Source organism: Marmota flaviventris, unplaced genomic scaffold (genome assembly GCF_047511675.1).
Source record: "Marmota flaviventris isolate mMarFla1 unplaced genomic scaffold, mMarFla1.hap1 Scaffold_118, whole genome shotgun sequence".
In the NCBI taxonomy this organism is placed as follows: Eukaryota; Metazoa; Chordata; class Mammalia; order Rodentia; family Sciuridae; genus Marmota; species Marmota flaviventris.
In genome coordinates, this window is record NW_027287804.1 from 35523 (window position 1) to 107611 (window position 72089).

The 72089-nt window shown below is 41.9% G+C and overlaps 2 pseudogenes; one reads left to right on the forward strand and one right to left on the reverse strand.

Annotated features, from left to right (window-relative positions):
- Positions 1-9273: 9273 nt before the first annotated feature.
- Positions 9274-19719, forward strand: LOC139703740 (transcription factor JunD-like; annotated as a pseudogene).
- Positions 19720-35012: 15293 nt separating this feature from the next.
- Positions 35013-49937, reverse strand: LOC139703738 (ruvB-like 1; annotated as a pseudogene).
- Positions 49938-72089: the final 22152 nt, after the last annotated feature.

Sequence of the window (72089 nt, forward strand, 5' to 3'; positions counted from 1 at the left end):
TATTTTTTATATATAGTTGGGCTTGAAAGAGAATAATTATGTCACTATAAATTGATGATATAATATAAAACAAAAAGCTTTATAACCAAGTTCTGTTTATTTTTGACAAAACATATTTGAAGCAAAAATACCAAATCCATGAATCTCCTCAAAATACTATACAGTGAATAGCATTTCTACACAAATCATGTAATTTTTATGATATTATGTAAATTTTCTAGACATAGATGTAGAAGTTAAATACACTAATATTATTTCTCAAGGCACATTTATTCTGAAGCACAGTTCCATAAATCTGCAAATACAATTAAATTTTACTTATTATACACAGATCAGTACCTCAAAAATTACCAAATACCTGGATATATTTTCTTTGACAGCTTTCTATTTCCTAGACAATAAGGTCAGCTTTAATATAATATATCTCCTACCTTTTCAGTGACACAGAATTTTTAAATTTTAAGTAAACTTCTCGTATAGGCTCAAAATTCACCATATAACTATGGTACTAATGAATTAGTGATGGATGTTACAAGAAAATTTCTTAGTTCTTTTAAGAGAATTTTTTGAAATGAAACACTATATGAACACATGATCCTTCAAACAAATTATGATAATGCATGCACAGCAATAAATTTGGAATAAAGAAGGTATATATATTTATTAGCTACAGGACTTTGAAAACACATGCTTTGGACCTAAAAGACAGTTATTTTGCTTTGTAATTGTAGCATTATTATAGCTGTGTGAGGAGTTTTAGGTCTATGTTTTTGTTTTGTGATCTCATGTGCTTCATTTATTCAGATGTATTAATGTAATATATGCTTATATGAGTTATATGCCTCTTTCTAATTATAGAATATATTTTTAGAAACTCTTGGTAATCATACAGTTTCTAAACTAGAGAGCAATTACCATGCAAGCTAGAAAATGCACAGTGGCTTAAAGAAATCCTCATCCCAGAGTCCAGCCTTAGAGTTTTCACATTGTTGATGATCAATAAATTTATATGTTTCATAAAGTTAAGATCTGTTTAATCTTAAAGTAAAGAAATAGGAAGCCAGAGAGGTGCTTCATCACAGATATCAAGCTGTCATTACTGGGAAACCCAAGAAAAAGTCCTAGAGGGCAGTCTGTCCCTCTGATTGAGGTAGTTATGTAAAATTCAAGTCCTGCTTTTCTTCCCCACAACTTTGGCTTTCCTGTGTCACCTTGTTCTTTGTGTTTCAGTGACCAGAGAATGAGATAGGTTCGCAATTATTTGTTCATGCTAAAGACAAAAAACAAACAAACAAGTGAAAAAAGAACTAAAAAACAACTGAGTTTGTGAAAACATCAGAAATTTAAGTACAGTTATCAGGATAGGGTGAGATTCCACTGACCTAAATGTTCCTTTAAGAAAAATTAGAATCAGACATTTCCGTTGTGACAGAAATGAGAAAGGGCATATATGTATGTATATAGTCACATATATATATACACACATGAAACTAATACATAAAGAACGAATGAACACAAATATTCCTCCTCTAAACTTGGAAATTATATTCCTGTGTATTTTTAATCCAGGAATGGGTAATTACTAGTACATTCATTGATTTTCAAAAATATTCCGTGTGCTTCCAAACCCTTTTATCATGATCCTCTCATTTGCCATTTCCTAACTTAAAGAGTACAGGGTGTGGACATTTTTAATCTTTTGAGTTAAATTGGATCCAAAGACTTTATGATAAATATAAGTAGTTTATGGCATTGTGATATTGCCCTCTATGAAATGAATTTTTTAACATAGAATATCATTTCCTTCTGAAATTTAAAAAAAAACTTATAATTACTCAAAGTATAGAATTCACATCAATAGTAGTTCTATTTTATTTTATAATATTACAAAAGCAAGTTTATAAATAAAAAAATGCTAAATTACAGATGGGGATATGGCTCAGTGGTGGAGCACTTGCCTAGCATGTGTGAGGTCCTGAGTTTTATCCTCAGCACCACATAAAAATAAAATAAAGTTTATAAAATATCAAGGTAAAACTCATGTCTTCTTTTATAATATGTATACAAATAAGTAATTTTTAAAATCTCTAGATGACATTCCATATTTAAGTTGTATCACTAGAACTCATTAAAGTTAGAACAAATGGAAAACTAAAATTAATCATTTTTCCCTATTAAAAAATGACTCATTTTAGAGGATATAAATTAAAGAAGCAAACGTTGTTAGAACAAAATATCTTCAGTGAACCATACAGAACACAGTTTTCTGGATTAAGTAAAACCTATCCTATTATTAGGGATAGATGTGGATTCACCCAACACATATTTTTCTCACTTCAGTTATCACCCTCTAATATCCTCCAGGTGACATTCCAATATTATTACCAAATTATGTCTGAATTATATAATGGCAACTGTGTTCCCACTATACACAGCTTTCTTATAGATTCAGAATTACCATATATTATCAAAATAGTTCTTGATATAATCTCATGTTGAGGTTTTCTGGGGTAGTATGTTACTTTGATTTCATTTTTCTCTTCTTGATTAAGCAGTAGGAACATATTGAAAACTCTACAATTTTCAGTGAATTGAAATGGAAGGATTGCACAAAAGTAAAGAATTGCAACCATCTGAAAAAATGAATCTCAATGTAGTAGGAGTGCACACCAATGTATTTTTTTAGTGCTGTCTTTTGACCATTTACTACCCGACCTAATGCCTTTAATATATCATCTAAGATGACACAGAGAAGCATGCCCTCTAAGGCGATATTTTTATTTGTATTTATAATTTTTTATTGAGTTAAAATGTTACCTTGATGCTAAATCTGATCATCTTGTATGACATATACAGAGTCTTATTACATATATTCTAGAGGTATTGTGTATGAAAGAAGAACACATATGGATGTGTTTCTGAAATTAAAAGTCCTCAGTAGAAATTCTGGCCATTGTTTTAATTATGCAGTTCCTGATATATGTGATTTAATAGATTTAAATCTTTTATTTTAATAATGGCTACATATGTTTTTGCTTCAAATTGTTTTCATAAAGTTAAAATATTCTAGCAATATGTGTAGAAAGCTCGTTGGCAGTATTTTAGGCCTGTCTTTGAATCCCCAATGTAGCTATCCACCTTGCATATATGTTATTATCATGACCAGAAAAAATATCTTAAGTGACCAAATTCCAACTATTGAATATCAGTAGAAATATTTTATTATTGTCTTCTCCTCAGTCATCTGGAATAAAGGTGGTAATTCAAGTCACAGTTTAGATAGACTAAAAGTCATTCAATTGTAAGGTTTTTAATTAAAGATCAAGAATTTGACCCAAGCGTAAAAGATAAACTTCCATAAAATCCCAATATTCATCTGCTTGAAGGAAGCAGAATGTGTTTCTTCAGTAAAGAAACCATACATAAAATTGATACAGAAAATTTGATGTTAATCTGATGGAATATTTTCTATAAAAGGCATGTTGTGTTTTAAGTCAAGTGTCTGAAATAGTAGGTATGTGTTTTAAGTTGTTTCAAGCCACATATTTAAAAACACCAGTCATCAGGGCTAAGATTGTGGCTCAGTGGTATAGTTTTTGCCTAGCACATGTGAGAAACTGTGTTCAATCCTCAACACCACATAAAAAATAAAATAAAGTTTAAAAAATGTTTGAAAAAAATAGCAGTTATCAGAAAACCATGTGGATGAGGCTAAATTGTTCCATGACTCTTTAGACCTTTTAGATATAAAAGACATAACAATAAGAGAAACCAAAATAGTGAAACGTTTATGAACATAGGATACCATTTTAAAATCTGAGGTAATGTAGATATTTGGTTAAAACATCAAAGTGTTGATTTCTGTTTATTTTAATTTTTAACTGGAATCTACTATTTGTACTTGGATATGAGACCCAGTATTGTAACTCAACATGTGTATATAGTGTGTAATTATCAGATCAGGGTAATTTTCATCTCATTAAAATTATTCTTTGTTTAAAACCTGCAAATTTCTTGCTATTTTGTTTTGTTTAAGAAGTTATTATAGAACATAATCACCTTATTGTGCTTTAAAATCTAAGACTTACTTTCTGGTCTTAACTTTTTTTGACACTTCTTACACAAAATCAGTCTCTTTCTCATTCTTATCATAAATCTAGTTAGCACTTCTGTTTTCAGTTTCTGTGTAATCAACTTTTCAGCTTCAACACATGAATGCCACATGCAGTATTTGTGGGAAAATAAATGTCATTACTAGGAAAAATAAAATATTATCCTCAATAAATAATTTGGGAAATTGGCATAATTCTCTGCATTCACTCATTCAGTGTTTTGAACTTGTCTCTAATAATAAATTTGGAAAAAGAATAAAAATATATAAATCAAATATACATATGTTTTCAAGATCTTATGGGTCACATTTGGTCAATGAGAGTAAGTTTTGTGACATTTATTTTTATAAAAAATGGCATATGCTAATTCTTATAAATTTATTTATAATAAGTGTATATATTATATGTAAGTTTTTGTATTGTGAATTTAAATAGATCTATATTTCCATGGAATAAATAACTTTAAAATTTGTATTAGAGTTGGCTCAGTAACACAGGCCTGTCATTCCAGTGAATGTGGAGGCTGAGGCAGGAGTATTGAGAGTTCAAAGCCAGCCTCATTAACTTGGTGAGGTCCTGAGAAACAATTTAATCCTGTATCAAAATAATAATAAAAAAAAAAAAAACAAGAAAGAAAAGAGGACTCAGACTCAGTGGCACACACCTGTAATCCCAGTGGCTCAGAAGGCTGAGGCAGAAGGATTATGAGTTCATAGTCAGCCTCAACAATGGTGATGAACTAAGAAAATTAGTGAGACTCTAAATAAAATACAAAATGAGGCTGGTGATGTTGCTCAGTGGTGGAGTATCCAAGAGTTCAATCTCAGAAGGGCCAAATAAAATAAATAAATAAAAAGTGCTGGGGATGAGTGGGCCTGTGGTTCAGTGGTAATACAATTGAATTGCATGGCATGTGTGAGGCACTGGGTTTGATTCTCAGAACCACATATAAATAAACAAAATAAAATTCTATCAACAAAGAAAAAATATTTTAAAAAACTGGAGGTGTATCTCAGTGGGTAATCACCCAAATGCACTCACCCTGTATCCCTTCTCCACCTGGGATGCCCACCCTGACACATGTGAAAGAACAATATCTCAGCCTGGCCACCTATCCAGCAGTTTTCCTTTAACAGCCCATGAGGACCCATTCCTCACTTGATGCCCATCCTTTCACGCCACTGTGTGACTATGCACTGGGCCTACACTAAGCCACCCAAGCACAACTGTTTGTTAAGGTCCAGGTGCAGGTATCCCTAATTCATTCCACTGGGACGTTATATTTTATAAAATGGGTTTCTAATACTTCAAAATGACAGGTTTAGGGCTGAAAGTACAGTTCAGTAGTAAAACGAGTGTTTCCCATGTGCCTGGCTCTGGGTTCCTCTGCCACACGACGGGCGTGAGCTTCATGAAAGAAGATTCAGTGCATAAGAAATTGCTAGAGAGTTTTAAATTAAAGAGACAGACTCTCATACCTTTAATGCAGCTCTGAGATGGCTTCTCCTAGCTCCTGCCTCCAGCCACCTAATCTGTTGTTGAGGTTTACAGAAGAGACTAGCGAGAGAGGGAGAGCATGCCAGGGAGTGAGCTTTTATTGGGCAACAAAAAAATTCAAGGGAAAATACCAGCCAATGAAGGATAAGGGGGTCAGCATCTCAAGGTCAGGGCTGGCAATTGGGTCTTCAGGTCAGTGGCCAGGCACACCTCTGCATGAACAAGCCCTCGGACATGGGAAAGGGTGGGGAAGGCTTTTTAACACAGGCTGTGTTTAGGCCCCTCTCACCCAGCCAGGGAGGTAACTCAAATCACATGTAAGAATGGCCTCCTACAGGATCCAACTCCAGCATGTAAAAAAAAGCCAGGCAGGCCTGGTGGCACATGCCTATAATCCCAGTGACTATAGAGGCTGAGGCAGGAGGCTCAAAAGTCTAATGTCAGCTTCAGCAATGTAGTGAAGCCCTAAAAATCTTAGATAGACACTGTCTATAAACTATAAAAAGGGTTGGGGATGGTTGTTCAGTGCTTAAGAAATCCTAGATTCAGTTCCCACAACCAAAAAACAGAACCAAACTCAAACTAAAAATGAAAAACAAACTGTATTCCCCAATATTATTTGCAGGTAGGGGTCTCTATGATTCTGTGCTGGCCAATGAGATATCAGTGGAAGCCACTGGGCCTCTTAGATCTTTGTTTTTTTCCTTCTTCCCTTTCCCCTGATTGCTGCATTGAATGGACTGCAGAATGAAAAACAGAAAGGGTTCTGAGGCATGATGGCATAGCTGGATAGCCATAGCAGCCCAGACTGCCAACCACTGGGCTTTTTGATTTTCAAGTAAAAGGAAATCTTTTTCAGTATTTGATGGGTACATTTTTCTAGCAGTGGAAAGACAGATGCATTGATTTTTCTCCTTGTTCTACTTTCTGTTCATTGTCCTCAGGTTCAGGAACAATGCAGGTCAAAAGAACCAGCCATCTTTGTCACCAATTCTTTTTCACGTCTCTGGGGATGGAGTGGAAGTACAACACAAAACCTCTACAGTACCTAATCTGAGCCCTTGGGACAGAGTTAGTCCTGAGTCATCTCCAGGATCCCTCATCTGTCCCAGAATGTTCACAGAGAGTGAGTATATTTCCTCTTGTTGCCAACACTCAAGTCCAAAATCCCAGGACTCCCATGGCTCTCCTGAGAACTGTTCCACAACAGACTAACACTGGTCCCAATCTCAATTCCTGCACTGATGGGACATTGGGAAAGTGATTTTAAGCAAGACATACTGTTCCCAATTTTGAAGTGGGTCGTCTCCAAAAAAGACTTGAATCTAAATGAACACAGAAGGAAGAAGCCTGGGTCCAAGGACTGAAGATGAACCCTGCCTCCAGAGAAACCTAGGATTTTAAAAGATTTCCAATTAAAGTGAGGTGGCAGGTAAAGTATAGACCTTGACATAAAACAATAGGCTGAGAGCAAAATGTCAGATGTGGGCAAAGACGTATGTGCGAGAGACTGATGTTTCACAGCCTCCACAACAGGTAAAAATGAATGCTAAAATTGTAATATGTAACATAATAAAAAGGAACCACATTTTTTTCTTTTTTATTTCTTTTATTTTTTTTTTGTACAAGTGTTTGAAACTAGGGGAACATAACCACTGAGCCTCATCCTCAGATTTTTTAATGGTATTTTTTAGCTTTTGAGACACATTGTTAATCACAATATTGGGGTATTCTTATATCAAACAAGCATTTTTATCACAAAATAAATATGTCATGTTAGCAGCTACTTCTCTTTTACTGATTTTGTTTTTTTCTTTCCATAAATTCAAGTGAAAATGCTGTTTTTTTCATATTTAATAACTTTTTATAATTTTAACCATTATTTTTTTTGTTTTTATGTGGTGTTGATATAACCCAGCACCTCGTGTGCACTAGGCAAGCACTCTCCCACTGAGCCACAAACCCAGCCCACATTTAACCTCATTTTAATCAAATTATTTTCTTTCTTTCTACCCATCCTTGTTTTTTTATTCACCCTCCAATCTATGTGACTAAAAAGTCCTGGGAAATGATACTGCCTAATGTTAATTCTGGTGTTTGGGGCACTGGGTTTTGGCAAGATTTCCACCCCTTGCCCAGTTTTGCAGTATTATGCTGTATATTTTGAATTCTTTATAGAAGCCTTTAGCATTTTTGTGGAACAATGAAATAAGTTTCCCAAAGTATGGCACTATTTTTGAAAGGTTTGGAGATATTGAATGACATGATGAGAAAAGCACCTGGCATAGTGTGGTTGTGTGATTCTGAGAGGACACAAATTTCTTTGTGAGATCACAAATGGTGTTCTTACCTAGAATGTCCTTTCCTTTGCTCTTTAGCATACTTCAATTTATCCTTTAATACCTAGTTGAATGTGAAGAATTTGTACTCCCAGCCAATACCTATACCCAGCCTACTGGACCCCTTCTCTTTGTTGTTTTGCACAACAAAGCAACAGCAGGAAGGCTTTCAGTGTGCTCATATAGCAATGGGGTTCAGTGAGAACTGTAAATGGATTTTGGCCACTGAAATCACCTGGCAAAACCCAGCTCCTGGTTTTATTAAACTTTGCTATCAGGGCTGGGGATGTGGCTCAAGCGGTAGCGCGCTCGCCTGGCATGCGTGCTATCCTCAGCACCACATACAAACAAAGATGTTGTGTCCGCCGAGAACTAAAAAATAAATATTAAAAAAATTCTCTCTCTCTCTCTCTCTCTCTCTCCCTTTAAAAAAAAAAAACTTTGCTATCAGATTCCTTGACCTCCCCAGTGTCATTTTTCTTAAAAAAATAAATCACCTAGTTCAGTTTCTGCAGCTTGAAGCCCAAGTCCCCAACTGCTTCCCTGTCTCTACAGCATTGTGTCAGGTTGTCAGAATAAACCATAGTTATACAGAAGTCATTATAAGGAGGCTTTCTCTTCTGAGACTGAACCTTGAGAAAGATGGCCATGACCAGATACCTATGCTTCCTCATTCTGAGATGCCCCAGGCTGGCTAGAGAAGAGATCACAGATGACTCTTGTTTGCCAAATAGCTGTGCCCATCCTGTGCTGAAAGGGGGAGAGAAGGTGCTGAAGGCCACAGAGCTTAAAAAAAATCAGAAGGGCATGTCCTTTGAAAACATGCTTTTTAAATCTGGCTGGGCTCTTTCACAAATAGGGCAGGGACATTGCTAGTTGCTGTACAGTGCCTCTTCTGCATCCATAATACAAAGACAGTGCTGAAAACATGCTCACATTTATGCAAAAAAGTATTATCATCAGTTGGAATTCTGTAAATGGAGATACTCTGTGGTTAGCAGAGTGGTTCAAGGTGAACCATTGAAGATGTGGGGTTCAAATGTGACCAGAGCCCAAAGGTAATTGTCCCTTAGACTCAGTGGTGTCACAACCATGGATATCTCAGCAATATCTCTTTCATTCATTTCAGATGGAGTTTTCAAGGAGCAGTGGAGAGGCCAGGTGACAGTGAGGCTGGTGTAGGAGTGAACTTGATGGAAAACCATGGCTAATGAAGAAGAGCAGAGCCATTTTGTATGCTAGTGGATGGTGGTGGAATTGGGCCAAGCCAGACTGCAAAGGTTCCAGGGCTAGAGGGAAAAACCTGCAATCCCAGAGTGTTAAATATGTCATCGGAGGATGAGTCATGTGGACAGAATGCAGAGGATCAAATTGGTGGAGTGGGCGTGGCTCTCAAAACAATGGAGGTAAGAGGCCAGATGCTGGGTGGCACCTATGAAAAAAGTGGAGAGGACCTTGTGAGCAGAGCTGGTGAGGCAGAGTCAGCCTGAGTGAATGGAGCCCAACTTGTAAGAACAGTGGGTGGGGAGAAGACAGGGGAAGCACGTGGGAGGCAGCACCCTACCCAGGACCCCTTAGGTGAGCACAGCCTAGGAACCAGGAGGCACAGTAATGCAGGAGCAGAGGGCATGGTGGGTGCATCCACAGGAGGCAAATGGAGTCAGGAGAGGCATCCATCCGGTAATTCTGTCAGGATTCACTGTGGACCCAGAGGGGAAGCAGGGTCTTTGGCCTCTGAGATAGTAATGTGACCTCAATGTCTGTTCCATTGGGGGCCTCAGTTTCCCCTCTTACCCACTGAGGCAATGGAGGGAGGCTGAAGATGCCATGGCACAGCCTTTCTTTCTTCCTCCCACTCATTGGATGCTGTGCACTTTCTATATTTTCAGGTTGGTTGGGTCCCATGGGGTTTCTTGAAGGGGTCCTTGGGATATCGCCTGAGACACTTTGTTTTTGGGGAACAATAATTTTTTTTCCTGTGTGTTCACAGAGACTTCTCTTGGTGCCTGCTGTTTACATATTGAGACCCTGAAGTCCAGAGAGGGTAAGCCTGTGATGCAGCCGTCACTTGCTGGAGTCTGATCTGGATCGCACAGTCCCCTTCACTCACTCACTCACAGGCAGGGGTTTCATAGCACCTGGGCAATAAAAAAAGCATTGATGAGGGAAGAGGCCTTGGCTCTTTCCAGGTGCTACTTTGGGACACTCCCTAAGTCTGTAAAGTGGGACACAAAGTGACATCTGACTCTCAGGCTGGTGTAAGGCCAAGTTCCAGCTTCATGATTCTCTAAAAGGCAATTTGCAATGGATGGGGCAGGGGATATATTTTGACAGTATTATCATTTAGTATTTTTTTAAAACATTCATTTTTTAGTTGTAGGTAGACACAATACATTTATTTTATTTTTATGTCATGGTGAGGCTTGAACCCAATGCCTCATGCATAATAGATGAACAGTCTACCTCTAGGCAAAACCACAGCCTTCATTAATTTTATATATGGAAACATAACTCCTTGTAAAAAAAAAAAAAAAAAAAAAAAAAAAAAAAAAAAAAAAAAAAAAAAAAAAAAAAAAAAAAAAAAAAACTATAGTACCAGGCTCTGTCCTAGGCAGAGAGGACACAGACATGAACAAAACAGCAAGGAATCTCTGCTCTCATTTTTGTGGGGGCTACCATTCCCCTGGACTGACCCAAGAATTCAGGCACTAAAGAGACATGAAGTACTGACCCCCTTTAGGCATCTGATCTAATGTTACCATCCATGGCAATGTTTACCTTCTCAATGATTCTAAAACACACCCTTCTCCATATCATTTAGCTGCCCCAATCCTTTCCTAGCTGTGAGATAAAGGTCTCCTTAAAGATCCCTTCCTTGCTTGCTTCTCCAGTTGCATCTCTTCACCCCTCTTTTAGGTTTCAAGAATCCCTGTCTCATCCCTACTTGTACTTACTGCTCTGCGTAATGTGGGTACTTTCCCATTGTTAGAAGTGCTAAGTCCTAATTAGACACTAGATGGTATCAGAACTGTACTTTTGACATTTTTCTATCTTCCACCAGAGTATCTGCCTACTTATTGGCTGGCTTGGTTAAGAAATACTTTAGAAAACTCTTCAGTACTTGCTTTACAAGCAGCTTTTTATTTTTTTTTTTTTTGTACAAATCTTCATTAATTGTATGTATGAAATTAATCATCCAGCTATGAAAGGGAATATTACACTAACTACCCAGTGTATATGTGTGTGTGTGTGTGTGTGAGTATATATATATATATACACACATACACACACATATATTTTTTTTCAAAATTTATTCAGAAGTGGGATAAGGATTTCAATTCAATCATGGCCTCTTTCTACACCGGTTGTGCCTGGAATGTTTCAGGAGTCCTTACTAATATTGCAGGTATTTCTTTCTATTTTCTATGCTGTGATTATTAAAAGCCATTAAATAGAATAAATATATCTCAGAGATGCCAAGTGTTATCTCACTTGTAGTTGTTCATTGGGCATCTGTAGGCCTAAGTGAATATTCAGAGCTTTTTGGCAAAAGCATTCCTGTATGGAGCAGAAAAACCACATGAGGCAGGAAAAAGTGTGTTAGTCTTGAAGAAGGCTTTTGTGTTGATGTTTGTGATTTCTTCTTGATATCCACATAAGGTGAGAGGAGAGGACTGGGAAGAAAATGAATATTTGGAAGGCAGGGGAATGTGAAAAATACTGCAATGAGACTGAGCATGACTCAGGTTTGGGTGAAGATATATAAGTACAGGGAGCATTTCTCTGAGCTGGGAACACACCTATATTTAGCCACGGAGAAGGAAATAATATGAAGAAGACAGTGTGGTCATTCAGTTAAGGAGATAGAAAACCAGGAAAATGTAATGACATGAATTTCTGGAAGAGGTGATTTTAAAAAGAAAGGCAGAACCTCTTGTTCTAAAAAACACTAAAAAGTGAGCCACAGGGTGACAAAGGAGGGACCTTGAGTTTTGGTGCCATAGGGGTTTCTGATAATCTCAGTGGAACCTCTGTCCTCAGGTGGTGGGAATTGAAGCCAAATTGAAGATTTATGGAAAAAATAAGGTCAGCATAGTGAAGGCAATAGCTGGAGGTCATTTTTCTGGTTGTTTACAATGAGATAAAGGGAGACTCAACCAGGTGTTAACATTTATGTTCTCAGAGATGTGGGGAGAGTTAATTCCTGCAAATGTTTGTTTGTGACTGCAGAAATCTTTTTTCTATTACCATGTTTATCACCTACACCTTAGAGTTGATTTTTTAGAAGTAATATGGAAGCCCAATAGTAATTTCTGGAGAGTACAAAGGGTGCTGGGGCAGGGCAATCAATGAAAGTAGAAGATAGATAATTAGATATGATCACTGTGTACCATGCATTTGGAAATATTATGCTCAACTCCATTAACATGTGCAGTAAATATTTGTTAATTAAAAACAAATTAAAACTAATTATTCTATTTGATCACTGAAAGGTAGGCACTCAACACTGAGGAAGAGAGTATCCTTATGGTTTGTTTCCTGCTTGTGAAAATGGTCATTGTTAGTCACCTATAAAGATAATGGATTAAATAATTTTGGAAGAAATCGTATGATTTCTTTGATTTGAAGTGCCTTGTTGTCACAGCATGATGAGGTTATCTGATGGTCACTGAAATATTTGAAGTGCTACAGTCCATCCACTGTCAAGGTAGTTTGTGCCAAGTTCATCCTTTGGGACTGTAATATTTTACTTATTCTTTCACTATTTGTTGCAATCAAGTCACTGAATCTGCCCACCCATAAAATGACAAAGATACTAAGCTCCACATGCAGGATGGGATGCTATTCTCCTGTATTGTTTTGAACTCTTGTATATGAAAGATTTTTTTCCCATCATTTTTATCAATGTAGTCAATATTTCTCAGTAAATATACATTTATTTGTTGCTTTCACTTATAATTTAATATTAAATTTTTTTGTTTTTTTGCTCATATTTTCCAGCTTTCAATCTTTCAGGATTTTTACTTTAGTTCTTATGTCATTTATCAGGAATTCACATGTGGGAAACCTTGAGAGAATCTCCTCCTACTCTTCATTCTCTTCCTCCTTCATATGTTAAGGCTCATTTTTTTTTAAAATTTATCTTTCATGATGCTAGAATCACCACTTTCTCCAGGGAAATATACACCTTTTTACTGGTATTTTTAGGGCAACTTGTGTAATTTGTCAGGACCAATGCAAAATGAAAACTTAGACTCCCTGTCTAAAAGCAGGTGACCTCTACCATTGACATCATGCCACAGAAATCTATTTCTTTCTTCTGTGATCTCTTCACATGTCATTGTACAATTTGTCTTTTAATTGTCCTTCTTACTACAGAATTTTAAATTATTAGCAAGACTTCTAACATTCATCTTTTTGTATGCCATATCAATTCTAAATGCAAACTTATGAGAAAGTCATATTGGAGAGCTTACACATCCATGTTGTGTTCATTAATACCAAAGCAGTGAATATGTTACACAGAACCAGTGCAATTGCATTTATTACACCCTGATAACTGTGAACAATTTCTCCAGCTGGTTTGTTAATGAGTTTGAAAGAGCTGGGAGAAAAGTGACTGTGGATTACCCTGCTTTCCCTATCCCTTCACATCCTCAGCTGGAAAGTTGGGTTAACACAGTGAAATACCTTGAGTGACAAAGCTGTCTTCTTTCTATATTTGAATCTAATTCTGGTTCGACATTAATGTGTGTCCTACCTGGGTTTCATCATGCTCCCTTTTTTTTTTATACTTGTGGATAGGACATGGTCACTTTGTACCCAACTCTCTCTTAGCTCCCATATTTCCGTGGCCCACTGGAATTTGTGATAATGGGAATGAAAACTCAATGTTTATGAAGTGTCCAAAAGCACTATACCTGCAGGTTACATTTATGTGCTGTGTTTATACCTGTGGTCCATTGCCTTCTTGGAATTTACTTTTGAAAAATAAGTAGTAAGATAAAATCAATAAAAATTATGATAGCAACAGTGAATATTCAATCAAGAACAGGTCCACTTTGAGCAGGAATCCTGACTGTGTAGGAAGAGCATCATGGGGCTAGTCCTCCTTTCCCTGCCTTCTGGCTTCAACACTCTCTTCATCATCTTTCCCTCCCTCAGTCCCTTGTATCCTCCCTTCCTCCCTTGCACAATAGTAAGAACACTAAGTAGGATATATGTACTCTGAAAACATGTAAGTGAACATTATACTATTGTAAAGTGTAACTACAGAATTATGCTGCAAATATCTAGAAGTTGTTTATCTTATGCAATTAAAATTTTATATCCATCGAAGAGCAGCACCACATTTTACCCTAACCACATTTCTTTGCAACCAGCATGCTACTCTCTGTTTATATTTATATATTGCAACTAGAAATTGAACCCACAGCACTTAATTACTGAGTCACTTCCCCAGAGTTTTATTTATTTATTTATTTTAATTTAGAGTCTGGGTCTCACTCAGTTGCTTAGGGCCTGGCTAATGTGATGAGGCTGGTTTTTAACTTGTGGTCCTCCCACGTCAGCTTCTCAAATCACTGATATTCAAGGTATGTCCTACTGTACCCAGCTCACTTAATGGTTTCTCATAGGGATATTTTGTGTTTCAGATTTTATACTCTTCTCAGGTGATGTGTCAGTCCTTTCTCTCATTCCAACAGTTGAATCTCTTCGCTGTTCATGCTTTACTGTGCTGTGTAGAAGCTTTTGGTTTAATGGAATTATACTTCTCTGTTCATGGTTCTCTTCCCTGTCCTTTTATTGTCATAGCAAAAGGACCATTACCTAGAGCTATCTTGTAAAGTGTTTCTTCTGTGTTTTCTTTGTATGTTTTGCTCACAAACTTATGCTCTTCTTTCTTTTTTTCTATTTTAGATTAAAAATAGCAACTTCATCTGCTTGTGTTGTATGGCATGATATTTTAATACATATAACACTGTGTAGTGATCATATTTGTCACCTTAGTAGGATGGGAAGAGATTGGTAAATGGGACCCCAGTACTGTCTTCCAGGAATTATACAGGTTCACCTCTCACTTTACATTTTCTCCTCTTTGAGTTGATGTTTGATATGATGTAAGATAAATTTTTGTTTTCTTTCTTCCCTGTGCAGATATTGAGTGTCCTCAGCACCATCTGTTAAAGAGACTAACTATCCTTTATTCATTCTGTATTATTGGCCCCATTCTCAAAGATGATTGTGCAGTGAATGTCTGGGCTTACCCTTGTTCTCTTTTCTGTGCATTGGTCTATATGTTGCTTTCTATTTCAGTAAAACAGTGTTTTAATTATTGTATTTTGTAATTTATTTGATTCTATCTTTTTGGCATTTGTTAAAATTAGCTATACATAACAGTATAATGCATTGACACAGCATACATAAATGGAGTATAACTTCATATTTTTTCTTTTTGTACATGATGCAGAATTACACCAGTCATGTAATTGCATAAGCATGCAGGGTAATAATATCTGATCCATTTCATGATCCTTCAAAACCGCATACCTCTTTCCCTCCCTTACTAACCTCTCTATAAATCAAAGTGTATTTATTCTTCCCTAGTGCCTTCCATTGTGAATTAGCATCTGCACATCAGATAAAATATTAAGCCTTTGAAATTTTGTTATTGGTTTATTTAGCTTAGCATGGTATTCTCAAGTTATATATGCCAGCAAGTGGCATAATTTTATTATTTCTAGGGTTGAGTAATATTCCATACACACACACACACACACACACACACACACACACACAAACACACAAACATACAGCCACACAGGCTAATCTATCTGTGTGTGGCTGTATGTTTGTTTGTGTGTGTGTGTGTGTGTGTGTGTGTGTATATATATATATCTTATATATAAATGTTATATTATTTATATTATATATAACATTTTATTTATTCATTTATATGTTGAAGGATACCTAAGTTGGTTCCGTAGCTTAGCTATTGTGAATACATTGATATGGCACAAGCAATGTATGAGTGTACCTTTGCCTCCCACATTCTCATGAACAATATTATTGCTTGTATTCTTGATAATTGCCATTATGACTGCAGTGAAATAAAATATTGAAATAGCTTTTATTTGCATTTTTCTAATTGCTAAAGATGATGGTCTTTTTAATGTGTTTGTTGATCAATTGTATTTCTTCTTTTGTGAAGTGTCTTTTCAGTTCCTTCATCCATTTGTTGATGGGTTATGTCTCTTTTTTTTTGGCAATAAGTTTGTTGAGTTCTTTATATATCTTGGAGATTTCTGCTCTATTTGATGTGTTTGTGCTAAGGATTTATTCTCCCATTCTGTAGGCTCTCTCTTCATGTTATAGATTGATTCCTTTGCAGAGAATAAGCTTCTTAGTTTGAATCCATCCCATTTTTTGATTCCTAATTTTACTGTTTGTGTTTTAGGAGTCTTGTTCAAGAAGTCAGGTCCTAAGCTAACAGGATGAGGATGTGGACATTTTTTTTGTTAGGGTCTCCATTCTCATGTCTAAATCTTTTATCTACTTTGAGTTGATTTTTGAGCACAGTGAGATATAGAAGTTTAATTTCATCTTTCTACATATGGATTTCCAGTTTTCCTAGCACCAACTGTTGAAGAGGCTTTCTTTTCTCCAATTTATGTTTTTTTCACCTTTGTCTAGTATGGATTGGTCTATATGTCTTTTGGTACTTTTTTTTTTTTTTTTACTATGTCTCTGTAGTATAGTTTAAGGTCTAGTATTGTGATGCCTACTGATTCACTCATTTTGTTGAGAATTGCTTTGGCTATTGTGGCTCTCCTATTTTTTCAAATGAATTTCATGATTGCTTTTTATAGTTTTATGAAGAATGTCATTGGGAGATTAAAAGGAATTGCATTGAATCTCTATAACTATTTTGTTAGTATCACCATTTTGACTATGATCATTCTGCCTATACAAGAGTATGTAACATCTTTACATTTTCTCAGATCTTCAATTTCTATCTTTAGTGTTCTGTGGTATTCATTGTAGAGGTATTTTACCTCTTTTTTTAGTTTGATTCCCAAGTATTTTATTTTATTCTTTCTTTTTCTTTTTGAGGCCATTGTTAATGGGGTGGTTTTCCTAATTTGTTTTTACATTGGATTCATTGCTTCATTGCCGCAGTCCGGCTGCAGCAAACTAGCGGGGGGGGGGGGGGGGTGATGAACAACTTGTGTACATTGATACAGCAGGAATGGGAGCTGTTTACTGTAGGACAGGAGCGGTATTTATACATTCCACACAGCTTATCTTATTAGCATAAACTAGATACAGCAGTCAACCAATAAGGAATCTCCACACTTAATGGCTTGCTTTTGTTACTTCACAAACCACTTCCTCTGGCATTTTGCCAGGCGCCATCCAGCCTTGTTTACAGACTCTAGCATTTCTCTGGCAAAATGCCAGGTGCCATCCTGACTTGTTTACAGACTCGAACACTTCATTATAAAAATTCATTTGGTTTCTGAGTGTTTATTTCATGTTATACTATTTTACTAAATTTATTAGTCAAGAAAGTTTTCAGGTGAAATTTTTTGGATTTTCTAAATATAGAAGCATGTCATTAGCAAATAGTGATAGTTTGATTTCCTATTTTTCTATTCATTATCTTTAATTCTTTCTTCTAATTGTTTTGGATAGAGCTTCAAGGATGATGTTGAATAAAATGACAAAAAAAAGGCATCTTTTTGCTTTTTTTCAATTTTAGAGGGAATTCTTTAATTTTTTCTCCCTTAATAATAATGTTTCTGAGGAGCCCCCCACAGAAGGGCCAGGCACAGAGCCCACTGGCAGGGTGGGCCCAGGACTGACTGGGCAGGGGAGGGGGTGGGAGACCCCAGGACAAAGGCCCTGGCCACCCTCCCCCAGCGGAGACAGCCTTTGGTGCAGCAGAGGGTGGAAACACTTTTCTATGGTGATGAGGCACTGAGAAGCCTGGGCAATAGCGTCAGTGGCAGTGGCAGCAACTTTGTGTCCCTGGCCCACTTGTCCCTGAGGCGCCAAGATGGGCAGCAGGCAGCGTGGTGAAGAATGATGCCCTGAAGCTGAGCCTGAAGGAACAGGTGCCAGCAGAGCCAACTCTGCCCCCCCCATCTGCAAACTGCACACACAACAGGTGCCCCCTGACAGCCTGCTCTCCAGCCCTACCTGAGGCTGCTGAAGCTCTCCTCTCCTGAGCTCGAGTGCCTCATCATCCAGACCAATGGGCTGGTTACCACTACACCGAGGAGCACACAGTTCTTCTACCCCAAGATGTTGGCCAACGAGAAGCAGGAGTTCACTGAGGAGTTTGTCAAGGCCCTGGAGGATTTGGAAAAGCAGCACCAGCTTGGCGAGTGTGCAGCCCCACTGCTGCTGCTGCTGCTGCTGCTGCAGCCTCTGCAAGAGGACCCTCTGTCAGGCATCAGGCGCCACACCCTCACCCCCCAGCTGACATCGGTCTTCAGGAACCTGAGCAGCTACAGGGGTGGGGCCGGGGGTGCTGCAAATGTCCCCTTCACCTCCAATTCCGTTCCCTTCTCCCCGTCACTGCCGCCACCCCCCCGCCCCGCCCCGCGCACTGGGGCTGCCATGCCTAGCTGTGCTCAAGGATGAGCCACAGAAGGTGCCCGACTTGCCAAGCTTCAGCGAGAGCCTGTGGATATCGCTCATCGACATGGACACATAGTAACACATCCAGGCTGAGCGCAATTGGCTGCTCAACTGCATTGCAGCCTCCAAGTGCCCCAAGGGCAAACTGGAGCATCTCTCCCTGGAGGAGAAAGTGAAGAGGTCAAGAGCCAGAACAGGACCTGGAGTCCACCAGGAGCCTGCTGACTGAGCAGGTGGTGCAGCTCAAGCAGAACGTCCTCAGCCATGTCAACAGTGGCTGCCAGCTGCTGCCCCAGCATCAGGTGCCCTTGTACAGAGCCCAAGCACTGGGTGCATGCGCGGCCCCCCTCCTTGAGGGGCGGGCTCACAAGGGGAGGGAGATGGCCTGAGCACCCTGGACTTGGGAGGGTGCAACCCTGGCGACCACCTCCCCGAGGGTGCCCAGGACTCGGAGAGGGCCCGGTCCCCAGGGATCCCCATGGGTGCCCTGGGCTTGACAAGCTGGACCCCCTGCTCCTTTAGGGGGGTGGAGTCCATGACCTCCACCCACCCCCCCGCCTCTTTTCCCTGCGCTGCTGCCAGGTGTTGCACAAACCCGCAGGTTGCCCCTTCCTACACATCACTGCGGAAGGGGTCTCTATGGGGCACAGCCTCCAGGCTGCCTTTTCTTTTTCTGTTTTGCTTTTGGGAAAGAGAAGAACAGAGTGTTAGATTCTGCACCATTTATGTTTCTATTCGTGAACAAATGGTTGTGTGTCCCTGTGTGTTTCCTTGTGTTTTTTTTTAAAGAAATGGGAAAAAGAAAAAAAAAATATTAAGCCTTTTCCTTGCTCTCACTACCCACTTTTGTCCTTCCAACACCCCTCCTCCCTGCCCTTTTTGTTCTTTGTTTTTGTTTTGCTAGGAGTCCACATTCCTGTTTGTAAACCTTTGTTCCCTGTTTTCTGTTTTCAGTAAAGTCTCCTTACTCCAAAAAGAAGAAGAAGGAAGAGGAGGAGGAGAAGGAAGAGGAGGAGGAGGAGGAGGAGGAGGAGGAGGAGGAGGAGGAGGAGGAGGAGAATATTGTCCATGTGTTTACCATAGATAGCTTTTATAGTATTAAGACATATTTCTATTATACATAGTTTTCTAGTATTTTGACTATGTATTTAGTCAAATGTTTTTTTTCTGCATTTATTGAGATAATTTTTTTTATTCTTGTCTTTACATCTATTTAATTAAAAATATGTTTATTGATTTCTATGTATTGAACCAACCCTGCATCTCTGGGACAAAGCCCACTGATCATGTTGTACTATCTTTTTAATATGATTTTGTATGCTGTTTGCCATAATTTTATTGAGAATTATGACATCTCTGTTCATCAGGAATACTGGTCTGAAATGTTCTTTCCTTGATGTGTCTTTGTCTGGTTTTTGCATCAGGTTGATATCAGTTTCATAGAATGAGGTTAGAAGGTCTTTAATATTTTCTATTTCATAAAATAATTTTAGACAAATTGGTGTTCATTCTTTTTTCAACTTCTTGTAGAACTGGGCTGAGAATTCCTCTGATCCTGGGTTTTTCTTAGTTGTTAGGCTTGTGATAATCCCTGGCTTGTGAGAATTAATGTAATATACTCAAGACTTTATACTTTAGAGGAGAAATGCCTACTCTAACATTAGCCTGCTTTAGCAAATGTTAGTCCTCAAATAACAATATTGTTGAACATTTTTTGTTTTCCCCAGAAGAAGACTGACATCTCCAAGACTCCTTTCTTTAAACATGTATGTGAAAATGTGTATGTGTGTGTGTGTGTGTGTGTGTGTGTGTGTATCCAATGTTTTGTGATCACTTGGTAAAACTGCATTAAATAACACAGCCATCACATCAATTTGGGTACTTTACTCAAGCATTTTAGCCCACATCTTAAATTTTTGATCCATACAACAGTTTTAGCTATAATTTCTATCAGAGTCTCTACATGGAAATATGAAATAATGAGATAAAATATTTTAACACTCTAACTCTCCAATATTATAAAATTTATTTCTAATTGAATTTAATGTTATTCATACTTCACATAATTCTCCTGAAATAAATATAAACACTTTGAAATAAACAAAACACAAGTATATCATTCAAGGGAAGTGACAAAGACTGCATGAGAGCAGGATGAAGATTATAAAATATTTCTGAATTAAAATCTAAGTTCCATGAAAAGTTGAATCAATATTTTTATGTTTGTGTATTGAGATAATTACTACACTAAGACATTTAGGTGTTTGTAGAGTAGGAGGATATAAGATACTATTGCAGTGTTAAGAAATAGGGAAATAAGAGGAGCTCTATCATGAACATCATGTTGAATTTTGCTGAAAACCCAAATGTGAAGCCTAGGGATGTTTTGTAGAAAGCAACAAAGTTAAGCAAATAGATCATCAGTTTTCTTGCTTCTGAGTACAGTCTAGAAGGTAATAGTTTACACACATATTTGTAACAAATTCAATAAAATGCTTCATTTCAAGGGAAACTAATAAACCAGGCTGTGGATGAAGGAACTATCAAGTTCAACTTGTTCAACTGTCTTTAACACATCTATAACCGAGAAGAAAAAATGACTATTTTCCATGAATAAACTCAGTAATAACAAAAAGTTTTCTCAGATAAATGGCTACACTTTGAAAAATATTGCAATATTCATTAACTCTGGTTCTGCTTACAGAATAGTCTCAGAGTTCCTGAAAGACTCATGGGGACAAAGAAATATATATCAAGGTCTTATAGTCTTCTTCAAAAAAAATTCATTTTTTTCCAAGATTTAGCCATCCTGACATCAATGTGTGGATTCAGATATTTGGGGCAACGCTGTACTCTGTTGATCCGGTTACCTTTTTCTTTTAAAATTACAAAAATTTCTGTAGAAAATGTTTACTTTACCCAAACACCCAAAGTGTCATTCTTTGAAAGAATTTAAATTGTCTTTGAAGAGCATTTTTTCTTGAAAGTTTTCAATGAACAAAATCATCCTTTGATATTTGGGTGAAAAATCAGTGAAAATTCCTTTGAAAGTTTGAATACTTCTCAGAAAAAGATAAAATACCTTTCTCTAAATTATTATAAACTGCTCTTATTACAGAAAAGTCAGTAATGTAATAGAAAATAATTTGGTATTTATTGATGTTGTCTTTTTTTTTTTTTTTTTTGGTTGTTTGTTTTTGGTTGTGTTCCTCACAAAACAATGTAAGACCTCTCATTAGACCCTGGACGTGTATGGCTTGTTGTATAAGAAAATAAATTAAACAAACAATCAAACAACAAAAAAAACTAATGTTTTATGTGAGTGTGTATACTTTGAAAATATATTTTTCAGGTTTTTCAACTAAAACCAATTCAGAGTAATGACACCTAATATAAATGGATATGCCTCCCATAGAGCTTTATTTTCCAAATGACTAGTTTGTGAGAAGTAAATATGAAGAGTGAACTGAGACATCTTCTCTTAGAAAGAAATCAAGGAATGAATGGAGAGTGAGAGATAAGATGGAAATAACCAATAAAATGAGGAAGGAAGAAAATAGAGAAGAGAGAAAGAAAAAAAAGACATTTGACTTTTAATTTTTTTTTTCATTTGGGAATGAAGACAGGTTAAACAACTTCTTCCTGAGGGAGCCAGTTTTCCTTCCAATTACTCCCTTTCCATTATAGTCCATCTTCTCATTCTCTCACACTCATCATGTTGAATATATAGCAGATATACATTGTGATTATGAACTAATCTGTGCTTGAAGATAATTTCTTCAGCCACTGTACAGTCCAGCTTAGCCATGGGCAGGTAGTTTAAGAACTGTGAAAAAAAAGAACTGTGGTTGCCAATCATGCAGGATTTTCTTTTTCCCATTCTAGGAACCAAAATGAGAACCTCTTTTCTGTTAACCTTAGCTGAGAATGTAAGCGAAGGTCCTGACTGGCCCTGATTATGTCCAACTCTACTAAATATTGTTGTGAGCATAATGGAACTTGATCTGGACAGAAATGACTCAAAGTCCCTGTTATCTGTTTGGTGTAGGTTAGTGTTAGTAACTACCAAAGCTCAGAAATGCAAGATCTACCCGAAAAGGGTTAATTTATTAAAAAATGAAGAAAGAATATGGAGCTCTCAGTATTACCAAATGCCTACTATTTATCAGATCAATTGGACTGTGTTTCTCAGTAATATCACCCACAATTTATCTGGCCTTAAATGTGTATCAGCACACCTCTTTACTTGGACTATCTTTATTTATTTCAACCAGAGATTTATTGAGTAAGAAAAAGAAAGTACTCTAATTTTATAGGTAGCATATTGGAAGTGAGGTAGACTTAAAAAATCTCAGATAATTTTCACATGAATATGAGTGTAGTAAAAAAAGTTTAGAACATCTTTTCCTTAGTATTCGAAGAATTACTACCTATGTAGCAGAGTGATGAATAACCATTTTTTATTGATGTAAAAGCATCTTTTGAATGTAAGGTACTAGTTTATTCACTAAGGACTTATGTTCACTGTTCTCTAAAAAGATAATGAAAATTGTAAAAATAGAAAAAAAAAGAAAGAAAAATAAGGTTGTTGGAAATTATTTATTCTTAGTACAAGTTTTATTATTGAGGACCAGTCCTAGGGCTGTGCATGTTTGAGGCAAGGAAAATCAGCAAACCTTCTCTGATTGTTTTAATGAACAGACTTTATTTTAAGAAGAGTTTTAGATTTACAGGAAAATGAAGCACATAGTAAGTACCTTGATATGATACGCCTTCCCTTATTTAGAGTTTTCACTACTTTTTTCTTTCTATATGACTGAGAAATATTTGATATAAGCAAAAAATCAAAATATTTTTCCAATAGTTTTGGTATTAAGTAATTATTAATGGCAATGAATAGTTTAATTATTTATTAAAACACTAATTTTACAGTTTTTAAAGCATTGACAAAGAATAATGTCAATTTTCTTCATGATGGTGTCTTACAGAGTATATTCACCACACCAGAAGTCCCTGTTCTTCACCTCTTTAGCATCTTGTACTCTCCCTGATTTCTTGGCAATGTTTAACATTTTTAATGTTTTGACTTTTACATAATGTCACAAATATGGCATTTCAGACAATATATTCTTTCTGGCAAATATAAATTTATGATGCCTACATTATTTTTATGTTTGATAGTAAATTTCATTTTTTTTAAGTTTTGAATGACCCTCCAGTGTATGGATGTATCACAGTGTTTACATTAATAACAGGTAAATAGCTACTAAAGTCTCTCTTAGCTGCTTCCTGTTTTTGGCAATCATGAATGAAGAAGCTGTGGACATTTGTATGTGGGTTTTGTGTGGACTTAGTTTTTAATTCCATTGAAATAACACTGAGAAATACAATTAGTGAACCATATTAAGTGCATATTGTAATTTTAAGAAGCTACCAAACTGTCTTCCACAGTGGCTGTCCAATTTTGTGATCCCAACAGCAGTGTACGAGAGTTCTTCTTGTTCCACATCTTTGCCAGCTCTTGATATTGTGAGGTTTGAAATTTTGTAAATTTTTATAGGTTGTTTAATTTGTAATTTATTAATGACATATAATATTCAGTAATTTTTTCTATGCTTTCCAAATATATAGTTTATTTTCTGAGGAATATATTTATTTCTTTCATTCAAATGTAAAACCATTGTATTAGGGTAATACCAAAATACAATAAAATATACATATATAATTCATATTTTGTCATGTTTGGACATACCTATTTACCAATATAACAGTGACCACAATCAAGTTTTTTACATTGAGAGTTTATGCATATGTTTCTTGGTGCCCTGTTGTAATTTCTACCTCTTGTTTTAATTTCTCCTCCTCCTACAGTGGGGGGGGGGGTGGCAAACCAAACCAAACCAAAACAAACAAACAAACAACAAAAAAACATGGACTTGTATTGTGATACATGATACAGTAAATTGTAAATCACACAAATTAATTGTGAGAGCCTTAGTCTGCATAGATGGTGACCCTGGGACAATCAGTCATCCCTCAAACTTAGTGTACTCATCTGTAAGATTAGAAGTCTTCCAATCAGGACTCAAGATAATGGAAAGATAAGGACAAAGTAAAAAATGAATGTCTGACACAGAGAAAGCTATTGAATTCTGTTATCCAGTGTTACCATCCAAGCTTTAGTCTCATGATGCAGAGTACATGTGGGTGACTACAACTCCATAGTTTCTTTCTTTTTATTATATTTTATTTGTTATTTTTAAATATTAATAATGATAGGAAATATTTTGGAATATTATGCATACAGTGAGTATAACTCATTGTAGTCAGAATTCTATATTTGTGATTCTACATCATGCAGTTACTCTGGTCATCTGTTCAAATACAAAGATAAGAAAGTTATGTCCAAACACATAGTTCATTTCTGTAACCTCTGGCTATAATTGTATAGACTTCAGTGTTTTCACAATTTTTTTTTTCTTATTGGTGTTATTGAGGTTTAATTCTCATAAGAGTGCCCATCAAAAAATTAATTAAGTATTGACATTTACAATTTTGTGGTAAAATTACCACAATTACCTTGTTTTAAACATTTTAATAACTGATTTAATTAATTTAATCTGTTAATCAACCACTTAAATGCCTTCCAAGTCCCTGGCAACAAACTCTCTCCTTCCTAACTCTATGATTTTCTAATTTTGGATATTTAATATAAATGTAATTATCTCTCACCCATACAATCAATAACTGATTCCTACATGGATGGATTAAGAAAGAATCTGCTAATGTGCCCCTTTGGATGACATCCTAGGAAGAGACCTTTGTGGTAACCACATGGAGCTATGCACTTGAAGGAACTAACAGTCCATTTTGGGTTCAATGTGCCTTGGTCTCTGGCCAATCTAGATGGACATGTGCTTGGTCAAGTAGCAAATAGGGTGTCATATTGCAGAGGTTACTGTACAGTCTGGTAACTCCTTCCATGTTAGTCACAGACTTACTAAATGACCCAGCAATCCTACTCTAAGTGTACACCCAAGAGAAACAAAGGTATATGAGTATTCACAGCAGCATTATTCAAATAGCCAAAAAGTACAAGTGATTCAGTCAACTAACAATACAGATTAATAAATATGGCATTTCCATCTAATGGAATGTTGTTCTGCAATAGAAAGAAATGGAATACTGATGACATGCTATTATATGAATAAACCCTGAAAATATTAGGCCAACTCAAAGAAGCCAGTCATAAAAAAGACAGGGTCTCACTTAAGGCTCTGATTTTATCCTTGATGAAGGAAGAGCCACTAGGTACTTTGTCCCAAGTGCAGACAGCCACACACCTCTCCAGGCACAGTTAGAGAAAGGTTCACTGAAAAGTTCTAAGGTGAAGCCAGGTTTCTCAGCATGCTTTGCATGGTTCCTCCCCCAAGTTCCCTGATGTCACAATTCCTTTCAACACCTATTCTTCTAGTAGATCCTCCAGACAGAAGGCAGCATCTTCCAGGATAGTTCTTGTCATGCCATGTCATTGCCCTGCCCGAACTTCTCCATTCCTGCCTTTCTCTGGACCTCACCAGAGAGCCACTTTCAAGGTTGCTCAGGGCAGAGCTCAATGCTCTAAGGCAGCAGGCCCTACAGCCTCTAGGAGGTGCTCTTCTTAGAGTCATGGGCTAATGGAAGAGAGGGGACTCAGGAAAAAGTGCATCATGTAATTTATATCACAGAATTTTCCTATGAGTACGTAAAGTATATACATATTTTGAATAGAGGTTTACATGTCCCAAATGAAGGTGTCATTTCTTATTTTCAGAAATCTGTCACTTTAAAAAACTCTAATAGAAGGCCACATTTGTCATATTTATGACCTTCATTCAGTTGTATGTTGAAAACAAAAGTTGTATGTTTTCCTCTGACCCAATATTAATATCGCTAATGGCATAATGACTTATTCAACCAAAATTTCAGGCAAGGATTTATGAACAGCCTGCCATCACCAACTAAACCCTCCCAAATGAATCCTCAAATGAACACCTCACCAGGATGGATATCCCAGCATGTGGCACCATCTAATATATGTATTGAAGTTGAGTCACCTGCCATCCTCACTGACAACTCACCTCTCTGTTCTTTTAGACTCACTGCTCCTTCACTGGAACCCCTCAGTTGTTTGTTTTCCATTTTAAACACTGTATTGTGGTTAAAATAGACATGACATAAAGTTTTACATGTTAAGAATTTTTAAAAAAATATTTTTTTAGTTGTAGATGCACATAATAACTTTATTTTTCTATATGTAGTGCTGAGGATTGAACCCAGGACCTTGCATGTTCTAGGTGAGTGCTCTATCACTGAGTCACAACCTCAGCCCTCAATTTTTTTTTTAAACGTAATTCTTTTCCTCAATATAAATACTCTCAGGTCCATAGCATATTTGAGAAATATTGCTATCCCTGAATATATGAATTTAATTCATTTCAGCAAAATTCTACCATATACATTTCCTCTATTTTAGAAGAGTAGATGGTGGCCAAGTGCTAGGAAATACTTCTTCAGGCCTTTGGTAAAACCACTATAGAATCAAGGAATCCCTGTAATGAATAGAGTATGTGAAAATAATTCAGGCCTAATTGTTATTGGTTATCTATTTTGGGCTTGTATTTATTTTATAATGTAGATATCCTCATTATATTTTTAGATTATTATTAGTGGTTATTAGAACATAATCATGGGCTGGGGTTGTGGCTCAGTGGCAGAGCTCCTGCCTTGCATGTGTGAGGCACTGGGTTTGATTCTGTATCCTACATATAAATAAATGAGTAAAGCAAAGGTCAATCAACAACTTTAAAAAGTCATAAATAAAACGCTTAATCATATACCTATTAGTTTCATTCACTTGTACTATATTTATCCACATTAGTCATGTAAAAAAAAGACTATTTCTTTAATTATGACAGCGTGAATATCAGGAGGAGGATTCCTCTTTAGTTGTGGAAATTTTGATTTTTACAATAACAGCCCAATTATTTAGGTAAAGTACATGTAAACATGTACTGTATATATTACTTTTTTTTATTTAATACTTCCTTATTTTTCTATAAATTGCCGAATTTTAATATTGTTTTATTTTATTTTACTGTCATTTTTTAGAGCTGTAAACAATGTTGGAACCTGATTCACTAAATGCTGTCATATTTAAAAGGGCCCTTCAGGTTTTTATTCTGAAGCTATAATTTTTTATAGGACTGTATCATGGTATTTAGGCATTTCAGTACTGTTTTCAACATGAAATTATATTATTTTTGGTTTCTTGATGTAAAACATGAACTATACTAGCAACTATTCTCCTACAGTAGTTAGGGCAGAAGTAGTTCTTGATTAATATCAGTGGGGAATAGTCAGCCCATTTTATAGAAACTTTGGATGTAGACTGCCATCCACTTATTTAGAGCAAGTAATGTTTTATGCTGGAAAGTAAAAATTATTTATAGGATTGATTTAACAACCAATGTTACTTTTGAGAGAAAAGTGATTAGATTTATTGAACTTATAGAGTTTCTTTTTCAAGGCCCAACTTTTTCCTCATTTAAATTAATTGTGGGCTCAAGTATCATTGAAAGTCTTCACTGGCCATCAATTGTGATAAAGCTACTGTTTATATTTAAGAAGAAAGTTATATTACTGTATTTATTTTAGACTTAAATATATAATCTTCACAAAAAACTGAAGAACATATTTATACTTGAAAAAAAGCTTTAACCACTAATTCTTAATTAGGGTATTTTTTATAAATGTTCTTTCTTGTTCTCTATCAGGGAAGCATTGTTCAAAGTGTCACCTCTGGACTGGTGCAGTTTTGGAAATTATTACTTATTTGAAATGATATAGAAATTGAACATAAGAACTTCAAACATGTTATAGTAGTTTAGCTGAGTCATTTTATGCTTATTGAATCTAACAATAACAAAATTTTGAGTTATGTCTTTGTTTCTTTATTTCAGTGTCCTAATAATTTATTTGCATTTTACAAAACTCTCCCTGGGAACAAAACAAAGACTAGAACACTCCCCATATCAGCATCATGTGTATGAAATAAAGAAGATGTAAGAAAAAACAGGGACAGAGTGAACTTAAATTATGGTTTTCATAAGTTTTCTGAGAATTGTAATTTTTTTCTGTATTCAAAGTCTCCTATTTCCATGACATGTTTAATTGTGTTTCCTGGCTTACTCTTAATATGCTCTAGTTATAACTTTTTTTAATGGAAAAAGTAGCAGATTTTTATTATCATTATCAATGCCAAACAAGACATTAAATCAATTAAAATCTTTCATTAAGCATAAAATTGCTTTCACATTTGCTACAATCACAGTAAATAGGTTTCTTTGTATAAAGGGACAGTCTTTGGAATTTAAAATATCCCCAACTGAAAGATTACATATTTAAAACTCTGTCTGTTGCTCATATAATAGTGGATTACTCAAATTAAATGTTATACTCTCTTAAATAAGATAAAATGGAAATAATTCACTCATAAGATTTATAAACCATCTTTATTTATAAAATACTATCCTCAGAATTATAATCTCATCAAGCTTCAATTGGAGCAAAATTATAATCACTTAAATAAAAGCACATAAACTAAAAATGAGAACTATATTACTTTTGAAGGCAGATAAAAAATTATTGTCAAGTTTCCTGTTGTACTTCTGAATGTTCAGTAGCAGAATCTTTTGAAGGTGGAATCCACCCTGAAGGGAACTCACTTCTACTTTCAGAATGCAGGGGAGAGAGGAAATCCAGCTCTGGGGGGAGATAATGAAGAAAACATCATGGTCCCATTGAGAATGGAGGGGGTGGTGGCCTTGGTTGGAAAATATTCTTGAGATGCTCCATACATGTTTTCTGGAGGAGGTGGAAGAAAAAAAAGGTCCTCTTCTCATGAACTTACTCCTTGGATCCATTGGAAACAACGGATGTTTGATATGAGGGAAAGGTAAGAAAGCAAAGCCAGAGTCAGTTGCTTGGATTTCAGCAGGGAGAGATGAATCAGTTTCATTGGAATCACCAAGATCAACTTGGTATCCTTTCTACTGGCTTTCATTTCTGAAGATGAGGCCCATCCAATTAATCCAAGGGCAGCATATTGGAACTTCTGACTTCTGCTTATCAAGATGGTCTACTACCATAATTAGAATAACATCCATCTTGCCTTTGTAGAGGAAGATGTGGCTGGTGGCAGGATCATTATCCTATGGGCCTGTTCCCATGGAGGTGCCAGGGGCCCAGCACCAGAAGGTGCTCTCTGAATATCACTTCACAAATCACAGCTTGATTCTCTTTTTGAACTGCTGATAAGATGGTCCAGAGGATTCTATGGGCCCCTTGGCCTCTTTCTCCTCCCAATGGCACCAAAGGTGAGAGTATGAGTGGACCCTTCTTTTCTGAATGAGAAGGTCTTATTTCACATGAATTTTGACTCAATGGTGAGGAACTATTTGGGGAATTCTGCTGGCAAAGACTGAATATGAAACATCAAGCACAGAAGGATATTTTTCCACAAGTTTAAATTTGAAATCCATTTCAGTTTATTTTTGTCTATTGAGAGCATTTTGTTTCCTTAAATCATTGAGGTATCTTTCAGCATTCTGAGCTGCCAACACATTATCATGTGCTTTTTTTTTTCATAGTAAATAAAGTGTGCCTGATAAGAACAAATGGTTCTCTCGAATTCTTCAAGATCTTTGGCTTGCTTTCTATAGGTCTCCAGTGGTTTAATTATATGGCTTATCTTTTCCTCCACTTTGGAATGTTTGTCCTCTTGCTCTACCTGGTAATTTTCTTCTCTTATTAATTTCCTTTGGAGTTTCATTACATTTTCTTGATATAGTTCCATCATGACTTTAAGTTTATGCTAAAGATTCTGATTTTTGACTTTCAAATTCTGTATTTTCTGCTTGCAAAGTGTGCTGTATGTATACACATGGACGTATAACCAATGTGATCCTGCAATCTGTACACGTGGAAAAATGACAATTTATACCCTATCTGAATCAAATGTATGATATGTCAAGATCATTGTAATGTCTTGAACAACTAATAAAAAATAAATAAAAATTTTAAAAAAGAGAATATAAAAAAGATGCTTGTTCTGTCTTAAGATTGTTAATGTTCTATAAGGTCTTCCTTTGTTTTACCTACTTCAGATAATAAAGTAAAAATTTTATTTCTTTCTCTAAGCTTTTAAAAGAGGCATTTAACTTAGCAACATAAACCAGTTTTTAAAGCTCCTTTTGGCTGATCTTCTAAGTGAGCACCAATTTCTGATTCACTTTCCATTTCCAATTCCAAGTTACCACCATCTGTTAGCACTTCTCCAAGCAGAGGAACCCAATCTTTCATCTGCAGCAAGTGTTCATTCAGAGACTTAATGTGATTTTCTTTATTTTTTAAAACTTGTTCTGCATGTACTTTAGAGTGTTCATGTGCCATTTATTAAGGCAATTCAGTTTTTCTTTTCATACTTCAACTTCTTTTGAAAGCTATTTTTGTCTTTCCTGAAGTTGGGGATTTTTATTCAAAGAATTTTTTATTGCTACCGTAACTCCTTTATTTATTTGACATATTCTCAAGGTTGTTTTACTTTCAGGTATTTGTGATTTGAGGAATTTTGATTTATCTACTAGAAACTTAATTTTTTTATATATCCCACTATCAATTCATCCTGTTGAGAATGTTTAGTTTTCTCTTCTTGTAGCTCTTTTTCTAGAAAGAATATTTCATCCTCAGGTTTAGATACAGATCTATCCAGGTTTTTATATATTGCCACCAATTTTTCTGCTTTTATTGACTCTTTCTCCAAAATGGCATCCTTTAAAGATGACTTTAAGCCATATCCACAATATATAAAGAGCTCTTACAATTCAATAATAAAAGATAACATAATAAAAAAAGGCCAAGGATACAAACAGATATTTCTACAAAGATACAAATAGCCAATAAAACACAAAAAATGCAGTCTCACTGGCCCTTGGCAAATACAAATCAAGTGAGAGGCCACCACACACCCACCGGGACATCTACAGTGGACAGTAACAGATGTCAAGTGGCATATGGAAAAACCAAGACCCTCAGACATTCCTGGTAGGAGTATGGCAATAAAGCCATCTTACTGGCAGTTCCTTGGAAGGTCAGTGGTGCTGTGTGACACAGCAGCTCTACCTCTCCACACAGATCCAAAAGAAAGAAACTGCAGTCCCTGCACATCTGCGGCAGCATCACTCCTACAGCCAAACCTCCCAATGGGCTGGGACTGATGAGTGCACAGATCCATGAGCTGGTGAAGGCCCCATGCAGTGGGCGCTCCTCAGCCACGGGGGATTCAAGGGCCTGGAGGACAAGGGTGAATCCTGTCAGTCACACCCCACACAGCCACAGATGGCTAAGGGACAGAAAGCAGCCTCCCACTGCCTGAGGTCAGGGTGATGGATGGGACGCAGCAGCAGAGGGGCTGTGGATGGCTGACAGGGATGGGGGTTGCAGTGTTCTAAAACCGACTATGGTGGCAGCCTTGCGATTTTGTGGACACACTAAGCACTGCTTGAGTTTTCCAGGGTGTAGGAGCTGCATCTCATAGAGGGCTGTTCAAAACCCCACCTGGGACTAGGCCACAGGCTCCCACTGGGACCAGGCCACACCACTGCCTATGGCCTGGCGCCTATGGCCTGGAGCTAGCCTGGCACGGGAAGCACTGGGCTCCCTCCTTAGCCCCACACAGAAGAAAACGAGGAGGCCAAGTCCGCCATCCAGACTCACCACCTAAGACTTTTTAAAAAGACTGGATGCTGCAGAGGCCCACGCCTGTCATCTCAGCAGCTTGGGAGGCTGAGGCAGGAGGATCGTACCTGGAGGCCAGCCTCAGCAAAAGAAAGATGATAAGTAAGCAGCTCAGTGAGTCTCTGTCTCTAAATGCATTGGGTGGGGGGTGGGCCTTGAAGCCAGGTGCTGCTGGGGTGGACACTTGCTGGCTCTGGCCTGGGCAGGTCCCTGAGTCAGGACAGCCCCACGGGCTCTCAGCAAGTCAAGACGTCCCACTGCCCCTGAGGTCCCACGTGCAAAGCCAGGAGAAAAATCCCTCAGCCAACACTATACCTTCTTCCCCTGTCCCTCATGAGTTCTGGGGTCAGACATGGGTCTGCGGGGCAGGGAGCGGGAAGGTCCCCTTGGGAGCAGCCTGTTGGCAGCAGGTCAGAAGTCGCCGACAATGTGCTCATGTCCCAGATACTCTTCAGCCCCCGCCCCAACCCCATCTTGCCCAGAGCCCTGGGTCCTGGCCCAGTCCAGCATTGGTCACAGCCCAGCCTGCCTCTGGGCTGCACGCTCCCTGGACACCAGGTCACAGCCCCTGCTCCTGGGCTTGGGGGGCAGGGCCATGTCCCTCAGTGCTACTCAACCATGTCCCCGGGACTAGGCACCAGAGTCCTGTTCTGGAGACCACGGGGCTCCATCCCCACAGGCAGGTTCTCGGGCCAGAAAGCTCCTTCCCGTGGAGCTTTCTCTGGGGCTCAGGGTGGACAGAGCAGCACCCTCTGAAGACACCTGCTGGCCAGGCCAGGGACCCTGGGAGGGGGCTGTGAGCAGGGCTCCCCAGCAGAGGGTGCCATGTATCCATGTGGAGCCCTCGGCCAGCCAGGCAGGACCCAGATAGGGGACCCAGTGAGGGGACCCATTGATAGGGACCCAGGGAGGAGATCCAGTATGGGGAACCAGCGAGGGGACTCCTACAGTATCAGGTGGTGGCTGAAGGGCCCCCGGCCCCCAATGCTACTCAGGGTGCCCTGAGCTCCCCCAGCAGCTGGCCAGACTGACACCAGCTGCCCCCAAGCTGCAGGAGGTACTTTCGCCCTGATCTTGTTCAGTCACGTCAGGGGACTTGGGGGGACCACACAATGCTGCCCATGAACCTGGGTCATTCACTCAGATCCCAAGGGCAAGGGAGCACCCAGTGGCAGGGACTCGTGGGTGGCCTAGTGCTGTGGTCTCCTAGCTCCTGAGATGGGGCTTCTCCATTGAGAGCAACTGAATTTCCCACTGTCTGTCACTCAGCAGCCAGTCTGGGCAAATGGGGGGGTCACTTCTGGCTCTAGCCGTCCTGAGACACTTGGACCACAGGGTTCTTTTCTAATTCCTGCCCCAGCATGCATTCTCGGGGACTCGTCCCCATAGCCCTCGGCTGCTGGGGTGGAAGAGGCCCTCCTGCCACCTTTGCTGAGAAGACCCAGGCCCAGCTCCTGTTGAACCAGGAAGACAGAAAACCCTGAGGGCGCCACCTGACCACTGAAGCTGCTGGCACGAGGGGAGGCGGGAGGCCTCCAGCGCAGGGGCCCAGGGAGGAATATCCCCCAGCTGTGGCACAGATAGCAGAGCCACTGTGCTAAAGATGTGTCCACGCCATTCTGCACAAGACCCCCTGTCCCCACAGCCTGGAGTAGCTATACTCAAAGGCAGGCTGAGGCCAGGCAGGGGCCAGAGGCCCCACTGTGTCTCCAGGAAGGTCTTACTGTCCTTACTGGTTTTGTTCCTGGAGAGACCTGCGTTCTCCTCAGTGTTTAGAGCAGCTCAACTCACAGTAGACAAGCTACAGAACCAGCCTAGGTTCCCCACAGCAGATGGACGGATAAAGAAACTGTGGTCCCTATACACAGTGGAATATTACTCAGCCATAAAGAAGAATGAAATGATGGCATTTGAAGGTCAATGGATGGAGCTGGAGAGGACTGTGCTGCTTAAGTAAGCCAATTCCAAAAAACAAAGGCTGAGTGTCCTCTCTGACATGCAGATGCTGACTCACAATAGGGGAGAAGAGAATAGAATTTAATTGGATGAGACAAAGGGAAGGGAGGGGAGGGACTGGGGGATGCAGGAAAATAAATGGATGTCACTTTCCCATGTTCACATAAGAACACAACCAGGGACACCCCACAGTAGGGCCAGTCACAGGAATGAAAATCACACCCTGTGTAGGTGACATGGCAGGATGCATGCTGCTGTCATGGGGAGCTAAGAAGAACCAATTCAGAGACAAATCTGTGTTCCCACCTATGCCAAGGGACAAGGTGCAATGTCATTCAGTGTCCTCATTGAAGATGAAACGGGCTCTGCTGGCCTCTGGATGCCAGTGTGAGGAAACTGACACTCAGGTCACCAGAGGGGCCCCACCTCCTCAGGCCTTTGCTCCCCACGGGAATGTCGAGCCTCAGAGGCCCGTGGAGACCCTGCCCATCAGGGACACGGCAGCTGCGGCCTTCAGTCCCCCTGCTGTCTCCTCCCAGGGGCAACATGCACTCCCTTCATCCCATCCTGACTTGTGACATCATGGGAGGGGACAGACCCGGGCAGCAGGGGCAGCTGGCAGCACCTACCTGATAACACAGTGGCCTCGATTGGAGGCAAAAATCACAATGGGGGCAATGGAAGATTCCAGAGCTCAGTGCAGGGAGTTGAAGCCCTCGATGTCCAGCATGTGCACCTCGTCCACAAACAGCATGCTGGGGACCCTCTCAGCCACGCCGTGGTCGATGTACTTGTTCACCACCTTGTTGACCTCGCCTTGGACAGGGTCCCAGCCAGTGAGGGAAATGTCACCTGCTCTCTTCTCCACACCTAAATTCAATCAAGACCCAACCCTGCAGCCTGGTTCTCCTACTGGCTTTCTGACCCAAGGCTGGGTACTGGACCCATTCCAGGTTTGGTGTCATCATTTGTAAACAAGAATCATGCCAGTTGTGGTGGCACACGCCTATAACCCCAGCAGCCTGGGAGGTTGAGGCAGGAGAATCACAAATTGGAGGCCAGCCTCCACAGCGTGGTAAGGCCCTGAGCAACTCAGTTGAGACCCTGTCTCTGAATAAAATACAGAATAGGGCTGGGGATGGGACTCAGGGTCAAGAGCCCATGAGTTGAATCCCTGAACCCTCATCTAAAAAAAATAAAACAGGCATCATCGCCCCCAAATGCCACAAAACACCTTTTGTGGAGCTGTGTGGGGCACAATGACCAGGAGCTGCCCCATCAAGCCCTGACCCTGATGCCAAGACACCTCATTTGGGAGCTCCAGGGAGATGTGTTTTCAAATGTGAATTCCCCTCTGCTGCACTCAGTCAAGGAGCTCTTTTGGGGGCCGTGCATGACAATGCTTAGGTTAATGAGCTTTCCATCAAGTGCAGTTAGAATCCTCTCCCCAGGAAACCTGAGCAAGGAGGGTCAGAGCAGGCCCAGCCTTGGCCCCAGAAACATCAGCCCTTACAGAACAGCAGGCCCACCTCAGGTCTCAGCCCTCACCTTCCAAACCAGCGCCCCCTGTCATCAGGATGGAGCTGTTCCCAAAGAACCGGTATCTGAGGCCTGTCCTCGCCCAGAGCCATGATGCATGGCTCTCAAAACCGAATTCAGAGACAGATCTGCTCTTGGCCACTCATGGAGGAGCTTAGGCTGCTGCAATGCCTCAAGGCAACAGTGGATTCATGTTGAACTTACATTTTCAGGGAGTAAAGTGGTAATGGTCCGGAGAAGGACACAAAATTAGGGAAGAGCCAGGCGCGATGGCACATGCCTGTGATTCCAGCAGCCAGAGAGGCTGAGGCAGGAGGATCACAAGTTGGAGGCCAGCCTCAGCAACCTAGCAAGGGCCTAAGCAACTCAGCCAGGCCCTGTCTCTAAATAAAAAATAAAAGTGCTGGGACGGGGCTCAGTGGTCGAGGGCCCCCGAGTTCAATCACCGGCATCAAAAAATAAATAAATAAATAAGTCCATAAAGGAGCAAGGGAGACCCACTCCCTGGTGTCAAATTCGGCACCTTTCTGGGACCTCAAGAGAAGCAGATGCTGACCTCTGTGGGGCCAGAGCACACAGTGTGGCCATGGCTTCTAAAGGGAGTGAAGACCCAGAGCCACGCAGTGGGAGGCGCTCAGAGCCAGGAGCTTGTCAGAGAAGGGCTTCAACTTGGCTCCAGGCTTTGGCTTTGCCATGTGTCCTACCTGTGACCTCTGTCTTCTTTGGCTTCATCAACTGGCCCATCATGGACAGGACATCTTGTCCCCCTGTACCTGAGAGGACTTTCTAAGGCAGCTACCAAAGCTCATCCTCCTTCCTCCTGTGGGTCCCTGATGTCACTCAACTTGGAGGCCTGAGGTGGACAGGCCCAGCACACTCCCCTGGAAGGGATGAGGGGCTTCTGAACTCAGAGGGATCCCCTTGAGGTTTCCCCTGACCTGCAAGAATCAAGCAGAGTTGTGCGCGGTGGAACATGTCTTTAAAAATCCTGGCAATTTGGGAGGCTGAGATAGGAGGACCGCAATTTGGAGGCCAGCCTAAGAAACTTAGTGAGGTCCTGAGCAACTCAGCAAGACCCTGTCTCTAAATAAAATATAAAAAGGGCTGCGGATGGGGCTCCATGTGTAAGCACCCTGGGGTTTAAGCTTCAGTACAAAAAAAAACAAAAAAAAACCTCCGGCCAAGAAGGAAGAAACTCCAATCTCAAGAGTCTCTGGCCTCTCCTGGGAAAAGCTCCAAGGGACTAAAAGAAAAACCAGATTCCCAGCAGAAAGCCCGTTCCTGGTGGGGAGGAGGAGGCCCCTTCAGGATGAAGAGCAAACCTGACTCTCTGTCCAGTGGGGCCCAGAGCAGCGCCAGCTGGGAGCTGGAGGATTTGGAGCTCCTGCTCTATAGAGGCCAGAGCCTCCGTGAGGCTGTCTGAAGCCCTGTGAAGGCTCCCGCCAGGAACCCCCAGCCCGGGGTGGAGAGCAGCCCCCAACAGGCTGGCAGGCGGCCAGGGGCAGACAACGCCCAGAGATCAGCGGTGACAGCATCTGGACATTGGGACAAAGGGGCCAAAGCTCATGTCGTGCTCATTGCTGAGCCTCTCAGAGGGCTTTCAGGAGGACAGCACGGCCCTGACAACTGGTTCCCAGGGCCTTGGGCATGCGCTGGCCCAGCAGAGCCTGTCCCTGGGGCCTGGTGTTGGCCACATCCAGGTCATGCAATATCCCATTCTGGATGACCTCCTTCTTCTTGTGCATGTCGCCCTTGGGCAGGGCATGTCCTCATCGGCCTCCAGGGCGAACTCCGTGGCCTCTGCCTTTGCCAGCAGAGCCATGGGGCACCGGGACCACACAGAGCTCAGTGACAGCCAGGTCTCCGCTGCCCACCGAGGGCCCCCAACAGCAACCTCTGCCTATGCCCCACAGCCAGGGGCCCCGCTTTGGCTCCCAGACCCGCCCGGGCCACACCTGAGACTTTCTGGAATATTCTCTCCCCTTTCATTTCACTCCTGATAAAGGAGCATCCAGGGGACTCACTGGAGCCGGGGTCCCGGGCTTTTCTAGGTGGTGATTTATGGGTGACACGAGGCCTTAGGCTCATCCATGCACCAGAGAGGTGCAGCCACCATGGGACGCAGCAGCAGATAGAGGACGAGCCACCTGGTGCAGTCCCCAGGTTTAGGACTCAGGGAGGGACACCAGGGAGATAAAGGAAAATGGAAGATGCTGCCTGGTGCAGCGGGAAGGGACAAAGGCTGTCTGGTCCCTGTTCCCGACAGGGTTTGCATCTTGCACACTCTGCCTGCTTAAGTCATGAGGAGAGGAAGACAGAGAAATCCAAGGTGACTTAGGTAAAGGGACAGCTGCTGACCTTCCGCCACCCACCACCAATGAGCAAAGTGACACCCTAGTTACCCAGTTGTCCCCCTGGCAGACCCTCATGTGTAACACTGTCCCTGGGGAGCATACCTTCACAGCCCCGATGTTGGCCTCCATGTAGATGACGTCATTGGCCTCCACTTGCTCCTTCTGCAGACTTTAAAAAATGCTGGAGTTCAGCTAAAACCAAACCAAACCAGACAAAGGGGGACTCAGACCACCCTGATGCATGTTCCAGTTCCTCCTGACCCCGAGGGAAGGCACCTTTCCGGAAGAGACCTGAGAGGCCATGCACAGCAGTGCACACCTGTCATCCCAGGGACTCAGAGGCTGAGGCAGGAGGATCACCAAGTTGGAGGCCAGCCTCATCAACTTAGCAATGGGAGACTCTCTCTCAAAACAATACAAATCAAAATAAAAAGGGCAGGCTTCTGGCTCCCTGCTTAAGCACTACGGGTTCAGTTCACAGGACTAAACATTCATGGGAACGAGGTCCCTTGGAAGGTCATGACAATATTCTAGAATTAAGATGGAGAGTGTAAACAATGTCATGCATCAAAATCATGTGTGTTACACAAACTTAAAATGGGTGGATCATGTTCACAACTGCACCCCAAGAGAGCTGCCAGAAGCTCAACAGGACCTGGCCTCTTTGGCCTCGTTGGGGCACTGTGCAAACAGGAGCAGGATCGGGGAGTCCCTAGGCAAAAAATTCATAAGCCTCCTTCAAACTCAGACACTTCACAACTCCACACAACACACCTGAGGTCCTTCTGTCCCAGTATCTCATCCATGTGGAAAAACTGCCCAGAAGGACATGAGTTTTGGGGGGGCTGGGGGTACCAGGGATTGGGCTCAGGGGCCCTCAACCACCAAGCCCCATCCCCAGCCCTGTTTGGCATTTTATTTAGAGTCAGGGTCTCCCTGAGTTGCTTAGGGCCTTGCTTTGGCTGAGGCTGGCTTTGAACTTGCGATCCTCCTGCCTCAGCCTCCCAAGCTGCTGGGATCAGAGGTGGGTAGCACCTTTGTTTTGGAAGACAATTTTCCTCTTCTCTGTTAGGCTCATTTCTTTGAGAAGCTGGTGGAAGCAGAGTGATGGATGGCTCAAATTTCCACTGTGTTTCTGTGTCCTCTCTCCTACAGGGAAGAGGACAATTTTTCTCTTTTCACCTCAGGCACTTTTATTCGGTTGATTTTCCAGAAGAACTTTCTCAAGGTGTTATTCTTGAGAAGGGGCCACCTTCTCAGAACCTCATTAATCCAGGATGGACAGGATGTGATGAGGGATTAAAGAGATAAAGACAGGTTGTGGAGCCAAGCTCCTGAGATGAAGGCCCCATTAGGAAACAGAAAAATAGCCCTTGGAAGAAGTGACATTTTCATGATCTCCATAAAGCTGTGACCAAGAAACTACCTCAGAGGATCAAAGAATCATCAAGTTATAAAAGGGGGAAAGATGGAGAGATTCTACGGTGGATGGAGAGTGGTCTAGAGATGAGAAACTGAGCCCCAGAGAGCTCAGAGGACATGCAGGTGTTACCCAGCACCAGAGGACTCGCAGTCACCCTGGCCCTCAGCCAGCACTGGACACAGGATGACTGTGGAGCCTCTTTCTGAGCCTGAAGACTTGATCTGGAAAACAGGGGAAATGAGATTCTTGGCACCTGCACACACGGGCACACAGCTGTGATGAGCCACAGGTAAAACACCTCCCCAAGCCCACAGCAGGGGACCTGGCCATGCAGCAGGGGAGGTACAGAGCTAGTGTGAGTCAGTCATAACACAGTGGATGAGTAAAAACATTATGAAAAAGAAAGAAAAAAGAAAACAAAATTATGTCCACTTCGACTTTTTGGGGAGGTGAGGGGGCAGTTTGGGGATTTGAACCCAGGGGTGACTTATACCTGAGCCACATCCCCAGCCCATTTTGTATTTTATTTAGAGACAGGCTCTCACTGAGTTGCTCAGGGCCTTGACTAAGTTGATGAGGCTGATCTCCACCTTGTGATCCTCCTGCCTCAGCCTCCTGAGGGGCTGGGATGACAGGCATGCTCCACTGTACCTGGCTGGCCAATGGTTGTCATTTGGGGGATGAGATGGCATTAACAATTTCTTGACTTAACCACACAACTCACAGAAGCAATGAAAAAAGAAAGACCTACCTTATGAAGGGACCTATGTCCTAGTCCTTACGAGGTGTCCCTTTATACTACACGGTGTTATCCTGAGTGTCCCATATGGCATCAACAGTGCAGAGGCCAAGGAAAGGGGGACACAGAGGTCACACCACCTGCCCGTGCCACAGTGCTGAGGACAGGGCTCAGGACAGCCTCAGCAACTCAGTGAGGCCCTGATCAACTCAGGGAAACCCTGTCTCCAAATAAATTCAAAACAGGGCTGGGAGGTGGCTCCGTGGTTAGGATCCCCAGGTTCAATCCCTGGTGCCCCTCCTCAAAAAAAAAAAAAAGGTCGCTGCTCTCCCGACAAATGGGGAGGCCACAGAAGACTTCTGCTGGCAGGTGGCCATCAGGATCCCTGTGAGCTGATATGGAAATATCCCAAAGGCAGAGACACACAGCCACATGATCAGACACTCAGGCCACTTCCTTCGGTTCAAGGGGGGCATTATCTTATCACCCTATCCCTTGCCTTCTCTTCTCCAGAAACCCAACCAGGACAAGGACACTCAAGACTGGAAGCTAAGGGCCAGCTCTCCTCTGCCTGTGATCCACCTGAGAGCCTATAATTGGGGCTTGTGGAAAACATCCAACAGGGAAGCCACATTCTGTGTTTGATGAACCAAATTCACAGCTCCTGAACCCCAAAACAAACTTCCCAAACAAAGCCCGAAGCAGCTGTGCACACCTTGAGTCCAAGTAGCTGCAGAGGCTGAGGCTGGAGGATCATGGGTTAGAGGCCAGCCTCCACAACACTGAGTCCCTGAGCAACTCAGGGAGACTCTGTCTCTAAATCAATGCAAAATAAGGCTGGGGACGGTGCTCAGGGGTCGACGGCCCCTGGGTTAAATCCCTGGTACAAAAAAAAGAAATTTTCCAGACAACATGAAGGTATCAGAAAACTCTATCAAGCTTGGAAAATTCTGGGCTTTTAAGCCTACTTTGATTTTTTTAATAGAACCATTTCTATTTTGCAAAGAGGAAATTCCTCCAAATGGAATGCCTGCCCATACTCACTGTGAGGGGACAGTGACATTAAATTTCTCCAGGAGAGGAAGAAAAGCATCCCCAACTCTCAGCCACTCATATTTGTCTAGAAGTTTCTTGGTGGTGACAAGTAGACAGAGGAAGGCCCAGTGGACCATGGGCCCAGCTTTTGGCCAAGAGAGAGGCTGTGGGCACTGTCTCTGGCCAAGACAGCACAAAGGACACAGGTTTCATCTGCTGGCTCAGGTTTCTAAGTCCCTGACAGGGACTTTATCATATCAAGGAAGTGGCACAGACGGGGACAGATGACCCTCTCTCCCTCTCTCTGCAGCTTTGCAGGAATTCAAAGATGTGGGAAAAGCAGGCTTCTGTCTGAGGGGAGACCACAGCTTGCCCTTTATTCTGTGGCAGGATCTAGAAATTTCTCCTCACCTGCTGCCACCAAAAGCCCTGCTGTGTCCCCCACCACACCACTCCAGGGGCCACTCCCATCAAATGTGCCTGGTGACCTCTACTTTTTCAAATTTTAAAGCATTTCAGTTCCCACTGAGCCATTGAAATACAAGCAACTGTGTGAAGGCCAGTTTTATCAGGTTTTTGTCTCACAAAAATGGGGGTTTAAAAATTTTTTTTTTAAGTTGTAGATAGACATAATTTCTTTATTTTTTCAATTATTTTTATATGGTGCTGAGGATGCAACCCAGGGCATCACACATGCTAGGTGGGTGCTCTACCACTGAGCCCCTGACCCATCCCAGAAAAATGGTGTTTTTTAAATTTAAGTTCTTAAAATATTAATATCCAGGTATTTGAAAGGTAGTAATATCTTACTTGTCACATATTTTTCTTGGTTCCTTTTTGTACCAGGAATGGAATTCAGGGGCCCTGAACCCTGGAGCATCATCCCCAGCCCCTTTTATATTTTATTTAGAGACAAGGTCTCACTTAGTTGCTCAGGGTCTGGATAAGTTTCTGAGGCTGGCCTCCAACTTGCTATCCTGCTGCCTCAGCCTTCTGAGCTGTTGGAATATGGTTCATATGTTTAACTTATGAGTTGAATAAAATCACTGGCACATGTTTAAATAAGGAAAAGTAATCCAGGCACCGTAGCACACATCTGTAGCCATAGTTACTCAGCATACTGAGGCAAGAGGATGGTTTGAACCCAGGAGTTCCAGGATTGCCTGGGAAACATAGTGAGATCCTGAAAAATAGGACATGAAAAGGGAAAATAAAAGAAGATATGAAGAAAAAAAAAACAATAGAGAGAAAATTTTTAAACGTAAAACCCAGTTGTATACATGTATAATCCCAGCATCTCAGGAGGCTGAGGCAGGAGGATCGAGAGTTGGAGGCCAGCTTCGGAAACTTGGCGAGACATTGTCTCTAAATAAAATATTAAAAGGGCTGGGGAAAGGGCTCAGGGGTGAAGTGCCCCTGGGTTCAATTCCTGGTACCAAAAAATAAAAATAAAAAGCCTAAGTTCAATGTGACACAAAGCTTAGCTTCTAGACACAAGTTCAGAATTAGAACTCTTCAGTTCAGCATTAGTGTCACACAGGGGCTAGGGGTGGCTCAGCAGCCATGGTCTCAAAAGGAGAGAGAGAGAGAGAGAGAGAGAGAGAGAGAGAGAGAGAGAGAGAGAGAGAGAGCCTGCCCCATAGTTGAGTGCTTACAGGGACCTGCTGGGGAAGATCAAAGGCAGAGCCAGTCCCACAAAGAGGAACCACAGGAAGATAGAGTGCCAGCCACGGGGGTACCAGGTGGCTGTGGGGGGTGAAACAGGGTCCCATGATGTCTCCCCACTTCCAAATGCTGCACCCTCCTACTGCGTTTTCTTTCCTTCAGCATTAAATCAAAAGTTCCCCAAGTAGACTGCTTAGTCTTTTTATTTATTTATTATTTATTTGGGTACCAGGGATGGAATCCAGGGGCCTTCGACCATTGAGCCCTGTCCCCAGCCCTTTTTATATTTCATTTAGAGGCAGAGTCTTGCTGAGTTGCTCAGGGCCTCAGTAAGTTGCTGAGGCTGGCCTCCAAATTGTGTTCCTTTTACCTCATCCTCCTAAGCTGCTTGGATGGCTAGCTACTGTTGCCTGTCTTGTCAACAGCACCAAAAGAACATGAGCATTTTTAAGATGAAAGGATTCAAAGCACCGGAGAAGCAACAGCCATCTTTCACACTGATGTGATACTCACCAATAGCCCTGCGGAAGTTCTCCATCAGCACCTCTGTCTTCTTGATCTCCATGAAGTAAACTTTGCTCCCCACCAAGGAGCAGAAAGGCACCTTACTCCCCAGCTCCTGTGCAATCGCCAGAGAAAGGGCTGTCTACAGAGGCAAGAAAGGAAAGGTTTTCATTTTACAGTCTTGAAAACATAATTCAAACCCATCTATAAAAATATTTATTCAAGAGGCTGAACATGGTATTGCACACTTGTGATTCCTGAGACTCAGGAGGCTGAGGCAGAAGGATGGCAAGGTGGAGGCCAGCCTCAGCCACTTATCAATACCCTGGGCAACTCAGTGATACCCTGTCTCTAAATAAAATATATAAGTTTGGGGAATGGGGCTCAGGTGTTAAGTGCCCCTTGGTTCAATCCCTGGGACCAAAATAAATAAATAAATAAACAACACTAACAAATCAGGAAGGATTTATTACATGACCTTTATTTTATGTTAAAAGGCCAGAAAATAATGGATAATACATGAGGCCAAATCTGTAAGCGGTGGCTTGGTCTGCACAAGCTCCCCCTGACAGTGCCCTGTGGTCAATTATAAATTGATGCTCAGTAACATAACTTTGGTTGGCAGATGCTAAAGAGAACCTGGTGAAACAGACATGTCATCAAATACCAAGTTTTAGAAAGCATATGCTCTCAAGTGGGTCCAGGGCTGGGAAATGCCATGGCCTCTGAGTGCCATTTCATCCTCCCTCATCTCTGAAATAAGAATGAGGTCAGACCCTAGGTGTGTAGGCCAAGCAGAGCCTCCTGAGATGCTGAGGGCCTCACTAAGTTGCTGAGGCTGGCCTCCAACATTAGATCCTCCTGCCTCAGCCTCCCAAGCTGCTGGAACAAGGCCAACTGAAGCTACTGCTTCAAAGATGGACCAGGGAAGGCTCCTCTTTTCAATGCCCGTTTGGTTTCAGCTCTGAGCAGCCGACATGGGGGATGATCAGCGAATGCTGTCAGGAAAAATCCACTAGCCCATGGGGCAGAGGTTGGTTCTAGTTCTGATCTTCTCCCTGTTTTCTAGGGTGGTCTTGAGCACACAATAGTGCTAATGCTGGACAGCCTCATCTGGCGAACTAAAATACTGTTTAGATTACAAGAAGCCAACAAGCTGCCCACAGGATGGTTTGATTGGGACCATGTAGTTTTATATGTGCCTTTAAACTTGGCTTTTGTGGGGGGGGGATTGAACGCAGGGGCCCTCAACCCCTGAGCCCCATCCCCAGCCCTATTGTGTATTTTATTTAGAGACAGGGTCTCCCTGAGTTTCTGAGGGCCTCGCTTCTGCTGAGGCTGGCCTCAAACTCGCTATCCTCCTGCCTCAGCAACCCAAGCCAGCCACTGGGATTAAAGGCATGTTCCACCGTGCATAGCTCTTGCCATTTTTTGAACCCTAGGAACTTTCCTGTTAAAATCCAACTATTTGGTTTCTGTTGAGAAACCAGGTCTGGACACAGTGGCCCTCTTTTAGTGAAAGGGCACCACATCCTTGGGCTTGAGCAAGTCACTTTGCTTACCTCGCTGCCCGAATGCTTAGGCACCTGAGTTGGCAAGCCCAAAGCATGTGTTCTAATAGCAAAGGGAAAATGAACACAGAGGGATGCGATTCCAACACCATGAGGCCCAGGGGAGGCCACAGGTGGCAGTGCTCATCTGTTTTATTTTGATGTTCCTGGGAATGGAACCCAGAGCCTTGTATGTGCCAGGCAGCTGTTCCACCACTGAGCCTCAGGCCCAGCTTTCCTTATTTAGAGACAGGGTCTCACTGAGCTGCTGAGACTGGCATCCACGTTGAGATCATCCTGCCTCAGCCTCCCATGTTGCTGGGTTTACAGTTGTGAGCCACTGTGCCTGACTCTTCCCTGTTCTTTCACAGCCCCCAACTCCCCATTCTCAGTTTCCAGTGTCAAAGACAGTGCCCACTAGCCACTGAACAGCATCCCTGCCTCCTTCCACCTAATACTGAAGGGGTGACCATTACCCTTCCATTCAAATAGAAACAATACTTGGTTAAGAATGGCTCCTTTTCTGTCCAGCTTTCTCCAATTAAAAGCTCATGGAAGGGGCTGGGCTGGGGCTGGGGCTCAGTGGTGGAGCACCCGCCTAGCATGTGCAGGGCCCTGGGTTTCTTCCTCCATGTGACATAATAATAAATAAATAAAACAAAGGTATTCTGTCCAACTACAACTAAAAAACTATATTATAAAAAAGAAACTCATGGAAGAAAGGCACATATACCTACCCTTTCCTATGGAGCTCTTTATATCTCACTGATCTTTCCATAGCCTGTCATCTTGAAAGTCTAACTTGTATTTTTTTAATATTTTAATATTATCAGGCCTCCCAGCTGATCAATCACTACCCACCAAGACACATCCCAGACCTTTATGTTGTTTATTTTTGAACAGGGTTGCATTATTCATATTTATTTTTAAATTTTTTTTTCTTCGAAACAAGTTTAATTTTGTTCCAGCCCTAAATTGGGGGAAGAACTTAAATCTTAAAAAATTCTCAAAAATCAAGCCATTATAAAGTTAAGCACCCCTCCCCTTAGCAATAAATATTGAACTGATATAGGTGACGGAATTAATATAACTGATTTAGGTGTAGATGGACACAACACAATGCTTTTATCTTTATGTGGTGCTGAGGATCAAACCCGGGTCCTGTCCATGCTCTGCGAGCCCTCTACCACTGAGCCACAATCCCAGCCTGCTAACTTGTATTTTATGGATTAAGAAACTGAGAGCTGGGTGTGGGGGTGCACTCCTGTCATCCCAGCAGCTTGGGAGGCTGAGGTGGGAGGATGGCTAGTTGGAGGCCAGGCTCAGCAACCTAGCAAGGCCCTGAGTAACTCAGCAAGACCCTGTCTCTAAAATAAATACAAAAATGGCTGGAGATGGGGCTCAGGGGTTAAGCACCTGAGTTTGATCCCTGGAAGCCCCCCCCAAAAAAATAGGAGAGTCTTTTCTCTGTTTTTTGGGTACAGCCTTGCAGTGCAGGTTGTTTGGCAGCATCGCTGGCCACTAACACTGGAGTCCCCCCGTCATGTTTTCAAAACCACAAGAGACGACTCTCCAGATAGTGGCAAAGATCTTCTGGAGGGCAAAACCAGCCCAGGTTGAAAATCACTTCAGAGCTAATCTCACCTAGCTGGACTTCCAGAAAGAGCACACAGAGAACAGGAACAGGCCACAGCTCAGGGGTTCAGAGCTGGCGACTGTCCACACCAACGACACCAAACAGTGAGTCTCAGAAAGCCCTGTGGACATTAAGAAAGGGAAATCAGGGGAGGGCGCCCTATCCAAAAGTACCTCCAAAACATCCAGAAAGGAAGGTTCCAACCCTGAAAATCAGACTTCTTAAGAGCAACACTGGAAGACAAAAAGTACCAAATAACACTGAGTAAAACAGCACTGAAGGAAACAGCTATCATGCTGGTGCTGTGGCGCAGGCCTGTCATCCCAGCAGCTCGGGAGGCTGAGGCAGGAGGATCAAGAGTTGGAGGCCAGCCTCAGCAAAAGCGAAGCCCTAAGCAACTAAGTGAGACCCTGTCTCTAAATAAAATGTAAAAAGGACTGAGGATGGGGCTCAGGAGTCGAGAGCTCCTGGGTTCAATTCTTGGGGTTCAATTCTTGGTAACGCCCCCACCAAAAATGGAAGACGACTTGGACAAGCTAATGTTCCTGTAAGTGCACACTGTATGGCATTCCAGCCTCAAAAAATTTCCCCCAGACACAGAACTTCTTCATCCACCATCAGACACCACAAAACACACCCTGGCAACTCCATATGTACAACTTCAAAATTAGAATTCAAGCTTTTTTCACAGATGATTGTGTTTCTGCTTCTGAAAGGTCAAGTGGCCTGCCCCAGGCCTCCCAGCTGATCAATCAATACCCACCAAGATGTAGCCCAGACCTTTATGTTGTTTATTTTTGAACAGGGTCACATTAAGTCACTTAGAGCCTGGTGAAACTGCTGAGGCTGGATTCCAACATGTGATCCTCCTGTCTTAGCCTCCAGAGTCACTGAGATGACAGGCAGGGGCCACCACCCCTTGTAAGAGCCCACTTCTTTACATACAAGAGTGCAGGCTCCTACTCTCCTGTGCCAAGAGGCCCTTCCAGAGAACAAGCCATGCCCAGACCAGGAGCTCTGGGAAGCCTGAGGATCTGGCCAATCCCCTTGCAGATCCCAACAAGCTCCACCATGTGTCCTCTTTTGTCCCCTGGAAAGCCCAAATCGGGGGGAATTATCAAACCCTCTGCCCAATTCCAGCATTTATAATCAGTCAGCAGTTTGAAGCTCAGACTCAACTGAGCCATTTTGTGCCATCAGGAGACTTCCTGTTTCTCTGCCCAGAAAACACTAGAAGCCCCTTGAAGATCAAAATTGTGTTTCTGTTATTTGTCAATCATGCATGTAGCCAAAATAGTGGTGGGCAAATTTCGCATTCAAAAAAATACTGGCTGACTCATTTTCCCCCTCCAAAAATGTGCCACAGAAGATTTTTATATATTTTTTTAATTGTGCATGGACATAATATCTTTGTTTCATTTTTTTAATATTTATTTTTTAGTTGCAGTTGGACACAATACTTTTATTTCACTTATTTATTTTTATGTGGTGCTGAGGATCGAACCCAGGGTCCTGCACATGCGAGGCGAGCACTCTACCACTGAGCCACAGCCACAGCCTGTCACAATTTTTTACGAGGCCCTCGACCAACAGAAATGGATTTTCAGTTGGGCGCGGTGGTGCATGCCTATAATCCTACCACTCAGGAGGCTGAGGCAGGAGGATCACGAGTTGGAGGCCAGCCTCAGCAACATAGCAATACCCCCAGCAACTTTAGCAAGACCCTGGCTCTAAATAAACTACAATCATGGGAAGTGACTCAGTGTTGATTGCCCCCAAGTTCAATAACTGGTTAAAAAAAAAAAAAGAAGAAGAGAAAAGAAAAGGAAAAGAGATACATTTCCCAAGCAAAGGAGACTTGAAAGAGTTCAAGGACCATCCCAGAGACCAGACCCCTCTTAGGACTTTCCCCTCCCTCTGACCAGGATGATTTTCATTCTAGAAGTATGAGTTGAGATCAGATTCCTTTCTTAAACACACATGTGACCCACGTCGCTAAACAAAGACTAGTTAAGATGCATATTCCAACTGGCTTCAACGTGAGAATCGTCCTCTTGGGCAGCAGAAATCAACGAGAACACAAGCACCTTTCCAGTTCCCAGGGGTCCGGCCCACAGCAAGGCTCTTCCTGCCATTTTCCTGCTTTCAATTAATTCTTCTATGATGTCACATGCCTGCAGCACAGAGGGGAGAAATGGTCACTATTACTGTGTTTCAGTGGGGAAAAAAATGCAGTCCCTGGTCCAAACAATTCACAGACTCGTCCAACCAACCCTGAGAGCCAGCACCCTCCAGGCACAGCTCTGGGTGCCCAGACAGTGGAGGTGAGAGAGGAAAGTCTGCTGGGCACAGTGGCCCACACCTGTGATCCCAGGGACTCGGGAGGCTGAGGCAGGAGGATCTCAGTTCAAAACCAGCCTCAGACAAAGTGAGGCCCTGAGCAACTCAGAGAGACCTTGTCTCTAAATAAAATGCAAAATAGGTCTGGGGAGGGGCTCAGGGGTTTAGGGCTCCCCCCGCCCTCCAAAAAAGACATAGACAAGAAACCAGAGGCTTTTCTTTGGCCCTTTCTGTTACTAGGAGGTTCCAAGGCCACAGTCACAAGCTCATATAAATTGCAGGTTTCTGTAGCTGCTCAGCCTCCAGGGAGACCATGGGCCATGACTCTAGGGTACAGCAGCTTAGAGGTGGTGGAGTGCAAATCTCCAGCTGTCATTACTAAACTCGGTGGCCTATAGATAGGCCATTTTTTTCTGCAAATAATAATAATAATAATAATAATAATAATAATAAATACCATAACTGAAGGGACTTGGTACAGTTGCCACTTAACAAAAGTAGAACTTACTGGTAAAAGGATGGTTAGAGTTAGGGCACGATGGTGCAGGCCTGTCATCCCAGGGCACCTGGAGGCTGAGGCAGGAGGACTGTAATGTGGAGGCCAGCGTCAGCAGCTCAGCCAGATCCTGTCTCGGAATAAACACAAAAGGGGCCACAGTGTGGTTCTGTGGGCAGCGCCCCCGGGGTCAACGCCGGGCACCAAAGTGACACTGAGTCGGGGCGAATGCCAGGAAGGTCCCCACGCCCCCCAGCCCCGCCCGCCATCCCTCTCATGCATTCTCCTGGCCCAGGAGCCCCGAGGCCGCCTGCTTGACCAGGGCACTCTCGTTGAGGCCCAGCCCCTTCCCGTGGCTGTGCGAGGCGATGCGCGGCATCTTCGTGGTGCTCTCCACCTCCTCCATCTTCAAAGTGCCAGCCAGAGCCCAACCAGTGCAGGAGCCACTACCCTGCACCCGCCCAGGGGTTACCAAGGGCCATTACAAGGGCGGCTGGCAAGAGCCCACCTCTGTCGGTGCCCCATTGGAGGATATTGGAACACCGCCACTCTCCATTGGCTCAGGCATGTGCTCATCGCAGCTGCCGGTAGAGCTCCACCCACACACTTCCCGCTGTGTCTCTGGGTTGACTTCCCTGGCAACAGGTTCTTCCAGCTAGCTCTGAGGGTGTGATTGCAGGAGGGAGCCAAGAGTTTTGCTGCCTGGCTGAGGAGCTGAGCCCAGGGGGTGGGTGGCCCCGAGGAGCATTATTCTGGGTGTTTATTTGGTACCAAAGATTAAAACCAGGGGCTCTAAATCACTGAGCCCCAGCTCCAGCCCATTTTGTATTTTATTTAGAGACAGGGTCTCATTAAGAATCTTAGAGACTTGCTAAGTTGCTGAGGCTGGCCTCCAACTAGCGATCCTCCTGCCTGAGCCTCCAAAGCCGCTGGTATTAGAGGTGTGCGCCACCATGCCTGGCACCTACTCAGAATCTTAATAAATGAGTGAGAATTTATCAGAAGCAAATGGCATTGCACCATTTTGCAGATGAATAAAATGCATCCAGAGAAATACAGAACTTCCAGGGATAAGTGAGTTCACAGGAGGGTGAAGACACGCCCGAGATCCAGCCCAGCTGTGGGGGCTCCTGACTCCCATGTGATTTCTTTGTCCTCTCTAGTCTGACTTTAAAATCTAATTATTTTATTCTAATCATTGACATCATTATTGAGTCAATGTTTGCCTCTATCCCTATACTGCTTTACATTATGAAGGTGGAGAACACATATTTACCATTTTAATTTTAATTTTGGAACGTGGTACACAGTCTACAAACAAGCTTCTAGATAAGACTTCTGATGAATTCAAAGAAAGTTCTAGAAGATATCCCCCTGCACACGCACACACACGGTTGAATCCATGCTCTTTAGTTTTATACTATGGATTGAACCCAGAGGCACTTCACCACTGAGCCCCATCCCCACTCTTTTTTTATGTTTTATTTACAGTCAAGGTCTCACTGAGTTTCTTAGGGACTCACTAAGTTGCTGAGGCTGGCCTCCAGCTTACAATCCTCCTGCCTCAGCCTCCCAAGTCACCGGGATGACAGGAATATGCCATTGTGCCTGGCTTCAATTATATTTTGTATCCACTAATAGGTACTAAAATGCCAGATCAATGCAATGAAACATACACCAATAATCCTATGGAGAACTACCTTCCAGAACCGTGCACTGGACAAACCATCTATCCCGTCTCTCAGCTTCTCACTCCCATCAAGTTTCACCTTAAGTCCTTCCACCTCTCTTCTCTCCAGCCCAAGACTGAGGCCCTCAGTCACTTGGTTCCCAACTCTTTTGCTCCCTGCCTGCCTTGACCTCTGTCCCATCTTATCTTTGAACCCCCAAGCCTGGGATCAAGCCTGCCTTTCCTTCTGTACTGCTGCTCAGGAGGAGAAAGTCACCCAGGGTTCCCCAGGAGCCCTTGTGTCATCATAGCCTCCAACCTCAGCTGAACACTCACAGCTGTGCAAGTGATGATCTAATATTGTATTAGTTAGAATGTTAGTATAACTGCATTAATGGAGAGATTCAAAACAATGGTGGGTAAAGCAAAATAGAAGTTATTTTTCTCAGTTGGGCATATTGCCGCATGCTTGTAATCACAGGGCTCAGGAGGCTGAGGCAGGAGAATGTCCAGTTGGAGGCCAGCCTCAGTAACATAGTGAAACCTAGTCTCAAAATAAAACATTAAAAGGGCTGGAGATGGAGGTCAGTAGTTAAGCACCCCTGGGTTCAAGCTCCAGTACAAAAAAAAAAAAAAAAAAAAAAAAAAAAAAGTATGGCTATCTGCAAGGGATTTCCAAGAAAGAAAAGCAAAGCCCGGGACCCAATGGCTTGACTCGATTTTGAATTCTATGATATATTTAACGAATGAACACCAGCCAGGCAAGGTGGTGCACTCCTGTCATCCCAGCAGCTGGGGAGGCTGAGGCAAGAGGATTACAAATTAGAGGCCAGCCTCAGCAAAAGCGAGGGCCTAAGCAACTCAGTGAGGCCCTGTCTCTCAGTAAAATATAAAAAAGTGCTGGGGATGGGGCTTCGTGGATAAGTGCCCCTGGGTTCAAATCCTGGTGCCAAAACAAAGAATGAAACCAAATGCATCTCAAACTCTTATCAAATAAATAAATAAATAAATAAAGAGGAAGAAATGTTTTCTAATATGTTCCCATGAAGCCAGCATCATCCTGGTAACAGCATCTGGTAAAGATTCTACAAGCAGAAAAAAAAACAAGGTCAATATCCCCATGAACATAGACACAAAATTTTTCACAAAAATCTGGTATTAGTAAACCAAATTCAGTGGCAGTTTTTCTCATTGATTGCGGTCCTAGGGAGGGAACCCAGGGATGCTCTACCATTGTGCTGTATCCCTCGCTCTCTTTGGTGTTTTTATTTTGAGTCACTGTCTTACTAAGGTGTGGAGGCTGGCCTCCAACTTGATTGCCATCCTCCTGCCTCAGCCCTTGAGCCACCTGGATGACAGATGATCACCACTGTGCCCTGCTTGAATGAGATTCTGCCACTGCATCAGACTTCCTGCACCTCTGATTCAGTGTGACATTAGCAGATCTGTTCAGTTCTGGGGGTGACAGGGAGCTCAGCTGGAGGCCTGAAAGTCTGCTCTGAGGTTGGTGTACAACCCACTGAGGAGCACACAGGGTTAATGTCAATTGCTGGCAAGGTAGGTCCCCTCTGAGAAAAGAGAAATTTCCATTTCACTCCTGAAAGCATCTTTAAATCCCAAATTTCAATCAAAGGGGAAAGTATAATAACTTCCTCTGGGCAAATTTATAATGAATCCAGGATTAATTGCCCTTAATAAAGTTGAATTCAGGACTGGCTGTTTGTAAAGAAGTCTGAACCACCTCAGTTTCAAAATGGCATTGAAAACACAGAAATAAGCCAGCATCCTATGACCACGAAGAACAAATTCCAAAATCATACAGTTCTGCAGGCAGTTTTCCAGCAGTCATGTCCCCAGGGATGGTGCCCAGCTTGTGGGACTGAAGGGGACATGGGGAGTGTGCTGTGGAGGAAGATGCCTATATAGGCTAGTGCTCTGTGGGTGAATCCCACTCAAGTTGGGGTCATGGTACATTTACACGTGTCCATGCATCCTCAGAGATGGGTATGGTGGCACATTCTCTCATCCCAAGAGCTTGGGAGGCTGAGGCAGGAGGTTCAAAAGCTGGAGGCCAGCCCCAGTAACTTAATGAGGCCCTGAGCAACTCAGCAAGACCCTGTCTCTAAATAAAATATAAAACATGGCTGGGAATGGGGCTTAGGGGTGAAGCATCCCTAGGTTAAGTCCCCAGTACACACACAAAAAGAAAAAAAAAACAGGAAAGAAGACCAGCAGCCCTCAGAACGTGGGTGGCCTCAGGAGGGCTGACCTGTGGGCTAGCCTTTATGCTCAGTCCCGAGGCTGGCTTTGAACTCAGGCATGTGGCTGGTGTGGAGGGACATGGAGCTGATGAGGGTCTTGGGCACATCTGGGCCACAGATGGCTGTAGAGATATTCTTACTCGCCTGCTCTCTCCAAATGACAAGAAGATAGAGAAATGTTGACAGAGGGCTCCAACTCCAAGTCAATCCTTCAACAAGCTGGGAACCATAAATGGTGAGCCTTAGTTTCTAAATCTGTGAACTACAGCCAAGGACAGGAGCCACACTGCCTACTGAGAGGTCTGTGGAGAGAATTACAGACTAGAAAATATGGAAATACTCATGAAGCTTTAAAAAACTGTTCAAAGTTGGTGACAGGTAGAGATTCAAAAATGTCTGTCAGGTATTTCTACAGATGATACTTGAGATGTGTGGGTGCTGTGAGTGAAAGAGGATAATATGTTTTTACATCTGAGTCAGAGAAGCCTGTTCAGTTTTGCTGCCCACCATAATCTGTTGAGATAGGTGCAGAGTCTCACACTCATTACTCATGAAAATAAAACAAGGTTTCTGAGCATGGAAGGGGCTTATCCAAATTCCCACAGCTCCTCTGTGATGGAAATGAGGGCACATTGCACTCTGCCATTTGGGCTCTTGTAGGATTTGGTACAAAATCCTCTCTAAAGAGTCAGATTGACAAAACTGGGTGGGGAGCAGACTGGGTGTGATGTCACATGCCAGGAGCCTTGGATTCAAGTGGATTATTGGCAGTTTCTGAGACTTGAGTGTCTCTTTTTCCCTTTCCTGTTTTCCTGAGGAGTATTTGTGTCTTCAGATCAACATTCTGTGCTCTCCTCTTTCTCTGATATTTGGCCACCCCTGTCCTTGAGGCAGGAATTTTCTCCAGGAAGAAGCCAGGTGGTTATATGATGCAAAAGATAAAATCTAGCTTTCAGGCCAAACAGATGTAGTTGGATTCCCAGCTTCACCTTTTCTTAATCTGGGACATTGCACAAGCCATGGTTTCTGAGCCTCAGTTTCCTCATATTAACTGACTCCTCTGTGTCTCTGAGATGCTTTCAAAATTTAATGAAACACAAATGAAAGAGCCCAGCCTGGGGCCCAGGACTGAGCCAATGCTCAAAGAGAGGGGGCACCTTTTTCATTCCCCCTCCACGGAAAAAGTTCCATGGGAATATAAGATCAGTGTGTCCCAGGGAGCAGGCAGGCAACACCTTACTAGCTCTGGCCACCAGGGACCTGAGAAAAAAGCAAAGATTCAGTGAGACGAGTCCAGAGAAGGTGGTGTGGAAAAGTTCAGAAACATGTGGCTAATAATTCCCTGGGAGAAGAAGGAAAAGTTGCTTCTAGAAAAAAATCTATGTCAAGAAAAAAAATCGAGGGAATCTTAGGGACAAACACTATTCTGTACAGAGTTGATAGGGCCTTGAAGATTATCTTATCCAGCTCCTTTGACCCATGTGGAAATTGAGGCACAAAAAAGGAGGTTACTATTGGGGTCACAGAAGGCATTCATGGAAGACTTCCAACTTCCTCTAGTGTTCTGAAAAACCAGCCTCTACCTCAGAGCAAAGCCTGTCCAAGGAAGAGACATGACCTTTGTCCTTGGAAAGACCCACAGAGCACTCCTAGGCACATTCCCACCCTGCTGAGTTGTTTATCTACAAATAACAGGCGAGATCTGCTGTGACAGGTGTCCCTGACTCAGTCAGGCTAGGTGGGGTTCCATAGCAGCCCCCTAGCAGCCACCAATCAGCATAAGACAGGGAAATACCTGGGATGCCAGTGGTTTATGGTGGTTGATAACAAGTTGGGAAACCATGTAGTTCAGCACATATACCCCTCTTGGCTTAAACCAATCAGATCAAATGAATACCCCTTTTGTACTGACCAATCACCCCTACCCAACTTGTTCCCTCCAGTGAATGTGCTAATCATGTTTTAGAGTTGTTATTTGATTTTCCTGTGGTGTGTGATGATTTGCTAAAAGAGGCTATGATGTATGTGAAGTCCCTGCCCTCTCCAAAAAATGTATAAAAATGCTGCAAACCCTGGGCTCAGGGCCTCTCAGCATCACCAGTTGCTGTGTGTGCACGAGGAGGACCGAGCTAGCTCACAATAAACACCTCTTTGCTGCTTACATCGATCTTGGGTCTCTGGTGGTCTTTGGGGGTCCTGAATTCAAGCATAACAGTTCATGAAACCTCCCATGCAGCCTGTTTGGGACTGAAAGAGGGCCTACCTGTGTCATGGAAAGGGAGATAGAACTGTAAGGGTCCCGAGAAACATCAGAGAAAGAGACCACCAAGTGACCACTCATGCAATTGGCAGAAGGGGGATTTATTGAACCAGCATGCTGGGGCTCTGTGCCCACTCAAGAAGGGAAAGCAGCCCAGAGCCCCGAGCAGGGGCTGAGTACTGCTTAAGTACACTTTTTGGGGAAGGGCGGAGGGCTTTGTATACATCAGAACAAATAATCATTAGGCGCGGGAAAATTGAATAACAACTCCTAAACATGATTGGTTCATTCATTGGCGGGAACAGGTCAGGCTGGAGTGATAGGTCATTCCTAAGGAGGGGGTTACATTTAAACTGATTGGTCCAGGCCCTGCAATGCCTATGTGCGACCACACAGAGCCCTTATTAAACAATCCAAATAGTCAGGGGAAATATTTACTGGGCGGTTCTAAGCATTGTCTTAACAGCTACAGAAATTTCGGGTTTTGCAGGTAGCATAGAAACCTAACAATACCTCCTTTACATTTTAACTCAGACCTTGCAGCTTAGAAACTTTTACAACACCAGGTCTTTTACCCTTTAACTTTTATGCTTTAACTTCAATTTCTTTTACCCTTACAGAACCTGTTCCTATCTTTTGGTGGTCAGAAGAGAAACAGGAAAGAAGGTGGGTCCATTGGCAGCATCCAAAGCCTGTACCCCAACATTTCTGTCCAAGGCCTGGTGGCCTTGCAATGAATCTGATTTGCCAGTTGAAGCTGGCTGGACAGCCCTACCTGTCTAGAATTCTTCCTAGCCCATCCTGCCATGAAATAAGAAATTCTGCACTCAAAGAGGGGGCTGGGGCAGGCAGGATGTCCTTGGAGGTCCTTAACAGCTCTGGAAGTCTTCACACAGGGTCTCTGGAAAAATGAGAGGTGATGTTCCTGCAGAAGAACCCTTAGAAACTTCTGTGTGATGGTGACACATACCATTTCTTCTTCCATAATCATCCATGCTATAGCCCTGGCTCAGGTCAGACAGCCTGCCATGCATGCACTTTATTTTAAAATACCTCTTGCTTTATCTATATCTGTATCTATGTATCAATCTCTCTCTATATCTATCTACCTACCTATCTACCTATCTATCTATATATCTATACATCTATATATCTATACATCATATCTATCTATATCTATATATCTGTATATCTATATATCATCTATCTATCCCTGTGAATTCCTGAACTCCCAGTCAGAAGAAAGCACTCAATTCTGTCTTTGAGTATGCTGATGGTGATGTGATTTCTCAGACAGAACCCTCTGAGCTCTGCAGCAGAAACAAGCCCCCTCCTGATGTAATTTAAAAGAATAGCCTCCTAATTTTCTCATCTCATTGCTGGATACACCTTATCCAAGGACAGGATAAGCCAATGTTTGGTTAAATAGTTCAGAGGTTAATTCTCAACAGATGTGAGAACTTTTTTCTTACATTCCTCCACTCTTAGAGGGAATCTGGTCAGCTCTTCTTGCTGGATTCACAAGGCTACCTTTGGCCCACATGTTCCCCACTCTTCAGGCCTTCACACCTACATTCAATCACTGAAAGATAACAGAACAAAGGACAGGAACCCTGACAGAAATGCAGGAAAGCTAAAAGAAAACCTTAGCTATAAAAAGGAGAAGAAGACCCTTCCACGGATACCACCTCTTGGGTCTCCTTCTTCCTCTGAGACGTCTTTTCTGCTGTCCTTTAATAAACTTCTACTTTCCACTCTGACCTTGCCTCAGCGTGCTTCTCTGGTGTTATACTTCAACATTGGGGAACCAAGGACTCGTCACTGGTAAACAACAACAACACTGGTGTCCGAAGAATTGAGGATTTCTGTCCTTTTTTGTATTCTAGGCTTCCTTTGTTCTCATGCCTTTTCTTCTTATTTTTCTCTTTTCTGAATCCTTGACTAGGCCCAGAAATAGGCCAAGAAATTCTTGGTGGGGTGGCCCAAAGGTGGAACACAGGTGGGCTGAAGGAGGAAGAGCAATACAGAGAGCGAAAGACAAATGAACCACCTTAAAGCTTCCTGTAAAGAGGGGGAATTCTTGGGACAGATTACCTTGGTTACAGGTGGAGGGGTGAGGTTCTTGACAGGGGTCAAAGAAGCACTCTGAGAGAGTTAAAATTCTTCCCTTATTGGACAGTCTCCAAATGGTTGGAATCATTCAAAATCGGTCTTCTTGATTTTGCCTGACTCAAGTTATCTATCTGTACTGACTGCCTGTCTAATTCTGGCTTCATGAAAACATTTGCTTTTCAATTTTCAGTATTTTCCCTATAATTTAACATTGCAAAAAACAAAGAAAAAGGAACCATTAAATCATCAAGGAAAACAATTAATGGAATGCACTTGGGCCCCTTCCCTTCAGTCTCTGGACACTCCCTCAGCATTCCTGCTTTTTTTTTTTTCTGCCAGGGTCACAGGAAGCACCTGGGGTAACTGTGTTAAGATGATGAGAGTCACGGCCTCAAGAAAGAGTGCTTTTGTAAAGTGATCCCAAATAAATAGTGAAGGAGAGAGCAGAGTTCAAAACTAGGATCTCCTAAGCCCTCAGGCACAGAATAGGCTCAGTATTCATTTCTAGTTTTTTTTTTTTTTTTTAATCTTCATACAGATTTCCAGATTTGTATTAATTTGCAGATCCACTGAAAGACCCAAGCAACCTCATTCTACTTGGGACCTCATTTTGCTCTGAAACTTAACCTTTGACCTACTATAGTCCTAAAGTCAGGAAAATACCACAGAAAAGCTCTGTGGAAACAGTTCTAAAAAAGCCGCAGATGGTGATCGCTGAAGACAGGCCAAGATATTGTAATATCTGAAATTCCAGATGCTCCCATCTAGGTGTGGTGGCCAATATCTAAACTAGAAGCCCTGCAGCTGGGCTCCTGCCCCCCTTGCCACACCCTCATGGTTTAAACCAATCATTTTACTTGCATCAAACCCTTGAACTAAGAATCCTTTCCATATTCTTAATCCGCTAATCCTGTTTTAGAATTGTTGTTGGATTTTCCGCGGTGTGTGGTGATTTGCTAAGAGATGCTGTGATGGATGTGGGGTGCCTGCCTTCCCCAAAGAGTGTATAAACTGCTGCAGGCCCTGGGCTGGGGCCTCTCAGCGCCCCCAGTTGCTGTGCATGGAGGACTGAGCTAGCTCGCAATAAACACCTCTTTGCTGCTCACCTTGATCTGGGTCTCTGCGGGTCTTTTGGGGGCCGCAAATTAAACATGACAGCACCTGGGTTTTAATCCTTCCAGGTCACGATGGTTGGTGGAGAGGATTCCAGGAAGGGCATATGGATAAAAGGTCCTGATCCTGGGCTAGGGCTCAGTGACCCAGACCAGTCCGCTATCCCTGGGGTGAGGGCGGCGGAGTGCAGAGAGGAGGAAAATCTCGCTAGTACTGGCAGTGGTGGGGCCAACACGTGAGCTGCAGGCAGCAGCAGTGTTCGGTGGAGGCTGAGGAGGTTAAGGGGGGGTATTTGAGGAGGTTGAGAGCGGCAGAGACCAAGGCTGCAAGGGGAGTGGGTGGGGTGGGTGGCCCGCATCTTCGGAGGTAGCCCAACAGGCCCGAGGCTACAGCAGCACTGCCCAGCGCTGCCCAGTCCCTGCCATTTGGGGACCCAGCACAGGGCAAGGCGCCAGGTGCCGTGGGCCAGTCCCCCTGGCCATTCAATCCTTGCACTCGGGTGCAACCCTGGGGCCCGCCTCAGTTTCCCAGGGTGGCGGGGTTGGCACTGCTGGCCATGGCACTACCACTTTGCTGTGTACCAGGCACTTAACTTGTGCGTTTCCATGCTCAGGGTGCACAGAGAGGTGCAGCGCCCTGCCCAAAGTCACACTGCTGGGATGTGGTGGGATGAGCTTCCAATACCCGTGCAGGCCTGCGCCCTTCCTGGCCTCTGGTCCTTCTCCCAGCGGTGCTCACAAGTGGTTCCCTCAGGTCCTGGTGGGGCTGCTGAGGGTGTTCTGGGACTTGCTCTGAAATTGGATGCAGCAGAGTGTGTGAGTTCCTTGGGACAGGCTTTTTCCATGCCTTTGTCCAATTACTGGAAGGTATTCCTGTTAGGTGCCCTCTGAATCTGGCTGCAACCAAATAAAACTGTTTCCCTATCTTCAGTGCTATCTTAGGTGCCTTGCCTTGTCCATCACTACAAAAGTATACTTCTATACACTTAAACATTGTTTATGTTTTCATGAAACGGTAAACAGATGAGATTAATTGTGTACTTGTCACGAGCGGCTTCTCAGCCTTGTCTGGTTACCAGGAGTTCCCTTCCGGATATCTGCACTGGACCCCGGACCGCGACGTACGCGAACACCAAGCACGAACTCGATTGCCTTTTGAAATGCTGGTTTATTCGCACACCACACAAAGCAATACACGAGGTGGCTGGCACACAACTGTACGATCTTACTCTCAGGCGACGAGAGTTAGTTGTGAGCAAATACATGGAGTTTCCCTCGCGCTTATATACTCTATATGTTTACAACAAACTTGTTTATGTCTAACTTATCTAACATAAGCACACTACCTAGTTACATCATCAACTTATCTAACATGGGCATACTATCTAGTCATCCTATAACCAAAACATGTTTACAACTAAAAAGTCACTTAGTCACTGTAAAGTCCAAAACAAGTCCAAACAAGTCCTTTTGCTGATTCATGTTGTTTATTCATCCTTGATGTTTACTCCTGTCAGTACTTCAAATAACAAAATATCACTTATTAAAATGGAATAATTTGCCTAAGTTCAGAAATTTACAAGGATTGTTTTAAAGTGTGAATAAAGAAGAAGTTAACAGATGAGAAAGAGAAATTAGAAGGTTCTAAGTATGGATTTAGTAGAAGGAAAATTTGTTTTGGGATAAGAGAGTGTATGTGATTAAGTAAATCAGAGGGTTTAAACAAGTGATAAAGAAGGTCTGTTTATGTTGGCTATATAGGATTCAGTAAGTCATAAAGAAGGTCTGTGTAAGTTGATTATATATGTAAGTTTTTTGAGCAAGTAATCTTGAAGTAATTAAGCATTATACAACTGTGGTTAAACCACAACTGTTATTTTGCAATACTGTAGTATGTTATTTCTTTAAGAGCTAAACTTGATTAATATAAAATCAACTATAGTAATTGTGGTAGTATTACTCTTTTTTGTATATCAAATGTGTTCATGTTTTCCAGGTATATAAGTCTTTAAATTAGAAGCTCGACAACAACAACAACAACAAAAAAAAAAAAAAAAAAAAAAAAAAAAAAAAAACTTATATCAAGCTGGTGTTCTCCAAACTAAAGTTGCATGGTAATTTTAGACTTATAAGAATAACATATTGGAGATTTATTTATATCATTTAATTTTCTATAACTGGACCTGTTATCAATAATATAAATATGAAGTCCTATACACTGGGTAGAATTCAAATGTAACATCATATTTTGTTAGCTAGTATTCATGTAACATCAAACAAAAATATATGTAAACTTTATAAAATGATATTTAAGAAACAAAGATCAACTTCAATACTAGAACACTTTACCTAAGATTTATAAAGAGCCTTGCCTTCCCTGAGATAATGTTCTGCCTACCATCTTACTATATATCAGAATGACTCCAAAGTAGCCCTGACTTCAGCTAAAAGCCAGTACTCTTAATTTAAGGTGAAACTGACTTTTCTGGATCTTTAAGATCAAGAATTAAAGTTAAATTAAAAAGGCCAAGAAAACCAATATTTGACTCTTGCCCTCTGAGTCAGTCTGAATCTAGGGAACAGGGAACTTCTCTAAAGAGCTTTGCAACTCTGGACCACATAACCTCCTGATCAGGGAGATTAATGAGACCACTGGAGAATGAAAACCCAATCAGTGAACTTGCCGTGAATAGGAGGGTCATTTGAGACAGGAGATGCCCCTGATTCTTCCAAGGAAAGCCACATGGTCAAGCAAGATCTGGACCCATCATTGTGCAGATAGTACTAGCAGAATTAAGAGGCTGCTTTCAAGTTCTCCCACAAGTGATCCCTATGGGAACTCAGCTGACTCTTAATGATAGAAACAAAGTCAATTTTGACCAGCTTCATCTTAAACACCTACCAAAAACAGTTAAGATAAAACACAGTAATTCCTGGGAGTAATGAAGGACAGGAACAGCTAGAAAAGAGGAGACAGCAACTAGGCCAACAGAACTCCAGGGGTGGTGTTCAGTCAAGTGTGGCCTTGGCTCCTCCACCTCACAGGACCCCTATTAGTCCTCTTTATGTTTCTCCTAATAGAACTCTGTATGTTAAATTGCCTACAGAAGTTCCTGCAAGATCAGATACACAAATTCACCAACCAGCCAGGCAATCAACTACTTCTTTAAGACTACCAGCCCCTGATGCCCAAGACAGAGACCTATGACTCATGACCAACTCTTCTAGTGAAAAACCAGCCTATACCTCAGAGCAAAGCCTGTCCAAGTAAGGGACATGACCATTGTCCTTGGAAAGACCCACAGAGCACTCCTAAGCACATTCCCAACCTGCTAAGTGGTTTATCTACAAATAACAGGAGAGATCTGCTGCACCAGGTGTCCCTGACTCAGGCTAGGTGGAAACCCATAGTAACCCCCTAGCAGCCACCAATCAGCATGAGACAGGGAAATACCTGGGATGCCAGATGACCCTCCCAGTAATTACATGTTGGGAAACCATGTAATTCAGCATGAAAACCCGTCTTGGCTTAAACCAATCAGTTCAAATGAATATTTGTAACCAATCACTTCTACCCAACTTGTTCCCACCAGTGAATGTGCTAATCATGTTTTAAAGTTGTTATTTGATTTTCCTGTGGTGTCTGATAATTTGCTAAGAGATGCTATGATGTATGTGGGGGTCTCTGCCTTCTCCAAAGAATGTATAAAACTGCTGCAAATCCTGGGCTCTGGGCCTCTCAGCATCACCAGTTGCTGTGTGTGCGCAGAGGACCGAGCTAGCTCATAATAAATGCCTCTTTACTGCTTACATTGATCTTGGGTCTCTGGTGGTCTTTTTGGGGGTCCCGAATTCAAGCATAACACTAGCTCTAGAGACTCTTTCCCACCTAACACCCTTCATAACCTCTTTTCCAGATATTACAACCTCTCTTTCACTTCCTAGAAATGAGATCTGCTCTCTGGCAGGTCCACCCTACTTGGTCTGTCTGCTCTACAGCATCCCCACCATGAAGCATCAAACCTAAACTCCCCACACATCAGATGAGGAGCCACCAGTCAGATGAACACTGGCAGATCAACTTCACTCACATGCCTAGGCACAAAGAGCTTCACTACCTACTTACTTTGGTTGATACATTCTCAGGTTGGATAGAAGATTTCCCTACATCCAGGGAAACTGCTGACACTGTCACCTCAATCCTCATCAAGCAGACCATTCCCATGTTAAGAATTCCCACCTCCTCCCAGTTAGACAAAGGTCCAGCCCCCACTTCTCAGGAAACAAGCAGACCAGTGCCTTCCTGCAACATTCATTACCTCAGTCCCAGCACAACCACAAACTGAATTGGACCCTCTTCAACTCAGTCTTACTTCAGGAACTACATTCTCAGTTGTTGCAACCTTGCTGGATGGGACCCCATACAGTCATATTTACTACCCCAATGGTGACCAAGCTTTTAGACATTCTCCCTGGTACCATGTCTCCCACCTGAAAAAGGCACCTGTTCCAAATATCCAGTCCTGGACTTCCACCACGCCCACTAAACTCAAAATTTCTCACCAATCCTGTTCTTCTTTTACTAATCATTAAATTTCTTTCAAGTTTCTATCCCAACCACAGATGGTGCTTTAACATCCAAGTGACATGGCATGAGGATTACACCACCCACTCTCAGTTTATGGGTCAATTGCCCTTCCACTGGCTGAAATTGGGCTGTCACCCTTAACATTACTGGATTCAACCAAGCTACCTCTGATACTTCCTAGAGTCCCTACGACAGGACCAAAGGCTGATACCAAGGATCTCCTCTGCCCAGGACTGATTTGAAGCCATCGATCACTTGTGGTTTCAAGGAAATTTTATGGGCTTTACCCCTGCCAAAATAACTGTTTATAGCCACTGGGTGTTATTTCTGGCTGCTTGGTGTTCCCAGACCTGTCCCTGAACATTCCTCCACTTTCTCCCCTAGGTCCTATGCTGCCCACCATTAAGCAGGATGTAGCCAAAGGATTTTATGATTTCCCCATGTCACTTAGAAAAACAAATGGGAGGAATGTTAGGTTCAGGACAGGCTGAACCCAGTTGTATGTAGGGCAGGCTGAACGGATGTTAGCTGCAGGATAACACATGCCCCCCCCCCCCCCCCCGTTCTTTATCACCTGTTTACATCAAGTCTGAACACTCGACTCCCACCCATCTGGTGCAACAGAAACCCACATCTGACCCCTGCACCATCTGCCTGAAGGCAGAAGAGGATACCCTTAGCAACTACTGTGTAATCCAATCATTGTCCACCAACAAGGCAGCTTGCAGACCAAGAGACCCCATTAGAATTTGGCTTTAAAAACTCCCTCCTGCTGGTGCCTCCATCTCTTGTTCTCTCTTTCTCAATCTCTTTCTTCACTCTCTCTTTCTCTCTCCTCCTCTTTTGCACTGCTGCAATAAAGATCTCTTGGTCACTCCGAGTGTTGTGGTCACTTTCCTTTCGCTTCTACCCCTAAACTATCATTTGGCCCTGTGTGAGAGAGCAGAGGTGGGCTTAGAGTGATCTTTGTACTCCAGAGGTGGTGTCACTCACCCAAGGAAAGTGAAATACTGGAGCCCAAGCCTTGCCTCAGGCAAAGGAACATTTAGATAACCCTTGAAGCATGGGATTCCAGTCTGGAACAGTTGGTTGTCAACCCCAGAACCAAGGTTCCTCTCCTTGGTATTGAATGTTTATCAAGCCCACTTTGCTACTGAGCAGTGAGGTTTGTACACAACAGAACCTGCCTACACACATAAGTGAAAGTCGGTGTGATACATTCACATACATGTAGAAGAGAAATAAAGGGAGGACAATATATGACATGCATTGCAGTCTCACTTATAACCAGAAACTTCAGCTGTAGTGAAAGACAGCATGCGTTCGAGTGCTTGCACCTGCTGCTAGTGAAGACGTTTGAGTTGGTTAAAAAAAGAAAGAAAGAAAAAGTACTAGGATTTAGTTCAAACAAGAAAATCCAAGAGGGAGATGAAGATGGAAACTAGTGTTGGGACACTTAGTGTTGGGACAACCTTATTTAAACTAATAAAAAATAGAGGCTAGATTGAACTAGGGATGACACGCCAAGGTCAATTGCAGGCTGCCTCAGTCTACCCACAGGTTGTACTATGACCCTTCCATGGATCCCTTCAGTTGCTACTAATAACAAGTAAAATATTAGCAAGATTGTAATTTTTAGATTCATTGGGGTGATATTTATGTGCCATCTCATACTGTTAGCATATATACTAGTAGTCTATGTTTACTCACTATAATTTTAAATTTATGTTGAGTTAATGTGTAGTGTGAAAAAATGAGCACTAATTTTCATAAAGTTTCCTTATTCTCCTGAAGCTCCCCTTACTACTTTGTCTTACATAATTAGAGGCAAGGGGTAGAGTTTCCTATAAAAACTTTTAAATATTGTGTCTTAAAATAATTGTCATTTAAAGTGGGCTTGATTAAACCATTTTAAGATCAAAATTCTTGTGACCAGATGAATCTTGATGATACAGATCCATCCCACCCAAGAATTGTGTGAAGCCTAGATCCTGGCACCCAAACACTAAATTGGTGTCCCTCAATATATTTGATAACTAAAAATTTTCCTTAAGGACTGTTCTGCCTCTTTGAGAATACTATTGAGAACATATCCATTACCTACTTTATTTTAACAAGAAAGTGATGACAAACAACTTCTTTCTGGGAAAATTATTTTTTCTGATGTGTCTGACATATAAAAAAGGCTATGATCTTGTTTAGTGACACCTTTGTCAATTATTCTAGAATCTTGGAAGGCAAGGTTATGTTTGTCTGTGTTTAATGGGAATTCACATTAGAAATGTTGACATCTAAACACTAATATCATTTTAGCAGTTTGATGTGAGAACAGAGTTGTGAAGTGACAGCCGTGTGTACGATAGTAGTTCTGAGTTGAGTAGAATATACATTCATGTCATCACTTTGGCGGGGTGGGTTACTTACTAGGGGTTGAACCCAGAGCCACTCTACCACTGAGTTCCAGCCCTTTCTCCCCTTCTTGAAATGGCAGTCTCAAACTTGGGATCTTCCAGCTTCAGCCTCCCAAATTCTTGGGATTAACAAGAAAGCAGCACCATGCCCAGCTGTAATCACTTTTAAAATAACCCTTTCTACTTACTGGTGTTCATATTAGCAAATTTGAAAAATGCAGATAGATGTACATACACCAGATCTCATGGTATGACTCATTACAAATTATCTTTTCATTTGAAACACTGCTAGTTATGATAGAGAAAAATTAAAATAGCATTTAGCTCAAGCTAGCTACAATGTAACAAAAATTTCTTCAACTTGTTTAACTTTAAAAAGGATGTTTATTTTGACTTTTTAAAAATCTTGTAAAGTGTTTGTTGCTTATTAGTATTGAAAGGTGCTGTGGAAACATGTAAGTAAAGACTTCTCGGAAGAGAATATATTTTCAATTGTGTAGAGATGTATTGAATCTCTTTGACCTGAGAAGCCAGCCAAATTGAAAATAATTACTTTTTTTAATTTTAAGCAAGAAAAATTTCCCAGAGTAAAAGAGGTCAGTACTGTTAAAAATACTGTTAAAAATCATTACTTTTTTTCATATTCACATATTCCTATGTAAACTAAATAAATAACGAGTTACAAAGATATTGAAAATGTTCCAGTTTCTAAGCATGGAGGAAATGTCATCAAATGGACAAAACATGGATGCCTTTTTGGAGTTTTACATTTGAGAGACATAAGAGTTAATTGGAAGAAAAACAAATAATTTACCATACAATTCTGTGGTTTATAATTAAGGCATTTCATTGATTTTTAAGATGCACATCTGAGATGGATGGAATCTTAAAATTGGCATGTTGTAACCACATGGAAATTTTTCTTCTGAGTTGAACATAGAATAAGAATGTTCTAAGTGTCTTAAAGGTGGTGGCATCTCAGAGAGAATGAAATAGGAAATATATAAAAATGTCAGCACATTGGTTAATTTTTAGCATCCAAAACTATTCAAAGGTGACTTGTAAAAAAAAGTTACAGATTTCTATATCCTTCTTTTTTTTGGAGGGGGGTGAGTACCAGGGATTGAAATCAGGAGCACTCAGCCACAGAGCCATATCCCCAGCCCTACTTTATATTTTATTTAGAGACAGGGTCTCACTGAGTTGCTTAGTGCCTCACCATCCCTGAGGCTGGCTTTGAATTTGAGAGAGTCTTGTCTCAGCCTCCAGAGCTGCTGAGATTACAGGCATGTGCCACCACGTTTCACTTCTAAATCTTTCAGTCTAAACTTGAATCTTTTTTTTTTTTTTTTTTTTTGCAAAGGTCAAGAATGTTTTATTGTGGCTTGGGTGGGGAGGGGAGCGCTGCCCTACCCTGCACCCTGAGCAATTGTTGCGAGCCCAGAGGTGGCAAGAGGGAGGGGGCCAGGCCTGGAGGCTGAATCCAGCTAGCCAACCAGGGCCCTGCCCATTGGCTGCTGGGTGGGGCGATAACCATGGCGACGGCCATTGCTAAGGGCCAGAGCCAATCAGGGCATCACCCGGGCTGTTTCAAAAATCTCCCTGAAGTGCTTGGGGGAGGGGAGGCCAGAGCTGCGCATGGGGGAGGTGAGGTCAGAGCGGCGCGTGGGGGAGGGGAGGGGAGGTCGTGGCCCAGCAGGGACGGTCCCCCTCCACGTTGTCGCGTGTGGGGCCTGGGCGCTCACTTGCAGCCCTTGGGCACGTTGGGGACACTGGGCTTGGCTGCCTTCTTCAACTTCTTGCTCCCAGCCGCTGCCTTCTTGGCCTTGCTGCTGCTGCTGCTGCTGCTGCCCTTGTCCTCTGTGGCAGCGGCCTTCCGGGGTGCGTGCTTGTTGGCTGTGGCACCCTTGGTGGGTCAGGGGTGCTGCCTGCTTCTTGGGTTTGTGCACCGTTAGCTGGCCGTCAGCTTTTGGCAATTGAGCTTGAAGGAGCCGGTGGCGCCTGTGCCCTTGACCTGCAGTAGCAAGTCACTCTGCACCAGCGTGCACCAAGTACTTGAGGTAGGTGCAGCTGTTCTGCTGGTTGAACCCCTCCACCTTCCTGGCCTCTGCATAGATGCCCACCAGCGACAAGCTTCTGCTTGCTCAGCCTGCGCACGTCTCCACCACTAGCTGGCTGTACTTGACCGGCTGGTTCTTCTTGCCGCTGCTTCTATGTTTGGGGCCACCACGGCCCTTGTCGCTGCCCCCCCCACCTCGCCGCCCTCCCCATGGCCCCCTTGGCGCCCAGGAGCTGCAGGGCCTCCTCCAGCTCCACCAACATGGTGGCCAGCGGGTTGGTGGCAGGCAGTGCCAGGAAGAGGAAAGTGGGGGGGGTGGCGCTCAAGGCGCGGGTCCTGGGGCTGGGCGGCAGGGCTGGGGACAGATGGATGAGCGCCATCGGGGAGCCGGGGTGGTTGTCTGGGGCAGCTCTGGGGCTCAGGGAGGGCTCAAGCTCGGTCCGAATCTCGCGGCTGCTGTGGCGCCGCTGCTCCAAAGCTGCCCGCCTTCTGGATGTGTGTGATGCGCTCTGCTAAGCTACAATGTTTTATTCAGAAGATTCCTGTACAGATCTTTCTCCTTGTGTAAAACAAATGGAAGACCAGTGTTCATCAACATGAGGACAATTTTTTGAAAAGAGTTTGAGGGAAACAAACTTCTTGGTGCTTTTCCATGAAAGCACATGGTGGGCAGTTAATGCATTTGAGGTTAAGTTGTTCACACAACACAGGCAGAATTTATGGAATATGGATTATTTTTGTTTCTTAGCCCAATTTCTGAAAGATTGTAGGTCCACTTATAAATTTTTTCAAGTGAGACATCCTTAAGTTGAATTTCAATGATTCATAGTTGTTATTGTTTTTATAAGAATGTATTTGAAAACATTTATTCTCTGTGTACACAGTTTATGTAGGAAACTAGCTCCATGATTTCTCTTGGCTAGGAAGCCTGTATAAGGACTTTTTCCATCTGATACTGAGGACAGGTTTCATGGGAAACTCAACTATATGAAGGTTACATACCTTTTTCCCCCAGGAGGACTTCAGCTTTGCTTATCCAAGTATGGTCCTATGTCCTGGAGCTTGTTTGAAATGTAGACTGGTGGTGTACCTGAACCTGTGGGAAGAACCAGACAAGATATGTGACTCTCAGACTTGAGGGTATTACCAGGCTTGCTGGACTAGTATAAAGTTTCTGATTCAGTAGTCTGGGTGGGAGCCTGAGAATTTTAATTTTAACAAGTTATCACATGCTGCTGATGCTGTCGGTACAGGGACCATACTTGGAGAACCATTATACTAGAGTGTCCTCATTGTACATTTTTCTCCCCTTTCCAAATTTCTTACTCATTCAAATAGCTTTTTAAAAACAGATTTTCATATTCTTTAACTTGATTGAAGGGGGAAAAAGCATTTTTTTTTTGTAATGACCACACCAAGATTGCTTTTCAGCATCTAATTTCAGAGCAAAAAATCTCTTAAAACCTTAATTTTAAATCTTATCTATGGGTGTCTGTTTCTCTTCTTTCTGTAAGTATTCTTTTTAATGTTTAAAAATTCTTTTAATGTAGATAACATGTTCTTATGGTTCAAAAGTTAAAATGACACAGGCATGCTTCGGAAAATGTGATTTCCAACTGCTTTGCCCCCCCCCCCCCTTCACCCCTCTTTTTTAGATAACTACCTTTAATTTATTTCCCATAGATGTCAATTGTTTCCTTTTACAGTAGAAGAAATGCCAGTGTACTATATTCTTTTTATATAAAATGTGGTATACTATTTAAGTAATTCTATCCTATGGCTTTTTCTTTATATGCTCTTTAGATTTTTTCCTATTAGTATTTATTTAGAATGAATATAATATTTGTTTATAGAAAACACTTAAAAAAAACAGCTGTGTTTAAACAGTATCTATTAAGTGCCTTGTTTACTTATCCAGCCCCCCCCCCCCCCCGTAGTGTTTGGGTTGTTTCTAGGTTTATCACAGACCATACTATGGTGAACCAGCTTGTATACATATCATTTTATACATGTGCAAGTACATCTGTGGGATACATTCCTAGAAGTGGGATCACCGTGCCAGTGGGCATTGCATTTATAATTTAGTTAAATGCTTCCTTTCTTAGGTGTTGCACCATTTTAAACTCCCACAAGTACAGTTGCTCCTCATTATTCATAGAGGATTGATTTGAGGACCCCTTTGTGGATGCTGAAATACAAGGATGCTTAAGTCTTTTATATAAAAAGCATAGTATTTGCATATAACCTATGCACTTTCTCCACATACTTTTAAATCATCTTTAGATTTCTTAGAAGACTAATACAATATAAATGCCATATAAATAGTTGTTACACTGTATTGTTTAGGGACTAGTGACAACAAAAAAGTTAGTATGTGTTCAGTATGACAATATTTTTAAAAAATATTTTCACTTATGATTGTTGAATTCAGTCTGAATACCACAGATACAAGAGGGCACATCTCAGTGTATGAGAGAGTTCCTATTTTTTCTGGGGCCTTTCCAATGTACTGTGTACAACCCTTGAATTTGTTAACAGTTTGATAGATGAGAATTATCAATATAGAGTAATTTAATGTGGATTTCTATCATTTTTAATAAGGCTCTGCATATTATGCTTAAAAACGAATTGTATTTTTTTTTCTTGTGAACTCTCTGTTAATGTTTTTTTTTTTCACATTTCTGTTTTGGGTTGCTTTTTTCCCATTATCAATTTCTAGAAATTTGTAAATTGGAGAGATTAGCCCTGTGTGATATCAATTCTAGTTTTCCCCAGATTTTCACTTATTTTTATTTACCTTCACATATTTTGATATACAAAAGTCTTACATTTTTTTAAAATTTTACAGTTTATATTAATCATTATGGTATCTTGATATTTTTTTTTAAATATTTCTTTATTTCTATGTGGTGCTGAGGATCAAACCCAATGCCTCACAAGTGCTAGGCAAGCACTCTACCACTGAGCTAAAGCCCCAGCCCAGGTATCTGGAGTTTAAGTCACTGAAAGGCCTCCAAGATTTTTAGAATTTGCCCATGGTTTCTTTTAGTACTTTTATGGTATCACATTTACATTTAAATGTTCAAATTAGGATTTATTCTGGTGTTCAGAATGATGCATAGGTTCAACTTTATCTTTTTCTGTGTGCCTGTTATTTTCACCTGTTGCTTTTAGAGCCCTTCTTTGAATCTCTTATGGTGTTGTTAAATTTTGGAGGTATTGGGGTGTCTCTGGGGTTTGTATTCTATTAGTCTTTTTCTTCATATACCAGTATCACATTATTGATTTTATAAAAGTTTTAATATCTTTTAAAACTAGTTTCCCCTTTTTGCTTTTCATATTCCTGGGAATTCTTGCTTGCTTATTTTCCCATGAGTACTTTTGAACTGTTTTCTCTAGTTCCAGGAAAACAAAAATCTAAAGGAAATAAACATCAGATTAAATGTATACATTTAAAATCTGTTTAACTTCTCCAAACTTTTTTTTCAGGTTCTTAATAAAGGTGCTATGAAAGAATGTAAGACAGGAAAATAATTAAATATTTTTACTGTGGTAAGTGTTTTATGATTTTACATTTTAAAAATTATTATTATTATTATTATTATTATTATTATTATTATTATTATTATTATTATTTTAGTCTGCTTCCTTAATGTGTAAAAGGGATATTGTTTTAGGAGTGTTTGAGTTCATACAACCTCTGGGTAGTAAGGTGAATGCCAATAATGTGGGCTGTTTGAATAATGATGTTTGTCTTTCCCTATCTCTATGACTCTAATATTTTAATTTCTATTATTTTGTCATTTTAAAATGTGGTTCTGAGAAGGAGATTCTGTATTACATTTACTTGCAATATTCAATGAATTCTTTCCTCTTAAATAGGAAGATGAAAAGATTTGAAGTAATTTTGGTGATATAGAGGCACTTCTTTCTCTTAAAAGTTTGTTGT